Here is a 72,089-nt window from a genome sequence, read left to right on the forward strand (position 1 = left end):
ACCTTAACACAATAATGCAATAAATTAAAAAAAAAATCTACATTTTGAATTCAATCAAATAATCACTATTTAAAAAAAAAAAGCCAAACAATTTTGAATAATTTTAAAATTTGAATTAGATCAATTTCACCTGTGCAATTAATTTATTTTTTGAATTATTATTATTATTATTATTATTATTATTATTATTATTATTATTATTATTATTATTATTATCCCATATCATAATTTTGTTGACAACTCCTATATTTTTTTCTTAAAATTTAGAGACATTTAATACAATATTAATCAAGGATAATTATTACTCTTATAACTTTTAACCCTCATTAGTTTATTTAGATACTTGAAAAGATTACGTTAACTTTTCATCTCATTAATATCTATACCTGGAGTTAAATAATAATCTTATGACCTGTTTAGCATTACTATTAAAATTACTGCTAAAAAAATTATTTGTTTAAATACACTAGTTAGAAAGTATTAAAAAATAATTTAAAATTAAATTTGATAAGTTTTAATCATGATAATACTAAGATAACAAAATAACTTTTTTCAAATTATTTTTTTTAACAACATTTAAAATAGTATTTTTATTCTGAAAATTAGTTTTTGCTACCTAAACTCAATGTCAAATGGACACTTTAAATATTAAATTAGTGGAATACCCGTGCTATGCGCAGTAATATATATATATATATATATTATTTTTTAATTAAAAGGGTTTTAATATTACTATTTAAAATATTAAAATTTTAAAATGTTAGTAATAAATTTTAATCAAATAAGTTAACAGTTGCTCTCAAATCAATGAAATAAATTATTCTTCATATATAATAATAATAAAATCATTTTAAAATAATAAAAGTAAAATTAATTAATGTAAATGAAAATTTATTAAATGCATAAAAGAAAGAGAAAAAACTTTTAAATATTAATTTTTTTTGAAAGTAAATATGAGTCTTGATTTTACTGTAATTAACTTTTTAAATAAGAAATTATGAATATAATAAAATGTGATAATTATATTTAGTAATTATATTACATCTATTAAAAAAATACAGAAAATACTTAATGTTAACTTTTCTCTTTTAAAAAATTAAAAATTAATGAATAGGCATTACCTTTAATAAATCGACATGTTTAAAAAAAATTTAATCATTCATTTATCATAAAAATTCAAATATGCTTGATTCTAATTTAGAGCAGATATTTTAAAAGAAATTAAATATTTAGTTGTAGTAATAATTGTATAATCATTATAATATTAATTGAATTTTAAAATTAAATGTCTCGAGTTATCAAATTATTAGCAATTAAATGCTAAATTTAATTACAGTAAATGTGTTCAAAAAATTCACTTTCCTTTAAAGTAACTGCCATTGACTTTTTAAATTAAAAAGTAGGAAACTTGTAATGAATGACAATTATATTTAGTAATAAATACTTTTTCTATTATTTAAATTTGAAAGATTAAAATAATTAAGAATTGTATTTAAAAATAAAATTATATAATAATTATATATTACAACTGTTTCAAAAAATATAGAAAAATTGTTATTAATAAATTTAATTAAAAATTACTACTTGCTATAAATGTGACAAATTTAAAATCTCATATCTTCTTAAATTTATTTTATAAAATTTGAACAACCTCTTCATCCAAAGTGAATATAGAATATACATAAATTAGTATATGTGTGTTCATTTAGTATAATTTATAAAATAATATGATTAACTCTTATTTTTTCCTATCTCTAATTAAATTAAATTTTGTTTTGACATTTGTAATAATAATAATAATAATAATAACAACAACAACAACAATAATAATAATAACTACTTATTATAATATTAAAATATAATAATTATATAATTTCTAACTTACATATAGGGAATTAATAGCTTAATCATAATTTATAGAAATTTTATCATTAATTATTTTTTTCTAAATACTAATAAAATAATATAACATAACATGATTAATATTAACTAAATTAATAATGTTAATTATTTATTAATATACTCTAAAAAATATCAAAAAAATAATAAAAATTGAATATTAATATAAATTTATTATTTACCATAACTATGAAAATAAATTTTTATTTCATTTCATTTTCCACAATTCATTTTATATAGCATTCAATATATAATTAAAAATATATCTTTATTAAATAAATACTAAAATAAGATAAATAAAAATAAAATAATATTAAAGTAAATTAAAAATTATTAAATATATAAAAGAGAGAGAGAAAGAAAGCAAAGTATTAATTATATGTGATTTTCATAGCATAATTTTAAATTATTTTATTAATTTTAAGATATATATAATTCTTAAATTTTTATAATTAAATAAATAATTAAAATTTTATGAATTATTAAATGAAAAATTTATAAAATTATTAAAATATATATGATATTTTTAATTAGTTAACCATAAAAATTGTGATAATAATGATAATAGTAAAAATAATTAATGGTAACAGTAATGGTAATAATTAATTACATTAATTAATATAATTATTAAATATAACCTATATATATATATATATATATATATATATATATATATATATATATATAAAGAGTTTTTCCTATATCTAATTAAATTAAATTGAGGTTTCTATATAATAATAATAGTAATAATAGTTACTTATTACAATATTAAAGTAATAACTAAGTAAATTGTTTGTAACTTATATACACATAATTAGGAAATTAATAACTTAATCATAATTTAAAAAAATTATATCATTAATTATTTTTTCTAAATGATAATAAAACAATATAACATAATTAATATTAACTAAAGCCATAATATTAATTATTTAATAATATACTATAAAAAATATAAAAAAGTGAAAATTGAATATTGATGTAAATTTCCTATTTGTCATAACTATGAAAATAAATTTTTATTTCATTTTATTTTTCCATAATTCATTATATATATATATATATATATATATAAAATTAAAAATATATCCCTGATTCCTGATTTTAATTTAGAGCATATATTTTAAAAGAAATTTAACTTAATGAAAATTTTTATTATTAACTTCTAAAAAAATTTAAATATCTCCTGATTATTACACTACAAGAAATTTAAAAAACAGCGACTAACTTTACCGACTAAAAAAATATGGTCATAAATTACCGATTTATTACCAACTAAATAACTATGACAATAAAATAAAAATGCAAAATAATGTTTACTGACTAAATTACCGACTGTTTACCGACTAACTATTACCGATTAAAATTTTTAGTAGGTAAAATTGGTTCAAAAAATGCTTAGCAAAGAAAGCGATGAAATAGTAAATATTACAAGTAAATATATAGTCGGTAATTACTGACAATTTAATTGTTAGTTGGCATTTATCGATTATTTTCTTTTTAGTTGGTGAAATTCAAAACTCATAACGTCATAGTTTTATAATTCAAAAAATACTACCGACTAAAAAATATTTAGTTAGTAGTTACCGACTATGTATTATTTAGTCGGTAAATCTGAAAAACTCATGAAAATAAAATTTTACAATTAAAGATAAATCATACAGACTACATTATCATTTAATTGATAAATACCAACGAATATTATAGTTAGTAGGTAAAAATAAAACTAATAAAAATAAAAATTTTTAATTTGAGAGAAATATTACAGATTAAAGAGAGTTTTAGTTGGTATTACCAACTAATTTACTGTTAGTCGGTAAAGTTAAAGATCATGAAAATAAAATTTTATAATTCGAGGAAAATTGTACCGACTATATGATTGTTTAGTTGGTATTTACTAACTAATTTAATTGTTAGTTGGTAAAACTAAATATTAAAAAAAGTAAAATCTAATAATTCGAAAAAAATAATGCCGACTAACTTATGTTTTAGTTGGTATTCACCAACTAAGTAGTTATAGGCGGTACCATTAAAGATCATCAAGTTAAAAGTTTTGTAATTTGAGAGAAATATTATCGACTAAATGCTTCTTTAGTTGGTATTTACCAACTAATTTTTTTGTTAGTCGGTAAATTTAAAGGTAATAAAAATAAAAATTTTTAATTTGAGGAAAATATTACCGACTAAACAGAGTTTTTGTTGGTATCACCAACTAATTTATGTTTAGTCTGTAAAATTAAAGTGCATAAAAATAAAATTTTATACTTCAAGAGAAATAATTCGAGGAAAATTTTACCGATCATGTGATAGTTTAGTTGGTATTTATGAACTAATTTAATTTTTAGTTGGTAAAGCTAAATTTTAAAAAAATAAAATCTAATAATCCGAAAGAACTATTACCGACTAACGTTTTATTTAGTTGGTAATTACCGATTAAACTATTTTAGTTGGTATTTACCAACCACCTTTTCTTAGTCGGTAACGTTAAAGCTCATTTAGTTAAAAGTTTTGTAATTTGAGAGAAATATTATCGACTAAATGATGATGTAGTTGGTATTTACCGATTAATGATATGGTTAGTCGGTAGAGTTAAAGGTAATAAAAATAAAAAATTTTAATTTGAGAGAAATATTAGAGACTAAAGAGAGTTTTAGTTAGTATTACCAACTAATTTGCTATTAGTCGGTAAAGTTAAAACTCATAAAAATAAAATTTTATAATTCGAGGAAAATCGTACCGACTATATGACTGTTTAATTGGTATTTACAAACTAATTTAATTGTTAGTCAGTAAAGCTAAATCTTAAAAAAATAAAATATAATAATTCGAAAGAAATAATGCAAACTAACTTATGTTTTAGTTGGTATTTACCAACTAAGTTGTTTTAGTCGGTACTATTAAAGCTCATCAAGTTAAAAGGTTTGTAATTTGAGAGAAATATTATCGACTAAATGCTTCTTTAGTTGGTATTTACCAACTAATTTTTTTGTTAGTCGGTAAATTTAAAGGTAATAAAAATAAAAATTTTTAATTTGAGAAGAATATTACCGACTAAATAGAGTTTTTATGGGTATTACCAACTAATTTTTGTTTAGTCGGTAAAATTAAAGCATATAAAAATAAAATTTTATAATTCAAGAAAAATAATTCGAGGAAAATTTTACCGATTATATGACAGTTTAGTTGGTATTTACGAACTAATTTAATTTTTAGTTGGTAAAGCTAAATCTTAAAAAAATAAAATCTAATAATTCGAAAGAATTTTACCGACTAAATTATTTTTAGTTGGTATTTACCAACTACCTTTTTTTAGTTGGTAATAAAAATAAAAAATTTTCATTTGAGAGAAGTGGCTAATTCAATTAACACCTCATAAAATTATGATGCATATATTTAGAAGTGGCTAATTCAATTTTGGGCTTAGATAATTCAATAATTAAAATAAACTTTTAATTTTTCTTTCTTTAGTTTATGATTTGAATTAAATTAGACTGTTTAAAATAAAAATTGTTAATATAAAAAATTGAATTATATATTATTTTAAAAGAAAAAATTTGAGAAAATGAGTTAGTTGATATTAAACAAAATTTGTCAGCATGTCCTATTTCAGTTTTACTTTCAATATTGATTTTTTATTAAATTTTATTTAAATTTAAATTTTTTATTTTTTTTATTCCATGATTTTTATTAGAGGCATTATCATTTTAAAAGAATAAAATAAAAAAGGAAAGAAATTAAAAATATATATATCTAATAAGAATTGAAATTAAAGAAAAGAAAAATGTAAACAATAAAATAAAAAGGAAGAAAGAGATCATAGCCGTTTATTTTAGGTCTTTATTCTAGACCATCGGATCATACTATATAAATTTCTCTAATATCGATCCAGCTGCTTCTTCTCTTTAGCCGGCCGGTTCTTTCACCCATGGTGAGATCGTCTCCTGTAATCTAAGACACCACACATCAGCTATCTTTCATCTCTCTCTCGAAACCCAAGTCTCATTTCCTTTTCTTCCTTAATCTCGATCACTGTAGAACCCAAACACCTCCTCATCCATTTTTTCAGTCGAGGCACACTTCCAAAATCCCAATTTGGCTACTGTTTATTGCTTCCCTATTGCCGTAGCACGCTCATGATTCTGTTTTGCTGCTTCGCTAGGCACGCTCGTGATTCTGTTTTGCTGCTTCACTCGGCACGCTCGTGATTCTATTTTGCTGCTTCGCTCGGGACGCTCGTGATTCTGTTTTGCTGATGTCTTAGAGGTAGATTCCTTTCTATTTTATCTGTTTATAATCTTCGTTGAAAGGTCTAGTTGCCCTGTCCATGGGAATTAGTGGAGTCTTAGAGGAGTGGTTGTTAATTTAGCCAGGATAATAAGTATGTGTTTTGGAGAAAATTCAGCATATTGTCTTTGTTAGTGAAAAAATTTTCTATGGATCTCAGTATGATAAGGCATAATTTCACCTTGCCGTAGAGATGAAACCCACGCATGTATCCAGAAAATTTTTGTGGTAAGCATTTCAGTTCCCAAAAACCAAGATGACATTGTTTTATTTATTAAATGTAAAGCATTGGAGTTTGGTGTTTATTTGTTTCATGTTCTTGTGTTGCTTGGTTCAACTTCAGTCTATCCCTGCTACATGGGTGGGTAAACACATCTCTTGTAGAGAAAATCAAGATGTGATTCTATGTATTAAAGAGAATACATGGCGCACAGGATTATATTATCGTAAAAGACCAAATAGAGGAGGACTTGCTTGTGCTGGGTGGAGGAGTTTTGTTTGGGATAACAAGCTACATGAATTTGATGTGTGTGTGTGTTTGAACCAAGTTGCCTTGCCAACAAGTCCGTTGTCCTACATGTTAACATCTAACGTGTTAGTAAATGAGTTTACCTCGACAATTTGTTGAGTGTCTTCCTACGTGTAAAATGTTATGTTTTTAGCTATGCTCTGTAAATAGCTTTTAAATTGTTTTAGTTGTTTGTATGTATTAGCTTTCCAGTACTTAAACTTTTTGTATGTAAAAGTTGCTAGTTTTTATGGTATCTTCAGATGGAGACATTTTAGAACTAATCATTTACTATGTTGGATTTTATGAGAGTTTGGACTAATAGACGTTTAGGTCATCTTAATCCAAAGATTAGGCAAGAATTTTCCATACTTAACTACTGTGTAATAGTTTCCCTGAATAAATAGTCTCTACTTAAAAGGAATTCATAAATAGTCACTGCTTAAAAGGAATTGAATTTATAAAGATTTTGAATTTATATATTGACCATATATCTCATTAAAAAGGGGGTGATTCCCCTCATTTATATATTAACCATATATCTCATTACACCTATTAAATTCATGACATTCAAGATAGAGAAAATTGTGATATTTAAACTTGTTAATTTAATGATGTGGATTAACAGATCTTATTAATTGGAAAATTATTAAGTGTATATTTGCATTTTAATACATGTGAAATTTTTTTATAAATCATGAAAGATTGACATATGCTTATAGGAGAGCACATGGCAGGTTCAGTTTTGCATAGAAATTAAATTTGGGTTGGAATCAAAATTAGTTTAGTAATTTAATTAAATATAATTAGATTTAAGGTTTGAATAAATGAAAATGACAAAAAGTAACAGCCTTATATTTTTTTAATTAATTAAATTTAATATTATTTTATTAAATTTGTTATATTAATCTTAATATTAATATTAATAAAAATGATGTATGAGGGTTCAGTTATGCATATTTCCTTGTATTGAGGCATTTAGGGTGCTGATATTATGCATATTTCCCAAGCAATAATGTTTCATGGAGTTATTGATTGGTTTTTAATGCTTATGTTTCATGACCATACTATATATAATGTTTTTGGGGCATTTTATTTTATTACTTTGTCTTAATAATAAATTTTAACTTGAAAGCATCCAATCATTTTTAATATATATATATATATATATCGTAGTAGCAGTCTTGTTATTGCTAAAACTCTTAACAATTATTTTGCTAGCTAACCTTATTTTTTTGATGCATTTATTCTATATGTAAGCAATTTTATAATAACCTTAACTTTTTCCTAAACATATTGAAATATGAATAGAACATGGATCCCCCAAGGAGTTGGATGTATGTTAGGAAGTTGGAAGATGGACTACTGAATCCAGAGTTTGTTAAAGGGTTGGAAGCATTCATCAAGTTTGCTTGTAGTAAGCCAAAATTTATGGATTGGAGTAAATTAGATGTCCATGTAAAAAGTGCATAAATCGAAAGTACTTACTTGTGGATGATGTCTAGTTGCATCTGTTGAGAAGGGGGTTTAGACCGAATTATCATGAATGGACTGCACATGGTGAATCTGTGATTTCTTCAAAACCAGCTATTGAGTTGACTGTTCCAATTGCAGAACTTTCCCATGGTGACAATAATCCATATTGTAATATGGTGTATGATGCTGCCCGTCCCCAATTTCAACATATGGCGTCAGATGATCCATCTCCGAATATTGAATTTGAGAATATGGAAGAATCGCCTAATTTAGAAGCACAAAAATTTTATGACATGCTAAACACAGCTGAAGAGGAATTGTGGCCTGGTTGTGACAGGCATTCACAATTGTCAGCCGTAGCTCGAATGTTGAATATTAAGTCAGAGTATCATTTGTCCGAGAAATGCTACGATGCTGTTGTGAATTTCATTAGGGAAGTATTACCGGATGATAATAAATTTGTTGATAGTTTTTACAATAAAAAGAAACTCATATGTGGGTTAGGTCTACCTGTTGAGAAAATTGATTACTGCAAGCTTAGTTGCATGATTTAGTGAGGGGAAGATAGTAGTTTAACAGAATGTAAGTTTTGTGGGCAGGCAAGATACAAGTCTCGAAGTGGGTTAGAAAAGGCAAAAGTAGCATGTAAGAGAATGTATTATTTTCCTCTTACACCAAGACTTCAGAGACTCTATGCTTCTGAGGCGATAGCTACACACATGCGGTGGCATGATGAGCATAACATGGAAGATGATGTCATGTGTCATCCATCTGATTCTGAGGCCTGGAAGCACTTTAATCATACCCATCCACTATTTGCAGCTGAAAGTCGAAATGTGAGGTTGGGATTATGTATTGATGGGTTTCAACCATTTGGACAGTGAGGACAGCAGTATTCATGTTGGCCAGTAATAATTGCGCCTTACAACTTGCATCCTGGTACATGTATGAAGGAGCCTTATTTGTTTTTATCGATAATAATACCTGGACCACAAAATCCCAAGCAACGATTAGATGTCTATTTGCAGCCATTAATTGCTGAACTAACTCACTTATGGGAAGTGGGTGTGCAAACGTATGATGTATCTAAGAAGCAAAATTTTCAAATGAGAGCTGCTCTAATATGAACAATTAGTGATTTCCCTACTTATTCAATGTTGTCTGGGTGGAGCACCGCAGGGAGATTAGCGTGTCCCTACTATATGGATCATTTAGATGCATTTTCACTGAGTCATGGAGGAAAAATTAGTTGGTTTGATAATCACCGTAAGTTTCTTTCAGATAACCATCCATTTAGACGAAACAGGGTAAATTTCCTTAAAGGAAAAGTACGCATGTCTGAGTCTCTTCCAATTCTAAGTAGCGAAGACATTTTTTTACAGATAGAGGATTTGGGGTTGAGGAGAGTAATAGACATTGATGGTGAAGCAGTTAATTCTGTCATAACCAGAAACACAGGTTGGCTGAAAAAAAGCATATTTTGGGATTTACCATATTGGTCTTCCAATCTCATTAGACATAACTTAGATGTCTTGCACATCAAGAAAAATGTTTTTGAGAATACTTTTAACACAGTGATGAATATAGAAGGGAAAATGAAGGATAATGCAAAAACTAGGGAAGATATGGCACATTTATGTCATAGAAAAGAATTAGAGAGAAATGTGCAAACAGGCAAATATCCTAAGGCTTGCTATGTTCTCGATAAACAACAGAAGCATGTTTTATGTTAATGGGTAAAAAACCTTAAGTTTCCAGATGGGTATGTGTCCAACCTAGGAAGGTGTGTTGATATGCAGAAGTACAAGTTTTTCGGCATGAAGAGCCATGATTGTCATGTATTTATGCAGAGGTTATTACCCATTGCATTTCGTGAGCTCCTTCCGAATACAGTTTGGCAAGTATTAACTAAGTTGAGCTTGTTTTTCAAACATCTTACTTCTACAAATATTAAGGTTCAAGATATGGAGCATCTATAAGTAGAAATTCCCATTATTATTTGTAAATTAGAGTGCATATTTCCTCCTGCCTTTTTTGGCTCAATGGAACATCTTCCCATCCACTTGCCATATGAAGCAAAAATTGCAGGCCCGGTAAAATATCGATGGATGTATCCTTTTGAAAGGTAATAGATACTTCTTATTTTTCTTTAAATGTTATGAAATGTATCATTAACTTTTTGTAAGCCATTTGCCCTTTTTTTTTTTTTTAGATTTCTCCGCCACCTAAAGCAAAATGTAAAGAACAAAGCAAAAGTAGAAGGTTCAATATGTAATGCATACTTAATTGAAGAAGCATCTAATTTTTGTGCGCATTACTTTGAGCCTCATGTAATAACACGAGATTGACAAGTACCTCGGAATGATGATGGTGGGGATAATGTTGATTTCAAAGGAAATTTATCAATTTTCAAGTATACCGGTCGACCATATGGTAGAGTGAAAACAAGGGTGTTGGCTGATGATGAATATAAGGCTGCCCAAATATATGTTCTACTAAATTGCCCTGAAATTGACACATATGTGAAGTAATTTTATCAACTATCCAAAATTTAAGCTTCCAGAATTCCTTGTGAATTTTTCTTTCCCTCTAAAAATGGCCTAATTTAATTGTCTATGTAGTTTGTTCCTAACTGAATTGCGACAAACATCACGTAATATTAGTGATGCAGAAGTTGATGAAGCACTAGAAAAAAGATTTGCAGATTGGTTCAAATGTTATGTAAGTATCTATTTGTTTAACTCATTTCATTATCAGTCCTTAAAAAATATAATAAGTAATGATAACGATTTCAATTCTCTTTAACTTATCAGGCAAGGCATTCAAATATTGATAATAAATTCATTAAGGATTTAGCAGAGGGACCATTGAGAAGTGTGAAATCATATCCTGTGTATTTCATAAATGGTTATAGATTTCACACAAGCAGTCATGGTGCTAATCGATCCACAATGAATAGTGGAGTTTGCATTAGGGGTTCAACATATGGTGACAACTCCAATGATTACTATGGTATCTTGAAAGAGATAGTTCAACTTGAGTACCCTGCATTACCAATAAATAGAACTGTTCTCTTCAAATGTGAATGGTTGGATCTAACTCCGAATGTTGGTACTAAGGTTCACAAACACTATAACTCAGTGGATATCAATCACCGAAAAAGATTAAATAAATATGAACCATTCATACTTGCTTCACAAGCTGAATAAGTAGTTTACATCTCTTATCCTAGCTTAAGACGAGACAAAGCTGACTGGTATGCCACATGCAAAATGAAGCCTAGGTCTGCTGTCATCATGCCTCAGACAAATGTAACAGAGCAAATACCAGACCAAGCATTTCAAGATGAGATAGTAGAAGTGTTACAAGTTAATACAGAAGTAGAAGATCAACATATTGGACCATTAGATGATTCAAGTGGTGAACTACTAGAGCTTACAACCGTTGAAGAAGAGGAACTATTGGATGAGGCAGATCTAAATCATACAATAGAAAGCGATGAAGAAGAACTCCATGAATATGATGATGATAGTGAATAAATTGTATTGTAATGGATAGTGATCTAAATTTCAAAAGTAATATATAGTTTAACTTTAATATAATGATTGTTATATTATCATATTATTCATGTATATTATGTTATAATTTAACTTTATGAACTGTTTGTGACAAGGAGATGTGTATAATAAATGTGTAAGTCAGGATGGCGCTGTTATTATTATTATTGTTGTTGTTGTTGTTGTTGTTGTTGTTATTGTTGTTGTTGCTATTGTTGTTGTAACTATTATTTACAGGTTGTGTTGAGATTTTGGGAACATCCAATTTTAAGGGGAGGTTTTGCTAGATTTTTTGTACAAATAGAATAAATTTTAGTACAAATTAACTTTTCTCACTATGTTTATCTAATTTACAAATATGGTTAGGAGCAGACACAGAGCAGATGCTTCTCATGATGTTAACATGGGAACACCTGCACCATCTGAAGGAGGCGAGCCTTTGACACCTCAGTCACAGCCATCAGTGCAGTTTAACGCATCAGTGGCTAGCCAAGAGATTGCAGCTGTGGATGGTCTAGAGAATGCACCAAGGTCTTTATATGAGTCTGCAGTTCTTAGCTCACAAGATTCTCATCCATCCTTTTAAGCGGAGAGTGATTCTTTAGGGTGACGACGGTTACAACTTCGTGATGGCAAGTGAGTTAAATAATTATATTTTAATTAGTTTATCAAGATTATGTAATACAAATGTACCTTTTATTGAAAATATTTTGCTCCATATGTTCAGGTTAGCGAGTGGATGTACAATCGCTCGGATGATTACAAATACCTTTAAGCAACAGATCGACACTGAGGGTGTCAACTGGAAGGCTATATCAGAAGAGATAAAAGAATTTTACTGGGAAGAATTTAAGGTAACATCAATTTTGTTTTTCTTATGTTCAGTCATATTTTGATCCTTATGTTAATCATTATAAATATGTATTTTTTATTGTAGAAAAAATGTTGTTGGGAGTCCTTCTAAGAAGCAGGGATAAAGGCTGCATAGAGATCAAAGGTAGCTGTACGCTACAAGGACATGATTGCAGATTTAAAAAATTTCAGGAAAGGGCCCTTGTATATTTTTCAAGAAACTTTGGCAAAATTTGAGCAGCATTGGAATGACCCCAAGATCATTCAACGGTCAGAGATATATTCTAGAAACCGTCGTGGTGCTGCAAATGCTCATGGATCGTCCACGCACACAGGTGGATCCATAACATATGCTGAATGGTTTGATAAATTGGTTAGTATTTTCACATAAGGAAAAAAAAATTATGGATGGTTGTTGATGGAAATATGATATAATGTGATAAAATTGTCATGAAAAATATTACAGATTGTTGTGCGATTGAATTGTGAGATTTTTGTTAATTTCTAGCAAGGGAAAATGTCAAAATATAGGGGAAACTCTGCCTGTTTTTATTTTCATTTCATAATAAATTTCAATAATTTATTATTTATGCATATAGTAAATAGCTTCTGATAACTGTTTATTTTTGTCTAGGAGAAAGAATTGGGTAGAAAGCCAACTCCAACTGAGTTGTTTGTCCATACTCACACTCGAAAGCACGACAAGGAAACTTTTGTGGATCAAAAATCCAAAGAGATGCATGTATGGTACTCTTTTATTTATTTAACTACAATTTTTTTATTGTATTATATGATGAATTAATTATAAAAAAAATTCATTTTTTTTGTTACATACAGGACGCTATAGCAGCTAGGAGGGAGGAGCTGACACAAACCACACCTGACAACATTGATGAAAACCAACTTTATTTAGACGTAGTCGGAGGCGGGGAGAAGAGACGGAAAGTGTATGGCCTTAGATCCGAATCATCTACTTTTTACCCATTAGTCAGAGCATCTTCTAGCAGGGTGTCTACATCATACAATTATCAAAATGCTGCATTACAACGACGAGTATAAGAATTAGAGAAACAACTTGAGGATGAGAGGCAAGCAATGACAGAACGAATGGATCAAATGAAGTTGGAAATGAAGACGAATATGGAACGCATGAGAAGCTTTATGATGGAAGAAATGATGAGATTAGTTAGAGACCTACCAACATCTCTACCTCCACCTCCACAAAATTGAGGGTTTAGAATTTTATATTTGACATATTAAACTTTAGTATGCTTTACTTTACTTCTATGAATTTTATATTAATTTATTATATGTAGTGATTATTTCCATTTTGAATTTTATTATTATTATTATTAGCATTTTCTTATTAATTTTTAACTTTTGATTTAATTTTAAAATATTTTAAAAATTGAAAATTTAAAAATTACATATATAAATTAAAAATACCGACTAAAATATATAATTGATACATTTTTTCAAATTAAAATAAATAAATAATGACCTATTTTTTAATTTTAAAAATAAAAAATATTAACGACCGCAACTTTAGTCGGTATGTTTTTTAAAAATAAAATATATATTGATAAATTACCGACTAATATCATTCAGACAGTAATTACCAATTAAGATGTCGATGGTAAATAATAACTATTTTCTCTCCTTACCGACCATCTATAAATTACCGACTAAATTTACCTACAAACTGTGATATCACTATTTAATTTTAAATAATTAAAAAAAGTACCGACCATAACTTTTAGTTGGTAACTTATGAAAATTAAAATATAATTTGTACTTTACTGACTAAACGTTTTGTCGGTAATTGCCGACTAACTTTTAGTCGGTAAATAGTGAATTAATCCTTATTGCCAATAATCAGCCTACAAAAAATACTGACCAATGCCCACATTTTACAGACTAAACGTTAGTCGGTAATTACCGGCTAATAATTTAGTCGGTAATTAATACCGACAACTTAAATACTGATTAATATCAATTTGGTCAGTAATTGGTCGGTAACAGAAATTACCGACTAATTAACCATATATTTAGTCGGTAATTATAGTTGCTATATGTTTAGTTTCTTGTAGTGATATCAGTTCTAATTTTAAATATATATTTTAAAGGAAATTAAACATAATTATGAGGTATATATATCTTAATCATCAAGAATCTTGATCCTAATTTAGAGTAGACATTTTACAAGAAATTAAATTTAATTAAAACTATTTAGAAAATATAAATAAAATTTAATGTTGACCTTTCATTTTTTTTAAATTAAAGATTAATTACCTTTAAAATTTTAATTATTAATTTCTTACAAGAATTAAAATATCCCCTGATTTCTGATTTTAATTTAAAGCATATAATTTAAAGGAAAGTAAACTTAATGAAATTTTATATCATTAATTTCTAAAAAAATTCAAATATCCCCTGATTCTTAGTTCTAATTTTAAACAGATATTTTAAAAGAAATTAAACCTAATTACAGTAATTAATACTTTTTTATTATTTAAATTTGGAAGATCAAATAAATTAAAAATTATATTTAGAAAATTAGATTATATAATAATTATATATTACAACTATTTAGGAAATATAGATAAAATTTAATTTTGATGTTTTTTAAAATAACCTTTAATAATTAGATATCTTTTAAAAAAATCAATTATTAATTTCTTACAGATATTCAAATATTCTTGATTCTTGGTTCTAATTTAGAACATATATTTTAAAGAAAATTAAATTTAATTAAAATTATTTAGAAAATATAAATAAAATTTAATGATGAACTTTCATTTAAAAAAAAAATTAAGATATTTAAATTTAGAAGTTATATAATAATTATATATTTTAATTCTTTAGAAAAATACAAAAAAGTTTAAGCCTCAAAGGCAGAGTTTTTTCTTGTAGTTACCATTTTTTTCTTCTTCTCCTTCATTTTATTAATGTTTTGCTTTAAAATGACAATTCCCATTGTGATTCTTTCTAGATTTTCACTTCTTCTGTCACTATTTATGGTAATTTTGTTATGTTTTTTTTTTTTTCATTTGACCTGGTTACACTCGGTTCTGTGCTCTGTTTTTTATTGGGATTGTTGATTTTCTACTTAATTTCTCTAAAAAAGAAAAATATTAACTTTATTTTCAAAGAATATGGGAAACCTTCTTTACTAAGAATATTATTTTTTTGGGCTTGTTCTTTTGCAAGAATATGATCATTATATTTTAATATCAGTTAAACAAAAACTACATTTATTTATTTATTTTTAATACTATGGGAGATATGTTTTATTTGTTGAGGTGAATCTTATGATGGATCTTCCTAATATTTGATTTATAAATTTGAGATTGTAATGCTGATTTAATAATATCTTTGTGGTACAACCTCCAAAAGAAGATACATAACTTGCAGTGACTTCTTTACCTCACTTCAAGTATGAAGAATTGTTACAATTTACAAATGATAGAATTTGGATCACAGAGAATATAATATTATTCTCTCAAATTTCTTGTACTCAAGAAATTGAACTTTAATATTGATAAAAAAGAAAATGTGTGTATTTAGGCATATTGAATATCATTTTTTTGTGTATTTATGTAGTAAAAATTAAATTTAGATTATAACTTAAAAATTAAATAAAGGAAAAAATTACTAGCAACAAATTCAATTTAATTTAATTGGCATATGTGGAAACGAGAAAATAATATTGCCAACAATAAATTCAATTTAATATTATCACTTGGCATTATCACTTAGCACAAGAAAAAATTTGACTACTTTAAATAGTATCACGTGACATAAATATAATTATTTTAGAATCCTATATGGCAACACTAAAAGAAATTATGTCTGCTTTATATATATATATATATATATATATATATATATATATATATATATATTAATAATTACGTCAAAACTTATAAGGATAATATTTAATTAAATTTTAAATTCATCTAATATAAATTTAAACTTGTATGAGAATAACTTTAATAACTATTATATTAAATATTTATATTGATGTATATACAAAATTAATTAAAATATATTTATAAAATATATAAATTTATATGTAAATATTTAATCTATCAGTGATGAGTTCATTCTCATTTGAGCTTCAGAATTTTGTAGCCGCTTTTTATAGCCTTCTATGAAACACATTAATTGCTTAAACTAAAATTTATAATAATTAATCAATAATTTAAAATTAATCAAAGCAACACAAAAAGGATAATAAATGAGACATAAGGGAAAACATGAGTGAGGTGTGGAGTAGAGAAGTGGTCCATTGGAGTTGGGCCAGCCCCATGTGTTCACAAACAGTCATAAAAACATTTGAATGAACAATAGACCCACCATCAAACACTTGGTAACAAAAAAATACAAGCTGTAGAGCCTATGATCATGAGGAGGTATACCTAGTGTATTGTTGAACCATATGGAGACATTATGAAATGCATAGCCCAAGAAAAAAGACCAAACTGAAAAACCATTGGCATTGCCTTATTTAATTGGGTCCCAATTACTTGTTTGTTTGTCTCAAGGAGGGGACACACATTGCCATAAATATTATGAATGTCTCACCATGTGGATAACTGTTCATAAGACTCTCAACATAATACATATAATTTTTTGAAGATTTTATATGAACTTCCTTTTATGAGAACAAAAGTTAGGCTCATTTATTTTTCGAGCCACAAATTTAAAATGGGTTTTAGAATATAATAATTAGATATACAATAATTTTATTATAATTATTAATTACAATTAATTTCATATAAATTTTATTATAATTAACGATTAAAATATATTTATTATACATACAATTAGGGGTGTGCAAACGGTCGGTTCGGTTCTGAACTGAACCAAACCGATAAAACCGAAAATCGAAAATTAAAAATTTTAAAAATCGAACCGAATTGATTAATAAGAGAAAATCAAATCGAATCAAACCGATAAATATCGGTTCGGTTCGGTTTTAAACCTATCAAACCGAAATTTATAAAATTTCATATTTTTAAAATCAAATCTAAATAATAAAAACATAAAAACAAAAAAAATATAAATCAAAACTAAAAAATCTTAAGGTTCGGTTTGGTTTTCTTTGATTTCGGTTCGGTTCGATTCATTTCAATTCGATTTTCTTTGATTTTCTATATATATTAATAATTTCGGTTCAGTTCGGTTTTTTTGAATTTTTTATGGAAATAACCGAATTGAACCGATTAACCGAAATTATCAAAATTATAAATCAAATTGAACTGATTGAATTTTAAAATCGAACCGATTGAACTGAATTAAATCAATTCGATTCAATTTTTCGATTTAAACTGAAAATTGCTCTCCCCTACATACAATGACAATTGTAAGAAATAATTTTCCTAAATCCAGTCCAGCAACGTGAACAACTATTTAAAAGTACCATAAGTTTCCCATGAAATCAATGATAACTTGCCTTTCCTACTCAAAATGTCAAAATTTTACTTTAAAAAGCCAATTCATTGCAAAAAATTATGCTTTCTTTTTTCTTCATAATAAAAAGTACTAAAAAACATTTCAAATCAACCAAAAAGAAGTCAAACTGCCATTGTCATAACCAAATATTTTCATTAAAATCAGTAAAACAAAGGTTAAAACAATCATTCAATGGCCACATAAATTATCATTAATCAAGTGGACCATAAAGGGATTAATTATTTTGAGTGGGTCCAAAAAAATATTTGGTACAAAATTTTATGTGTCGGAGTAGTTGGATTAAATTAGTTAATTGGATTAATTAAATTAAATTATTAATTGGTTTAACCAGTTGAATTTATCTTTAAAATTTTCTCTTATGTCTTAAAACGTTATAATTTAAAAAAAAATTATTTTATTTGAATTAAATTATTTGAACAATTTAAATTGTCAAACTAATCAAAAAAATTGATTCACTAAATATTTTAGATATTACATTAATTTTAATTTTAATAATTAAATTAATTAGATTATTTCTTATTTCATATGAATATTTTCTATAATAAAAATAAGGATCTCATTAATAAAATACAAAATTTTCCTAATTAGTTAATTAATATGTCATGTTAACAATTTTAAATATTTTTCATATGCCAAATAATTTGATTATTAAAAGTGAAATAAATATAAAAAATTGAAATCAAATAGATAAAATTTAAAATTTTAATTAAAATTAAAAATACATAAAAATGTTTAAATTTTTTTAATCATTGATCGTATAAAATAACTAATATGTTAAAAATATATGTATAAAACAAAAAATCCTTAGTGGGCATTTAAAAATAATTGAATACTTACAATATTAAATATCCACTACATCCTATTTTTGGAGAGTTGTTTATGACTTTTTTAATTTATTATTATATTATAATTTTGTTTATTAAAAAATAAATTATAAGTAATAAATATAGGTCTTAATTATAATTTTAATAATTTTAAACATAATTTTAATAATATATCTATATTTTTTAAAAAATTATTATATTTAAATTATAAAAATGAATTAATTTCAATGAAAAAAAAATATATTATTGGATGAAGTGGTTAAGGGAATTCAGAATGGAAATTAAAAATCAAGTAATCATAAAATTCAGTATAATTATGGTTTTTACTATAATTTTGGTTTTCTTAATTTAATAATAAAAAAAAAATAAATTAAAAATCAAGTAATAATAATTTTAATTGTTAAAATGAGCAGCTTTCTTGAAATTTGATGAATTTATTATCTCAATGGGTGGTACATCAAGGTCATTCAAAATATTAATTATGTACTTCTAAAATTAGATTAAAATTATGCTAATTTTGATTATTTTTTTTATACATTTTCAGAGGATGACAAATTAATTTTATATTTCTAAAATTTAATTAAAATTATGCTACTTTTGATCACCATAATTTTGTTTCTGTTTATTCTAAATTTCTACTTTTGAAATTAAATTATGGTAATTATTTAAAAGTTTTTTTTTTAACAAAGTTTAACAAATTTAATATTTTTATTTTTTTTATTAAAAATAAATACACATAAACTTAAAAAAGGAGATGCTTCTTAATAAAACTATATTTTTAATTAATAAACATGGAATAATTTATCTTATATTATGTTAATGATAATAAAGAAAGGAGTACGAATAAAGTTCGGACACAGAGGTTCATTAAAAGGGTGCGCGTGGAGGTGTGAGAAACAAAAACAAACAAGAAAGCGAATGTCTTCTACGCATTCGCATTGGGTTTCCTTCCTCAGCTAATGCAAAAAGCTGTCCCCCTTCGCATTATGTCCACGCGCTGCGACAATAAATGTCATTAAATAATTGCACTACCACCACCACCACCACCACCAATAAATTGTATATTTATTAATTTATGTATTTAATATTAATATTCACTGGCAACTGAATCTTTCTTATTTTTAATTATTATTATTATTATTTATCATCGTCTGTGAACTTATTACTCTACTGCTCTGTTATACTCACAGTGCAATCTCTGTGCCCTAGATCTCTCTCTCATTGTCGCTCTTTTCCTCTACAAGCCCTAGATTTCTCTTTCTACTTCCTAGGGTTTCCACTTTCCTGCTGGTCGTTGTTGTTGTTTATTAAGTTAAGGTACAGGCTATGTATTGAGCGTGTTTCCACTGTTTTTCCAATTTTGAAGATTTTGTTGGATTTAGGGATTTGGTGGATGTGAGATGGTGGGGTTCATTGCAAGAAAGGCTAGCACTTTCTTTAGGTGTTTGGTTTGATCCTGTGTTTTTTAATTACTGTGGAGATTTTGGTGGTTTTGTTGGCTGGGATTTTGGGGGGGGAGATAAGGTTTTGGTGGTGGTGAAATTGCAGTCTTTTTTTTTTTTGGGATTTTAGGTTTATTGGATTTGACAAAGGATTGAAAATTCATAGCAAATGACTACTCATTGCTGAGATTTGCCCATGATTGTGGAGTTTTGACTGTTTGGTTGTTGTGGAATTGTAATCTTGAAGTGAATATGGTTATGTTCATTTGATTGTGTGGCTGCGGAAATAGGATTGATAGAATTTTGAGTTATATAGTTTAGATTATTTTCTTTATTTCTCTAGGGAATATGTTTCGGTTGTGTTTAATGAAAATGGGAAAGGAAGAATATAGAATTGTAAAAATGAAAATTTTGAAGGGCAGTTATTGATTCTAAAACAGGGTGTTGTTGGAGGTCGTTTTTGTGCATGATGGGTTGCATTTGCTGTAAACCCTCTGCAATTGAGGATAGCAAAGAGAGCCCAAGAGAGCGGCTCTCTAGCAAGGCCTCATCAGACTTGCGGTTATCAAGGGCCACCTCTTCTAGGAGGGAGGAAGCATATCGAGTGAAAGATCGATATGATAGTAATGATGGAAGAGCAATGTTGATTGATAAGCATTCAAATGGTTCTGTTAGATTGCATGGTGCTGAGAACGTTGATAGGAAGAGGGAGAAGATGGAGTATACTGTAGCTCAACATCCAGGGATGGGTAGCATACCAAAAGCGACTGAAGGGGAGCAAGTTGCAGCTGGATGGCCTTCCTGGCTAGCTGCGGTGGCTGGAGAAGCAATCAGGGGATGGCTGCCACGGCGTGCAGATTCTTTTGAGAAGCTAGATAAAGTATGCTTTTTCTTTTGTCTTGTTTTTTAGTTCAGTTTCACTGTATATCACTATAATAGTGGTTATGACTTATGAGATTACCAGTTTTTTTGGTTAATTAATGTAATTGCAAATACCTTTTAGTTCGACATAGAGTTTTGTTTTGAATAAATGCTGCTTTATTGAAAATTCACCGTGTTAATTCTAAAACTGAATGATAGAAAAACATGCCTAAAGCAATTTTGGAAGATCACAATTGCAAGTGATAATGAGAACCTAATAGAATAACATTAACGGCATCCTTAAGACATGCCCTTTCTTGGTGTGACTATGAGTGGGCATGTAGGATGGGTTTTATGGAGTTGAAATTTTCTAGCTTTTGATAAAGATAGGTTAGGAAAAAAAATATGGAAATAATATTTCTTGCCATTCAGTGGCTTTAGCTTTTAAAATTGCAATTTTTTTATATAGACAAGCTGGCAGAAAAAGTTCAAAAGAGAAATCGCAAATTTAATCTTTTACTGATACAGTGTGTAATTATAGCATGCTTAAAATAGGTCTTTCAAAAGTTGCTGACTCTTCTGTGTAGCCATGCAAGGTCTAGGAATTCTTTTGGTTGTATAAAAAAAATGCAACGCCTAGGAAGCATAGTAGAGTTTTGATTGACTATTGAATGACTTCAATGATTACATAATTTACATTAAACAAGGATCCTACTGTTCTGCAATTAGCAAGAAGTAATTAATGATGCTCAGATGCTTAAAGGTTTAAAATGTTTTGATAACTACTGTATGTTGTTTCTTGTAATAGTAAGATCAGAGGTCTGTCTGCACAAGCTGTTCCAAGAGTGGTGAAGAAATATAGGAGGTTTTTTTTTTTTTTTTTTTTTTTTTTTTTTCTCTTTGTAATAAGAGATTATGTCAGAGTTACTTGTTATGGATTTAGGAATATTTAAAAAGTATCAGTTTCAAACATGAATTTACCTTTATTATTGGTGTCTCTGTGCTACTTAGCAACTCATGGTATACGCGTAACTTCCTACCAACATACTATTCAAATCAGGCGTTCATCCTCTAGGAATTTGTTAGAGGTTCAGTTTGATGCAGAAGGTTGAAACTTTAACACAAAGACAGAGTTGTAGAAAATTCCATGATTAGAGAAAAAACATTGAACACAATTGCACACATATTGAAGAGTGCATCATGTATTCTAAAAGTCACATAAGAATGGTACAAAATGGTATCAATAGTTAGTGCAATAAATTCTTTTGGTTAAGTTGGGAAGATTTGTGTTCTGAGATTGCATCTTGATTGGACTGGGAAATTGGCATATGTGCTAAGAAGTATCTTATTCGTTCTAACTTCTTACCATATGCACTAGGACCAGGGCCTAGGACTGCTTTTATCCGTTTCTTGTTTGTATATGATAGAGTTGTATTGTAGCCGTTAATTCTCTAAGTGTACAATTTTAAGTAAAACCATCAGAATTTTCTTTCTTGTTCCTACAAGTGCTTGTTGAATGGTTTTTCCTTTTTCCTTTATCTACTGTGGTCCTCTTCATGTTGAAATTACCTGGCAGTTCTTTTTGTTCTTCTTTTGCTGATCTTCATTTTAATGCAGATTGGCCAAGGAACTTACAGTAATGTTTATAGAGCTCGTGACCTTGATCAAAAGAAGATTGTTGCTTTGAAGAAAGTAAGGTTTGACAATCTGGAACCCGAGAGCGTTCGCTTTATGGCCAGGGAAATTCATATTTTGCGTAGGCTTGACCATCCTAATGTGGTAAAACTTGAGGGTCTAGTTACATCAAGAATGTCTTGCAGTTTGTACCTTGTATTTGAGTACATGGAGCATGATTTAGCTGGGCTTGCCTCACATCCTGGTCTGAAGTTTACAGAGCCACAGGTTCTGATAAAAGCTTTGTCATCAGGAATTATGTCTGTCATATGCTTGTTTGCATTGTATCCAGCCATATGGTCTGACTTATGTATTTGTTGTTAGGTGAAATGTTACATGCAACAACTTTTAGAGGGACTCGATCACTGCCACAGCCGTGGTGTTCTGCATCGTGACATAAAAGGTTCCAACTTATTAATCGACAACAATGGTATCTTAAAAATTGCAGACTTTGGTCTAGCAAGTTTTTATGATCCAACTCATGTTCAACCACTCACAAGTCGTGTTGTAACACTTTGGTACCGTCCTCCGGAGCTTCTTCTGGGAGCCACTTGCTATGGGATTGCTGTTGATTTATGGAGTACAGGTTGCATACTTGCTGAACTATATGCTGGCAAGCCTATTATGCCTGGAAGAACTGAGGTACCTATCTTCTTTTTCTTATTTCCTTTTTTTTTTTAGAAATAATTTTTTTCTGGGGCTTGACCCAACTGCTTTTTCCTTTTCATTGCTTATTATTTCTCAAGACATTATGCCATAGTGGAAATTATTATATGTTTTGGATAATCAATATTGAAGTTGTAATTTGTTCACTAGGTCAGCATTATTTCTGTAACCATGTCTCATTATGATCTGTTGTTGCTGAAAATATGGAATTGCATGAGCCCATAGCATTGGCAGTGAAATTTTTAATGGGAGTTCTAGGATTATGCTTTTTCAGTTTGAGTCTTTTGAATAAATACTAGCCGTTTGGTACATGTATTGCACATGATTATTGTGTTTTTTAACTTGTGGATAGATTTATTTTTACAAGAGTTATATAGCTATTATATATATGAAGCACAATAGTCCTCTTAAAAAGATTGGGGTAAACTAAGAATAATTGGTTGATTTCATGTCTTCTCTTCAAAATTTTGTAATTCATTCTCAAAACCACCCATCAAAATTAGATAACATCTCACAGCTACTTCGTCAAATAACTTCAAAGCCGTAGTTGTTAGGTGCAACCCACATGAAGGGCAAACCTCAGTGCCTCTACAGCTAAAAGCCTCAGCACCTGAGAATCTTCGACCAGGCGCAAGGCGCACCTAAGGTGTGCCTTAGTGATATACATATTTGTTATTATTTTATTATTATTATTTTTTGACCTAATTTGTCCCACACCAAGCATAAAGGAAATAGCTTTTTTCCCTCCTAGATTGAAATCTATCTCCAATGGAAAAGGGGAAAACAAAAGGGTAGAAGAGAAGATCAAAATCTGTTGCTCGCCCCATCCACTTGGGTTTTCTCTGTAATATCTATCATTTAATTTTTATCTTTCTTCTCTCCTTTTTTATTTTCTGTCTTGGGACTACTTGTGTTTACTTCAGTAATTTTTTTTTTCAATTTGTTGTGCTGCGGCCTTATCCGCCTATATGAATGGCAACTTTTAGCCTTTTTTCCCCCTTTGCCTTTGCTTGCTGTGGGCCTGTGGCCTTCTCCTCCTGCGTGATTTTGTGTCTGGCTGTCCGCCTTTGCTGGGTGTAAGGAGATATTATCTGTTGCATGGAATATCCTTGATGATATACTAAACTAGTGGAAAATCCAATAATGCTAGAAATTAATAAAATATCAATGGATGTTTGTGATTTATAATTAATAAACAAGAGGATGAGTATAATGAGGATGATGAAGGTGTAGGACATGAAGAAGAAGAGTTTGATGAAGAAGAAAATTATGATAATTTTGATGAAGATTGAAGTGTAGTTATTTTAGAATATAGGATGGTTTTTAAGACATTGATTTCTATTTTAGCTTTATTTTATTTTGATTGTAAAAATATTTTATTTTTGTATTTTTCTGTACTTCTGTTTTGCAGATTGGTAATTTTGACAAGTTTGGTTAAATAGAGCAATATCTATGATTATTTGATTTTAGTTTTATTTTTTTGCACCTCACCTCATTCAAGTGAGTGCCTTGCGCCTAGGCTCAAAGACTTTGCACCTAAGTGCACCTTGCACGTTTAATAACTATGTTCAATGCATTCTCATTTAATATTGGGAGAAGAAAGAGAAGGAGGGGGGGGGGGGGGGGGTGTGTTGGTTGTTGATGGGAGTTGAAGGGATGTGGATGTTGTGGTGTTATCTTGCCAACTGTATCTTTTCTTCTTCTGTTTAATATTGAGCAGTATATATATGTTGTATAATTATCAATTCTTTCTTCTCGACCTCTTTACTAAACAAGGAGAATGTACATTACTCTTCATCTTCCTCCAATCCTTCATTAAAACATCCAAATCAGACAGCCTTTTATTTACTTTGCACTACCCCCCTTTCTCTCTTCCTTTTAGCAATTGTTCACATTCTCTTCAAACTCCTAAACACAGCATGGAGATATTGTCAAATAACATATAATATGTGGTGTTCAACTTGATATCAGTGGTTGAGATATGCCAAGTGTTGGTTGGTTCTTTTGCATTGCTATTTCACTATTTACTGCTCTGTGTTAACTTTTATATATCCTTTATTTTATATAACTTTCTTCTACAAAATGTTAAACAAATATAGTTAAAGCATAGAGTTTCTGCGACTTTTGGCATTCTTTTCCAAATGTTAAAGGGCATTCATTGAGTGCATCAGGGCCTCTGGTATCTTTCATTGTTGGGATTCTGTATATTGCACTATGGGAAGGAAATTTTCAACAATCCAATGTAGATTCGCAATAAGCTGGAAGCTTTCTTTTTTCATCACTACAGAAGTGTGGGTATTCACCAACTTTTAGACAAGGAAAATAAAATTTACGAAATAGACATGGCAGAAAGTTTGCAGTAGTGGCATGGGCTACTTTTTTGTATCCTCATTGGTGCATTGTGAATATTGGAGTGCAAGCCCATGTGTAGGTTATAGTCAAAATTTACTTAAAGAAACTTACTAAACTACTCAAGAATGAAAAAAAAAAAGACAATTGCGTAGGGAATTTTGATCCCTTTTCAGTGTTTCCCCCCAACTTATCTACTCCAATGAAAACATGAGAGGAGATTTATTTCTTTTAATTTTCTTTTGATTGGCACTGGCTAGCCCTATGCAAGAATTTTATAATCACACTTTATAGAATGATTCTAATGTAATAATTTAATTCAATTCAATTCTATTAAAGGATTAATTTCAAATGATTTTATAATAAAATTATTGTGTTGGAATAAATTTTAAAATGATAGAATTCATTTGAATTTTATTGTTTGGAACAATTGACAAATGAAATGAATGTACTTTCCTATTTTACCCTTATTTACAGAGTAACAAATATACCTAAGTAGGAGCTTTTGGGTTTAAATAGAAGGCTTCATTAAATGAAGTGAGTTACTTCAAAATGATGTCTCTTATGGCAAGGATTTATTTCTTTCAAAATGACTTTTTTTTTTTTTTTAAAACTAAAGGAATTGAATTCTATTAATTTTAATGTTTCCAAACATGAGAATTGGTCAAATAGAATAGAATAGAATAGAATAGAATTCTTTTATTTTTTGATTTTCCAAACAAAACCAATATGTATATTGATGTAGAAATGGTTTAACAGAAGAGAAAAGGAAAAAAAGGAAAGTAGAAATAGATGGTTATCTTATGAAGCATGTTTGCTTTCTGCATCCGTACGTTTAGCTTGTCCCTATTTTTATCTCATTGTGAAACTTTGGTTATATAAATAGTTGATGAGTTATTGTACGTCTGTGCATTGTAGGTGGAGCAGCTGCATAAAATTTTCAAGCTGTGCGGCTCACCTTCTGAGGATTATTGGAAAAAATCAAAATTGCCTCATGCAACTATCTTTAAGCCTCAACAACCTTATAGACGCTGTGTTGCAGAAACATTTAAGGAGTTCCCTGCGCCAGCTTTAGCACTTATGGAGACCCTGCTCTCTATTGACCCTGTAGATCGTGGTACTGCAGCTTCTGCTCTGAAGAGTGAGGTATGAAATATAGTTGGCAATATAACAGTAGTTGCTTGAAAATCCTTTGAAATGTGCGACTTTAGGATCTTGATATTAATTCATCACTAATAGGTCAATTTTAATTAGATGTATGTGATGCACATGGCATTAAACAAATACTTGGATTTCAGTTGCATATATATAGGCACACTCCTTTTATGGTATTTTTATTCATTTTTTGATTTATTTGATATGTATTTTCTGTGAATTTTTTATTCTTGCCATTGAGAAACATTGTGAAACAGAAGTTTAGTATCATGAGGTGGTCGAAGACTATTTTGATTTTTCTCCCATCAGATCCTAGAATTTAAGAGGTTGATTGAAGGCTAATAGAATTATGTGGAAGTTGTTTTCTTGGAAATAATTAATAGAAGCATTTGTGCTATGAGCATTCTTTCATGCTCCAGCTCAGCTGCGCCTTTTTTTTTAAATTTTATTGTTTGAGTAATTATTTTCAACTTTTAATTTTTGAAAATTTTTTCATTGGCTTCAAGCTGATATTATCAATCTATTTTACCCTTTAGATCTTCCCCTCTTTTTATATATATATATATATATATATATATATATAATTACATTTTCTTTGTGGTAATTCCAACATTGGTTTGATCTACATTTGAAATCCAGAATGGTTGGCTTTTCTGTACACCTTGGCTCAGATAAATAGGTAGTTGTAGATTGTAGCTGTGTTAGATCTCAGCCAAGGCTTTACATGCAGGAAGATGACCAGTTGATTACCTTACTTTTGCTTAAGTTACAATTGTTTGGACAATACGATATTAACAGACTGAAATGGAATGCAAACTTCATGCCAACTTATAATGGGGGCATCATTGCATTGTGCCTCCTCATGGCATACTGCCATCCTCTAGAGAGGAGCAGCTCAGTTAGGTTCCGGTGGTTCAATCTTATGCTCTTAAACATAATTGCTGGTAGGCATTTTACTTGTTCTCAAAGTAATGATGTAGCGATAGGTTAGTAGGGGGACAAGGGAGAGGGGAACAAGGGAGAAGGGGAAGGGGGAGGCCTAAGATGAGGTGGAGAGAAGAAGTATCAAAGGATTTACAAGTCTTGGATATTGATTTGACCTGGTTTCTAACATAGCTGAATAGCAAAAAAGAATCTATATTGGCGGCCCCAACTAGTTTGGGATTAAGGCTTAGTTGTTATGAAAGTCATGACGTTGGTGGTTTTTTTTTTTTGAACTAATCTTAAAATGGGAGTTTATCGAATATTATATGGTTACAGAAGCTATTTTCGTAGCTCTCTATGGCTAGGGCAACAGCGTTGCCAATGAAAAAAATTAAGGGACTAAAAGGCCCTCCAATCTGCATTATCTCTGTTTGCTGATTTCACCCATGATTGCTGACAGGCATTTTACTTGTTCTCAAAGTGATGTTGTTGGTGGTTTTTTCCTGAATTAATCTTCAAATGGGAGTTTATAGAATATTGTATGGTTACGGAAGCTATTTTCATAACCCTGTATGGCTAGGGAACAGTGTTGCCAATGAATAAAAGTACACGACTAAAAAGAAAGACTAAAAAGCCCTTCAATTTCGATAATCTCTTTTTGCCTGCTACCTCTGCACAATAGTCATCTCATATATTTTTAAAATTTTTTAATTTCATTTTTGAATAACAATTGGAATACAATGCCACAATTATATCACCAAAAGTACTCTTTTCAAATTCTTCTTTGCTTTCTGAGTCAATGCCAAAACAGATGCCAAATCTATCAGCATTGAATGAAATAGCCTTATTAATATTAAGTAGACTCAGAAATAGTTTTAGATTCCATGGATCTCCACTACTGTCTCTCTTTCAATTTTTTTTGTTTTTCATGATGACTACTATTGCTAGTAAAACTGAACCTTTCCATTTCTTCCATTTGCACTTGATGAAGGGAAGAAATTATATGCTTGCATTCTAACATTCTGTTTGGGAATGAAAGTGGGGAGGAAAGAAAATAAAGGAGGAAAATATGAAAAGATTTCTTAATATATTTTCCCTCATTTTGTTTGGATGAGAGGAAAATAAAAGGAAAGATTCCCTCCTTTAGTTTTCCTCCCACTTTGTTTCCATTTTCTCTCCAAATTGGAGAGATTCAAATAAGGTGGTCCCAAGGGAAAATTTGTGTTTACTTTCCTCCTTCCCAAACGAGGCAATTCTCTTTCCTCTTCTTATTTCCTACCTATTATTTTCTTCCCTCCTTATTTTCCACTCTCCCAAACAAATGGTAAAAGGTAGAGATGACATGAATAGTGGGAAAGAGATGGTGATTAATGAGAAAGATGAAGAGAGAGAGACTAGAGCATGGATGGGAAAATAAATAAAGGAATCTGATTAACAGACTTATTGTAACTTCTTATTCAAAAAATTAGCTGTGGCCTTATTTAAAGTTTATGTAGACTTAGCCCCAGTCTTGATGATAGTTTACGAAGACTGCTGATCTTAAATTTTATGTTTTATTTAGGGAGTTTTCTAGATTGGAGTTTGGAGATCCCTTTAGGGAGTTTTTATTATCTATTGTTCCATTTTAAAAATTGTGGCCAATGTGCAGTTTTGGACTTTCATATTGGTTATAAACAGTTAGTATTAAATCCTTTACACACATATATATGCGCGCACATAGACATATATGGGTGGCTGAGGTTGGCATTTATTTATATTTTGTTTTGTAAGTTCATTGTTGATAGTCCTTGACTTCTTTGGTATGTGTTTTACAGTTCTTTACAACAAAGCCACTTCCTTGTGATCCTTCAAGTCTGCCCAAGTATCCTCCCAGCAAAGAGTTTGATGCAAAACTACGGGATGAGGAAGCTAGAAGGTAATGATTTTAGAAAAATAGGAAATGTATAATATCTGAAGAGTGAATTGTTTATTTAATCTGTAGTTGCTGAGCTGCAATTTGTAACATCACAAATTTCTTTGATGGCCCAAAATAAAATTTTGCTCTGAAGGAAATTTATGTTTGGGCATTTAGTAGAACTTGCCTGAATCACTTTGTGACTAGGAGTGTCCAACTTTAATAACTGAATTTGTGGGACTCTGGATACTAGTTGGCTTCTGTTGACATTATTTTGAGATAGAATTAGGCTGTATTGGCTTAATGTGTTGACATGTTGGTTCGTCTGATTTATGGTGGGTTTACTTGATGAGGTAGTGATCTGTTTTTCTGCACTTCCACCACTGCCAAATTTATGAACTGTTAGGGTAGCATTGTTGCTGATAATCTTGCTTTTGTGCCCATTAACAGACAAGGAGCTACTGGAGGCAAGGGCCAGAGACCTGACATTGACAGAAGAGGAACAAGAGAATCTCGAGCAATCCCAGCACCAGATGCCAATGCTGAATTAGTCTTATCAATGCAGGTAAATCTTCATATGCCTTGTACAGACGTGAGGGTTTGTGATTAGGAGGTTTTGATGTTGTCTTGTTGGGTCACTAATCTAGCACATGGATTCCACTAGGAGGAAAAGCAATAAGGAGAAAATTTAAAAGTAAACAAAAAAAAAATAATAATAAATTAAAGGAGAAAAAAAAGACCATGTCTGGGGGAAGAAGAAGCTAGCTTCTGATTGTGAAACTCTCCAAAAATTCAAGTAAACAGGTTGGTGCATGAGACAGTGGTTGGCAGAGCACCTCATACTGCACTCTTGTTGCCCTTCCTTGCTTCTTAAACTTTTTTCTGCATAAGTGTTCATTGAGTGGAGTAGGAATGGTAATTGTTTTTGAACCCAATCTGATCCACCCCAAACCTAACAAAATTTCCCCGACCCCAATATTGTGCTGGGGGGAGATAGGGAGACCTTCACCCCACCCTGAATCCTCGTAAGCTGCCCTGCACAACAATATATTATTATTTTTTATTAAAAATAATTTATTTCTATATATTTATGTATTTAAATACTATAATTTTAGCGAAAAATATAAGTATATTATTAAAATTATGTTTAAAACTTATATTTCTAACTTATAATTGGTTTTTTAGAAAATAAATTTATATTATATAATAATAAATTGAAATAAAAAAATAAAAAAAGAAAAGTCCCCACGGGGGAAGTTCCTGCCCCGAACCCGAACTCCTGTGAGGCGGGGATGGAGGGAGTGATCCCCACCTCTGACAGTTGTGTTGGAGATGAAGTACTTGTAATGTCTCATGTAGAATTATGGTTTACCCTTTCTCCTTTTCCTTTTTTGTATTTTGTTTAATTTGATGTTCTGTTTTAGTTCTATAAGTAGTCATATTAATGAGATTGCTTTCTTATCACAGAAAAGACAAGGTCAGTCAAATTCTAAGAGCCGGAGTGAGAAGTTTAACCCTCATCCAGAAGATGTAGCTTCTGGTTTTCCAATTGATCCACCTAGACCATCACAAGTTGTGGAATCGAGTGTAGATCCACATGGGCATCAGCATAAGAAAGCCTCCCATTCTGGGCCATTGGCCCACCGTTCTGCTTGGGCAAAGGCTGGTAGAACCCTAGATGATGCTCCAAAAGTTTCTACTGGGGCTGACTTGTCAACAATGTCAGGCTTAGTGGCAGCAAGAAGGAGTTTATTATCTGAAGACCACAGAGAAAGGTCTGGCCCATCACAGCCAGAAGTTCCTAAATTAATGGCGAGGTTTCCAGGGTCCTTCAAGGAAGCCTCGGAATCCCTTGTCCAGGATCAAAAGCATTACTCTCAGGGCATTGCAAGCTCTCACCAAAAAGAAGATGGAAGAATCAGCAATAATGATCCAGTCCTTGTAAGTAGTTCGGGGGATCTCTCTCTCTCTCTCTCTCTCTCTCTCTCTCTCTCTCTCTCTCTCTCTGTTTTCTGCCAAATTTTTCTCATCTAAATCTTTAGGAAATGAAAAGCTTGGACAATCTTTTGACTGCCAAATTTTCTGTGTCATTAAGCAAGTTCTTTGTACATATTGTCATCAAGCAAGCAACATATTTTAAAATCTAACTGTAGAACTTCACAGGGCTGATCCATTTGTTCTTTCTCTGTTTTCCCGGTGAATGCTTACCTTCAGTTTTCATGCCTTTTGGTGGTTGACTGATCCCTGGTCTTGTTATTTGTATATTTCTCAGGTTGGCTATGGGTCAAAGGATCACAAAATTCACTATTCTGGTCCATTGTTAGTTCCATCAGGAAAAATGGATCAAATGCTGAAGGATCATGATCGCCAGATCCAAGAAGCTGTCAGACGAGCTCGTATTGACAAGGCAAAGGTCAAAAAAGTTCAGGTTGATGGGAACCAAATATCAACCAATTCAATATTTGTTTCTGGTCGCTAAGCCTGATTAAGCCCCCCACATAAATGTCAAGAGGATCACTGCAGAATAAGTTGCCTGTTGGTTTTCTTGCGTTAAAAATGAGTAAAATAGTTAGGTGGGGTTTTTTGTATAGGGCTTGTTCTTAGAAAGATAGTGGCATATAGCTAATTGATAAAGCATTCACTTCTCTCTGCAGTTTATCATGTGTAGTTACGTTTCATTCTGCCACTGCAATTTCTGAATTATGGGCCATTCTTGTAGAGCATTTTTAGTAGTCATAAGCTGTAGATTATCTGGAAAAATATGACTTTGTGGTGTTAAAGAAAGAAATGTTGAATCCACCATGCTTAATTGCAGAATAGCTTTTCAAGCTCCTGCAAGAGAGGGATTTCTTCACTATCATTGAAGTAAAACATTTTCTTCTCTTTATTCCAAGTTTCTTTACAACTGACTGGTATACTTTAACGAATCTTTGAATTAATAAGCTTGATGATGATGAAGGATTGGCTCTCTCTACCCTAAAAAAAGGGTTTGTAGCCTTAATGTCACCGCATAGGCCAGCTAGATTCCGGCTTGATTTCCCTCGCTGAGAGATGCTGCATTTTCCATTGCAAGAGCAAACTTGCCATTCCAGCGATTCCCGCCAGGAACTCGTAGTCTCTTGCCTTTTGCTTCTTTTTTCACCTTCTTCATTTCTCCTTCTAAGAACAATGTCTCTGGCCATGGTCTAGTCTTCTTCACTCTTAATGCCTGGGGATCACTCTCCTTATAAGAGCAATTGTCCGGCCATGGCCGTGGTCTTGTTTCTCTTACCTTTATAAGAATTCCTAACTTTCCATCTTCACTCATCATTCTCTTGCCTTAATAAGAATCCTTCTTCATGCATCTGTAATTAATGACGATTTCTTCATTTGACCCGTTGAGCCTTGAATTGTGAATGGGTAGTCTAAATTGTATTGTATTACTGTTTACGTGCGGCTTTGATCAAATCATTAATGCATGTTTGTGCTTATAATGATTCTGAGTTCAATCTGGGGCTTGATAATATATGATAAGGAATGCTAGTCTCTTCTAATACTTGTCATATTAATCTTGTTAGTGATAAATAAGAGAGAATTTTGACTATTAAAGAAAGATAGAATGATGTGGATTAATAATATGAAAATGTTAAAAGTGTCTGTTAATGGAGATAGTGGCCAACACTCCTCGACATATGACTTCTTTTGGAGAGATTAACAAACATTAAGATGTTCGTTAAAATAATATTTAGGATATATTTGGTAGTGTTATCTTTTAGTAATTATTAACTTAATCCTTAACATTTAATTCAAAGAGAATTTAATTTAAAGAAAATATAAATATTAATGAGGTAAAAAGTAAATTTAATATATTTAAATAATTAGAAAAACATTAATGAGGGGTGGGTAATAATTACATTTTTTTTCTCCTATCAAACGTCCTATTAATATAACAAAAAAAATAGGTTAAACCTTTCATAAATTTTAATATATTTTTAATGATTTATCTATCTATTACTTTTTTTTTGCCTATTTTTATTTGTATTTTTATATGATAATTAAGAAAATAACTAAATTACATAAATTATAATAAATCACTATTTAATTTAATTAAATTATTTTGTATCTCACCTAATTAAGAGAGAAAAAAGAATTGTTAAGATGAATATTAAGAAATTGTATAAATAATTATTGTATTTAGTAGAAAAAAAAGTATAAAATAAAAAAAATAAAAATAATTAATATTTTTTATGTTCTAAAAATATTTATAAAAAAATAATAGATAAAAGTAAGTGGGGTAACAATTACTTTTAATTATTCCCTTAATTACTTAATGTTTGCCATGTTGATGGGGCTAAATTGACACACGTCATCATGTCGTCAATCTACATGAGTATCCAATTGTCCAATTTGAAAGCATATCATATTATTCGGCCTGATCAATCAAACAAATAAAGATCAAGCCCATTCAGTTTTATATATTTTAATTAATAAGTTATATAAAATATTTTTTTATAAATATTTTATATTTTAAAAATTTAATAATTTTATAAAATATTTAAATTCTATTCATAAAACATAATATAAAAAATTTATAAATATTATTATAAATAATATATATTTTATATTTAATTAATTATTTATACATTAGATAATAATTTTTAAAATGTAAAATTTAAATCTGTCATGAATATTATTCCTTAAACTCGAATTCGTGCTAAATACAATAATATATTGCGCAAATCATCTTATTAAGATTGATTCGGCTGGATTAAATTTACAAATCTTACTCCAATAATTGGGCATTAACCTATGTAAGTCCTTCAATCACATTTATAAATTTATGTCCTGTAACCCTAACAGAGTCTTTCTCAAAATTTTTTGCTTTAAAATAATTTTTAAAATTTTTTGTCTACAATGATTTTTTTAATACTTTTTGCGGTGCTTTTAACATTTTTTTTAATTATACCATACTAAAAAAATTATCAATGCGTTGACTCAATGAGCTCAAAGAATCATAAATTTTGATGATAACAAACTCAACTAGAATCAAACTAACCTTACTTTAAATGTTTTATTTTTCTAAGGATAAAGCAAAAGATTCATGAAGTTGATGGACTTATGTTTTAAAGAAAATATGACATTTTAAGATAATACAAGATGAATAAAAAACAAAAAAAAATAAAGAGAGAAAATGCTGCATTTCAAGCTACATTGAAGATCAAATTGAAGGCACATATAGTTTGAATATAGTTTAAGGATTTTAAGAATATTTGTGCAAATAATTGATGAGTAGAGCCAATGAAATCATTTTTTATTTCCTCAAATTTTTATCTTGAGTTTTTAGAACTTGTTTTTTAATCATTGAATAGCCTAAAAGTATTTTATTTTGGTTTGGTGAAAAGTTTTAATTTTTCAAAGTTAAGCATAAAAGTTTTTCTAGTATACAAATTGGTTTACTAATTGACTCAACTTTGCAACATCATAGAAAACGATAAAATAACAGCTATTTTCTTGAAATTTGAAATTGCAACGTTCAACTGAGTTCTCAAAACGGTCAGAAATGATTCAAGGCTACAAATACACTTACTCTTGATCATTTTGAACTTAATGAAAGTTGTTTTACTGTTCCAAATCTCTTAAAGTCATTAAAGCTTTCATTTAAAGTACTTCAATTATTTTTACTACTCATCATTGGCTTATTTACTCATCTATTCTTTATAGATTCTGTTGTAATAAGTGAGAGTGAGTTTTTTAAATACCTTGTTATCATTTATAAGAAGCCTTTCAAGCACCTATTGAAATTTGAAGGTATAAAGAGTTTGGGATAACATTTAGTAGAAGTGTAAAGCTACTTATAAAAGTTTTAGTGTGAATATTTGTAAATGGCTTTTTGTCTCTTGTCTTTAAAAGAGAAGAACAGTGAAGTGAATACTCAATGTGGGATCTTTAAGAGAGTAGATGTAGGCTAATTAAGCTGAATCACTATAAAAATTTCAGTGTTCAATTCTCTCAGCTCTTACCTTTTAAATTCTTGCATTTTACTTTCTGGTTGAGTTGATTTTGCTGAACTGAAAATTGATATAGTTTATTTTTATATTTGTTGCAAACTGACATAATCTGTCACCGTTGTATCTACTGAAGAACTAGTATAATTTGCTTACTGCTATGTCATGAAAATTGATATAACCCGTCTTCTATTATGTTTACTTTGCTGAGACTTAATTCAGTTAACTGCTCCATTTACTTAGTACTAATATATTTTGCTAGAAAAATATATTGAACCTGCTCAATTTCAATTTGTGTCAATTGTTTATTTGGTTATTTACACACACACTCTTTACATTATAAGACTTAAGTGAACTAAGCCATAATTTTTCAAAAGGTTTTGAGTAAGAACCGAAAAATTATAGTAGTCCAATTCACTCCCCTCTTGAATTTTTGAGGACATCACAATGTACTTTTAATTCTTATCAATTCCACTCTATTACTAATTGAGTCGTTAATTTACTCATGGGGACGTCATGTCACACCAATAATAGAGTATAATTGATAAAAATTGAAAAATATGGATTTAATTGATAATTTAATTAGCATAGAATATAATTAAAAAAAAAGTACATGTTTTTTTAATAATTTCTCAATTTGTATTAATTTATGCAAAAAAAAAGTTACTTAACGATTTAATTAATTTGATTGATTTGAAAATCTTTAACACAAAAATGCGCTAAATTAGTAGTAAAAAGATAAAAATAAAAAGAGAGAAATCTAAAATCATATGAAAAAAAGTAAAATTGAAAATTTTATAATATTTAAATATTAATACGAAATTAGTTTTGATGGTCGAAAAATATTATATACTCAACTTTAACAAGTTTGGGAGATTTAGTTGTTATTGTTGTTATATATATTTTAATTAATTATAGATGACTTTTATAATAAATATTTAAGGAATTTTTTTTAATCCTCAAATTATACTAGGGATGACATATAAAGTATTCATGAAATTTATTATATTTAATTCCAATAAGTATTTTAAATATTCCTAAATTTTATCGATTATATTACCTAAATAATACTTGAATGTGTATAAATTTAAATATTTAATAAATAATTTATATAAAATATAGATATAATTAATAATTTTAGAAGAAAATGCCCAAAAGTCCTGTGTTTTTAATTTTTTTAATTATACTTTAAACAAATTAAATTACCAATTAAACCTTAAGTTTGAGTTTTTTTTTTTTATAGTTCTGGTGTGTTTGATATAAGATTAAAAAATCAAGAATTAAATGTTACTCTTATAAATTTTAACATTTAAAAATGTAATATTTAACCTATCGAGAAGGTATAAATATTAATAAAGTAAAAAATTAACATACTCTTTTTAAATATTCAAATAACATTAATGAGAGATTAAAAGTTATAAGAGTAATAATTAACCTTTATTAACATCATACCAAACCCAGATTAAAATTTTATTGACGCTTAATTGCTAGTTCAACAATTAATTTTTTCATATCAAAAATTAAATTAAGGTAATAATTCAATTGATATAATTAGCTAGATAACTAAATTAAGGATTTTTTTTGCTTAAATCCTATAAATCATATATCAAGATACAAGAAGTTTAGACAAAAATCTTTTATAAATTAAATTGGCTTATTATTTTCTTTTCAATGTAAAAAATAAAAAAATATATTTTAAATAAAAATTTAATTCGGATCCACAATAAAAAGGTTTTAAATATCAATTGGTTGAATTTTTAAATTTTCCGTATGACATATAATTATATAAATGAATTTAAGCTCAGCTTGGCATTGTAATTGAAGAGTCAAAAATATTTTTTAAAAAAATTATAATTTTAAATGTTGTTAAAAAAATAGTTTAATAAGAATATATTTTATTATATTAGTATTTTTATAAATAAAATTTATTAAATTTAATTTTAAATTATTTTTAATACCCTCAAATTAATATATTTAAAAAAATATTTTTCTCAACAACAACTCTAATAATAATGCTAAATAAATTTTTAATCAAATTATGTTTATAAAAATAAAAATATATAAATTTAATGGAAATCTATAATATTTTTTTAAATAGTAATTAATGAATTATATAATATAAAATAAATTTATTTTATATATTGATCACAGAAAAAAATTTATGAATCTGCCTTGAAACTCTGGAAGGAGGTTTAAATCTTGAAGTTAGTAATGCATTTTTACAATTGTTACTATTTAAACTACACAAAATCTTTACATATTATTATTAGATTATAAACCAAATTAAATCTATTAAATAATATATATATATTAAATTAATTATTATATTAATATAAAATAATTGATATTTATTATCATTGTTTTTTCATTTTGTTAACTTGAATAAATAATTGCGTAAATAATTTATTTTATTAATGTGTTAACTTAATTTATTAATTTTATGTGATAAAAATATGAAATTTTCATTATTTATTATACCATAAAATTTTAATATGTTAAAAGTTATTTTTTATTAATATAAATTAATTTATTATTATAAAAATTTTATCCTTAATATTTTTATTTATTAGATTTAGTTAAATTTATTTAATAGTTTTTTATAAAATATTTTCAATCACTAAATACACTAATATATTATTATTATTTTTATTATTGTTAGTTTTAACTATAATTGAAATTTAAATTCTTAATTTTTTTTATTTTCATCGATTTAATAATGGGATCAAATTTAATAACCTTCAAGAAACTACAACAATCCAAAGTCTTTAACTTTGGTCTCCAGCACCTGAATGCCACGTTTTCTTCTCTGCTTAATGCCTGAGAAGCCTGCCCCCGCCGCCCCTTTCCTCTATCCCTTCATTCAATTACATTACTGGCAGCAAAAATCTCTCACCAATTTTAAGGATCAGGGAGCTCAAGGCACCCGCCAGGCCACGAGAAGCACGTCGTCTCTCTTGTAAGATTAATGCCAGTTTACCAAACGTTTTTTTCCTTTTCCTTTTTTGGTTGGGTCATTGTTTTTCTCATTTGCGTAAATTGCTTTGTTTCTTGTTAGGATTCTTTGATTAAAGAATGGATATCTGATTACAGCTCAGGTTCTTAAGTATTTGTTAATAGTTTCTTATGTCGTGTTTGAATCATGACCACATAATTTGATTAGTTTAATGTTTCAGATAAATGAATATACATTTCTGCTGATTTAGTTCATGGGTTTCCGGAGAAAGGAAAACCTAGAACAATTTAATATTTTTAACTTTTAGGCTTTTTTCTTTTTTAAATTTGCAATTCTGGCCCACTGGTCTCTCTGATTTTATCCTTTTGCCGCTGTCTGAAAACAAGCTTTGAGGCCAAGGTGATGCCACGTTGCCCATATGAATAAAGCGAGAAGATAACTTTATGCTTTAAAAGGAAAATAATAATAATAATATATTAAATACACTGTAGAGCGAGGGAGGGAGAGGGAGAGGGAGAGAGAGACAGAGAGAGAGAGAGAGAGAGAGGGGAAGAGAAAAACCCTTGTATTGTTTTTATTGAAATGAGTGGTGTGGGTTTTTTGTGGAGCTCTTTTCTTTGTTTCTGCTTGGAAAAATAGAGAGAATTTTTGAGGCTGTCGTGTTTCTTTATACAGTGCAACTAAGGCCTTCTTGTGTTGTGTGGTTCTCTTTTTAAGTTCGTTAAGCAGGAAGAGGAAAATCCTTTCTTGGGGCTGATGGTACTTGTTCATCTCTCTCTCTCTTTCTAGCCTAGGATACAGGTGGATGCTGGTGCTTGTTTAGTTTTTGTGATGAGAATAATATACATGCGTGCTTGATCCTGTGTTGTGAAAAGGGTATCTTAAATTCTCTCTTTTCTATGGATATTTTTATTGCATTTTAATTTTTGGTTGTGCTGGAGGTGCTTTCGATTTTTTGTAGTGTAAAGTGCATATGAACACAATCATATGTTATCGTTCTGGTGGACGAACTAGAAATTTTGAAAAAAATGAAGGAAAAAAGTCTGTAAAAAGGGTGTGTTGTGTTTACTTTGCTAGTCCATATTTTCATAATAATGAAAGTTGATTGGTTTTCTTGGTGGTAAGGTGTCTGTGTTATTGTCTGATGAAAAAATTTACGTGCTAAGAGTTCATTTTATTTGCTTTGACGCCTAGCAGTGAGATAGCACTTCTATTTGAGAAGCTGAGTGGTTGGGCTTTGGATTGATGAGAAGTTGGGTTCTTTTTGGTTGTCCATGAAAATGAGGTTTTGATTGAAGATGGTAACAGTAAAAATGAGGGACTGTGGTAGGAGCTGGAGAATCCCTCCATTTCTTGGATGCTTTGCACCTCTAGGGGGATGATCATGGAGGATTTTTCTGGGTCTTCTTGGCAGAAGTCTGATAATTCTAGGGGATTGAGTACCTCCAGAGTCTCAGATTGTAATCGAAGACCTGCAACGCGATATTCTGTGTTTAGAAAGGAGACTGATAGGCTTGTGCTGGCGCGCCATAACCCCAAAAACCAGGTTAGTTTTTTTGGGGGTTACAAGGATGAAGCTGCAGTTGACCCTTTTGCCCGAACTTTAGAATGGGGTGATGTTAGCTTGAGGCAGTGGTTGGACAAACCTGAAAGATCCATTGATGAATTTGAATGTTTACATATATTTAGGCAAATAGTTGAGATTGTAAATGAGGCACATTCTCAAGGAATTGTTGTTCATAATGTCCGGCCTTCTTGCTTCCTAATGACATCATTTAACCATGTGTCTTTCATTGAGTCTGCTTCTTGTTCGGATTCTGGGTCGGATTCTCTAGAAGACGGACTGAATAGCCAAACCTTGGAGGTTAAAAATTCATCATCTCCCTTGCCTAATGACATGTTTCAGCACAGTAGTAGGTTAGGAAGTGAAGCTTTTCAGCCTGGATCTACTCCAAAGAATGCTTTATCAGAAGCTAGTTGCATTCAATCAAGTTCAGTTCATGCCACCCATGTGCCATTGGGGGAGGAGACTGAAGAAGATAAAATCTGTGATAGGAGGAACGCTGAACAAGAAGAAGAAGAAAGGAAGCAACCTTTTCCAATGAAGCAGATATTGCTTATGGAGACCAGTTGGTACTCTAGTCCTGAAGAGGTTGCTTGTTCACCAAGCACTTGTGCTTCAGACATCTACAGATTAGGAGTTCTTCTATTTGAGGTTTGTAATGAAAAATGCTGCATTTCTTACATTAAAGATTAAAGATCAGAATAAAATGGATTTTAACTTATATGGCCTGGATTGAAATTTTTGAACCCTGCTTGATTTTCTGTCTACGCTCATATGATATGGTTCTACTTCTGAACAGTTGTTCTGCCCATTCAGCTCAAGAGAAGACAAGAGCAGAACTATGTCTAGTCTGAGGCATCGGATTCTTCCTCCTCAATTGTTACTGAAGTGGCCAAAAGAAGCTTCATTTTGCCTATGGTTATTGCACCCAGAGCCTAGTAGTCGGCCAAAAATGGGGTGAATATGCATTTCCACATACACTATTTGCAATTTTTTTTTCTCTTTACATTTTAGCAGTAGCATGTGTTCTTGTTTGTGTGCATTTATACTTACAGTTTCAATTTTATGTTTAAATGGATATAGCATAATTCAAATTAGTAGTTATCTCATAGATGATTGTGCAAGAAACTACCATGCCTTTCAATTGAAGATGGGAACCACATGCATTAATAGAGCTTATTTTAGGACTTCAAATGTAACTACTCTTGTCTTTATGTAACCATCTACAAATATAAGATTTTAATGTGACTTCATTGTGCATGGCACTGCTATGACCCTAGTCTTTTCTTGCCTCGTGCAAATTATAATTTTCAACATCAACAAGTAAAGCCATGTTAATCCTTTTAAATCACATGCAATCATTTCTATTTCAGATTTAAGTCAATTTTGTGCCCTTCCAGATGTGATCTTTAATTTTCTGCTTCCATTCATTTATCTTCATCATGTAAAGAAGCTTGCCTCTGAGACACAAAAGCATTATAGTTAATTTTTATTTAAATTATATGAAATCAAGTTTTAATGGTCTTAACTCTTTTCATATCTTGTGTGACAGTGAGTTGTTACTGAGTGAGTTTCTTAATGAACCAAGAGAGAATTTAGAAGAACGTGAAGCAGCAATACAACTTAGAGAGAGAATAGAGGAGCAGGAGTTGTTGCTGGAATTCCTTCTGTTGATACAACAAAGAAAACAGGAAGCTGCTGATAAGTTACAAGATACTGTTTCTCTCCTGTGTTCCGATATTGAAGAAGTTATGGCGCACCGAACATTTCTTAAGAAAAAGGGCGGCTCAGGCCTAGAAAGACCGAAGGATGATAATTTTGCATCAAATCTCCCTCAATTGAGTCTTGTTGATAATGATGAGTCTTCTAGCTTGGGTAATAGAAAACGATTCCGACCAGGCATTCAGATTCTTGATGTAGAGGAATGTGATGATAATCTAGATGATGGTCAGAACTCAGATATGCTCACAGAAACTCAAGAAAGTCTACTCTTCAAAAGTTCACGATTGATGAAGAACTTTAAGAAAGTAGAGTCGGCATATTTTTTGACAAGATGCAGGCCAGCAAGGCCATCAGGGAAACTTTGCACTAGACATTCACCAATGAGTAGTGATGGGAGAGGTTCTATTGTTGTTACTGAAAGGAGCTCCATTAATAACTTAGCACCAAAAGAGCTGCATGTTGAGAGTAGAAGAAGTGGATGGATAAGTCCATTTCTCGAGGGTTTTTGCAAGTATTTATCTTTCAGTAAGTTAAAAGTTAAGGCTGATTTGAAACAAGGCGATTTGTTGAACTCTTCGAACCTAGTGTGCTCCCTTAGTTTTGATCGTGATGGACAACTTTTTGCTACAGCGGGTGTTAATAAGAAGATAAAAGTATTTGAATGTGATACGATTATAAATGAAAATCGTGATATCCACTATCCTGTTGTCGAGATGGCTAGCAGGTCAAAACTAAGTAGCGTATGCTGGAACAGTTACATTAAAAGCCAGATTGCTTCTAGTAACTTTGAAGGTGTGGTGCAGGTAGGTTGGACCTTTTATTTCATTCATCTTTTATCTCTACATCACTTGATATTGAACAAGTTGCTTAATATATTTAGGTGTGGGATGTCACACGAAGTCAAGTACTAACAGAAATGAGAGAACATGAGAGGCGTGTATGGTCCATTGACATTTCATCAGCAGATCCGACAATGTTGGCTAGTGGGAGTGATGATTGTTCTGTTAAGCTATGGAATATCGATCAGGCAATTCTATTTTTGCACTTGGTGGATGTCAGCTTTGAAACTAAACGTACTAATGTCTTTTAGTTTGTTATTGTTTATTTTTAATACCAGATGTATGATAAGTTGTTCCTCTTACGTGGGTTGCTACTGCAGGGAGTAAGTATTGGTACAATCAGAACAAAGGCCAATGTCTGCTCTGTTCAATTTCCCTTGGATTCTAGCCGTTCTCTTGCATTTGGTTCGGCAGATCATAAAATTTACTACTATGATCTTCGTAACTTAAAAGTGCCTTTGTGCACATTGGTTGGACACAATAAAACTGTGAGTTATGTGAGGTTTGTAGATCCAACAAATCTTGTTTCTGCATCCACGGATAACACGTTAAAGCTCTGGGATTTGTCAATGTGTGCATCTCGGGTTATTGATATTCCCCTTCAATCATTCACGGGTCACATGAACATTAAGGTACATTCACTTTTCGTGTTATAGGAAGCATCTGTAAGTTTACGTTAGGTTTTTTGTTTCTGTAAAAGCTACTGGATTTGGTGTTTTTAATTTCATTGTTAATGTTGCTTAACTCATCATACAACTCAACTCAACTCAACTAAGCCTTTATCCCAAAAATTTGGGGTCAGCTATATGGATTCGCTTTTTCCACTCTAAACGATTTTGGGTTAAATTCTCAGGAATGTGTAATACTTCTAAGTCATGTTGTACTACTTTCCTCCAAGTCAATTTAGATCTACCTCTTTTTTTCTTTCTATTCTCTAACCTAATGTGCTCTACTTGTCTAACTGTAGCCTCCGTATGTCTACGCTTCACATGACCAAACCACATTAATCTCCCTTCTCTCAACTTATCTTCAATTGGCACCACTCCTACCTTTTCTCTAATATTTTCATTACGGACTTTATCTAGTCTAGTATGGCCACTCATCCACCTTAACATTCTCATCTCTGCAACTCTTAACTTAGATGCATACGACTCTTTCAGTGCCCAACACTCACTGCCATATAACATAGCTTGATCGTATGGTCATGCAGTAAAATTTTCCTTTTAATTTATTGGGAATCTTACGATCACATAAAACTCCCGTGGCACGTCTCCACTTCAACCATCCGGCTTTAATCCTATGACTAACATCCTCCTCACATCCCTCATCTACTTGAAGGACTGAGCCTAGATATTTAAAGTGATTACTTTGGAACAGTACTACTCCATTTAAACTAACTCCTTCCCTATCACCAGTTTGGCCTTCACTGAACTTGCAATGCATGTATTCTGTCTTCGTTCTACTTAACTTAAAACCCTTTGACTCTAGAGTACTTCTCCAAAGTTCTAGCTTCCTATTGACTCTTTCTCGTGTCTCATCTATCAGAACAATATCATCCGCAAACATCATGCACCAAGGAATACTCTCTTGTATATGTTTCGTCAGTTCATCTAAAACTAATGTAAAAAGGTAAGGGCTTATGGCTGATCCTTAGTGTAATCCAATTGAGATCGGAAAATCTCTTGTGTCCCCTCCCACTGTGCGCACAATAGGAGTTACTCCTTCATACATATCTTTCAATACTTGTATGTACCTAATAGATACCCTCTTTTGTTCTAACACATTCCATAAGACCTCTCTTGGAACACTATCATAAGCCTTCTCCAAATCAATAAAAACCATGTGTAGATCTTTCTTCACATCTCTATATTTCTCCATCAAGCTTCTAATGAGAAAGATCGCTTCCATAGTTGAGCAATGGGCATGAAACCAAATTGATTGAGAGAGATAGAAGTATCATGACGTAGTCGATGCTCCACAACTCTCTCCCACAACTTCATAGTATGGCTCATGAGTTTAATTCCCCTATAGTTTGAGCAACTCTGTATGTCTCCCTTATTTTTAAAAATAGGTACTAAAATACTCTTCCTCCATTCATCAGGCATTTTCTTTGAGTTTAGAATCTTATTAAATAATTTAGTTAACCATGCCACTCCCATATCTCCCAAATACTTCCACACTTCAATTGGTATTTCATCGGGTCCACAGGCTTTACCCACTTTCATTCTCTTAAGTGCTTCCTTTACTTCTAAAGATCTAATCCTTCTAGTATAATTTACATTCTTTTCTATTGTTCTAAAATCTATATTCACGCTATTTCCATTTTGACTATTATTAAAGAGATCATTAAAATAATTTCTCCATCTTTCTTTAATATCCTCATCTTTCACTAACACTTTTCCTTCTTTATCCTTAATGCACCTAACTTGATTGAGATATTGACATTTCCTTTCTCTACTCCTTGCTAATCTATAAATATCTTTCTCCCCTTCTTTAGTTCCAAGTTTCTCATATAACTTTTCAAAGGCCTGTGCTCTTGCTTGACTAACTGCCTTTTTTGCCTCTTTCTTTGCTATCTTGTACTGTTCATATGCCTTATTATTATCACATTTAGGTAATTTCTTATACCATTCCCTTTTTCTCTTCACTGCCTTTTGTACTTCCTCATTCCACCACCATCTCTCTTTTGAGGGTGGTCTATGTCCTTTAGACTCTCCAAGTACTTTTCTAGCTACTTCTCTAATCTTTGATGCCATCTGTATCCACATATCATTGGCCTCCATATCTAGCTTCCATACTTCGGACTCGAGAAGCTCATTTTTGAACTTCACTTGCTTTACTCCTTTGAACTCCCACCACTTTGTTCGAGCTACACTATTTCTTCTGACCTTACTTGAATTGTTCCTAAACTTGACATCCAAGACCACCAACTTATGTTGACTTGTTAAAGCCTCTCCTGGAATGACCTTGCAATTCTTGCATAGAGCTCTATTTGTCTTCCTGGTTAAGAGGAAGTCGATTTGGCTTCTATGTTGCCCACTTTTGAAAGTCACTAAATGTGACTCTCTTTTTATAAAGTAGGTATTTGCTAGTATTAGGTCGTATGCCATAGCAAAATCCAGGATGCTTTTTCCCTCCTCATTTCGACTGCCAAAACCAAAACCTCCATGAACATTCTCATAACCTTGCCTATCACTTCCTACATGTCCATTCAAATCTCCACCAATGAAAGCATTCTCTTCATTCGGTATGCTTTGCATTAAATCATCCATATCTTCCCAAAACCTTTGTTTACTCTCACTGTCTAGTCCTATTTGTGGGGCATAAGCACTAACTATATTTATTGTTTCTCCTTCTAGTACTAGCTTTACTAGTATAATTCTATCTCCTACTCTTTTCACAGCTACTACTGCGTCTTTCAATGTTTTGTCTATGATTATACTCACTCCGTTCTTGTTTCTCTCCTTTCCGGTAAACCACAGTTTGTACCCTGAATTACCTACTTCCTTACTTTTCTCTCCTACCCATTTAGTCTCCTGAATGCAAGCAATATTCACCCTTCTCCTTTTCAAGGTATCCACAAGCTCCATTAATTTTCCTGTAAGTGATCCAACATTCTAAGTACCAACCCTAATCCTCCTCCTATCGTGCTCCTTCCTAATTGGTCTCCTTCTATGATATTTTCTATTGTTTTCTATGTCTATCTTGTGTTCTGTTCCACTATTTGTTCTACTATCTGTCCTATGGACTAACTTCTTTACCCACACCCGTCCATGATTTGGGAACCCTTGCTCACTTAACACCACACCCGGGCGCCGGCATGGCGTGTCGCTTTCGGTGAACGCCCTACACCCTTGCATATTTATCACTACACTCGGGCTCCGATGTAGCGCGTCGTTAGTAGAGGACGCCCCAACGTTTATATCTTTTGAATCCATATCATAGGGTGTGACGAAATTTTTACGCTGGTTGTCACCTACCGCAACCCTCCTCCTTTATCCGGGTTTGGAACCGGCTAAGTGCAAACTACTTGCTTAACTCATCATAGTTAATACTAATTTAAATTTGACTTAGAATCATGGGACAGCAAATACAATCTCATATACAAGTGATTGGAATTCTGCAGTTAACACTGCTTTGGACTTGCTTAATGCAACTGAGCATGTTTGATTCAAATAAAATTATGAGATAAATTTATAGCATTAGTAGCACTGCCCTTCATCTGATCCCAAACTTGCCTTGTTTGACATATGAGGAACCCCTTGATCACAGACATGAAATCTATACAATTGAGCAGATCACCCTCTATGTTGAAAGGCCAATTACTTTGTAGAATTGACGTCTGGAAGTAGTACATTGAATTTTGGGTACAAGTGAAAGGGTTATGAGTATCTTGGAGCAATGTCCTTCCACTAAATGTCAAATCCTTCATTAATGTGTCACCCTACTTTTGATTTATGCAACTCGGATATCATATCAATCATCCACACTATATTTGCTTGGTGAAGAAATTTTTAAGTGTTGAACTGGTTGTTTTTGCTTGTTCCCTTCGGGTTTGTTCTTCAATTTTCAATCCATCATCTTGACCAATTGGAGCCTATTGGTCTTTCATGCTCTCAAGTTGGAGGTTCAGATATTCTAAAGGATTGACACATGGTTATACGTGTCATTCTCTAAGAGGCACATTATTTTGGCCCATATCAATTAAGAATTTTAAATTCTTTTAGTTAAAGACAGAATTTCAACCAATACGCGCATAGGTTTAAGATTGAACCTGAAAGTTATATAGGTGAAGAAAGATGTGATAGAGAGCAACAGACCTATTTTTCACAATTTGATAATACACTAATGTGGAAGTCAAATTGGGGCCATCTAATTAATGATAGAAATTGTTGTGCTATTTAGCCTGATATATATTATCTTTATATGGTATTAATGTGGAAGTTTATCTTGCTATTTATTGTCCTTTTTTTTTTTTGTACTTTTTGGCAGAACTTTGTGGGTTTGTCAGTATCAGATGGTTATATTGCAACTGGCTCAGAAACAAATGAGGTCCTCACTTGTCTTCTTATTTAGATATTATTAAGAGTTTGTTTAGATTGCCTTTACAATACCCACATTGTGAAGCTATCAGAAGCATCTTTCCTTGAAGCTTATAATGTTTGGCCCCAGATGTTGCTTGCTATTTCATCTTTTAATGGATAAGTAGATTTTATCTCTTTCATCTATCTTGTTTATAAACATTTGATGCTACCTGGGAGATTAGCTTTGCACATTTCTTTAGTCATTTTCTGGCGTTAGCTGGAGAGATGACCTCAGATGTTTAGGAAACAAGACGAGATGCATCAACATAGATGAATTTTGGGTGATCAGACTACATGATCCTCTTCCCTTTTTTCCTTTAATTGGCTTGAAAAAGCTTCAATAACTCGTTACAGAGCTGTAGAATTGAATGGAACTACTCTAAAATTAGAAGTTCAGGATTTTATCCGATTCTTTTAATTTTATTATACACGGATTTAGTTTCTTGTTACTATTTAACTATCATCAATTCTCCATCCAAATCAACTGTTAAATAGTTGGTATGTTAATCAAACTAAAGCATTAGGATCCACAATGTAAGTTTAGGAGCTCAAATTCAGGTCATGTGCTTAAACACTACTTTTTTTCTTAAAATAGAAAAACAAAAATTATATTTTAAAAGGAAAGGAAAAAAAAATTGTGTTAGTCGCATGGCCTGAATTTGAATTTTGCTACTAGCTGCATTGCAGGTCCAATTTTGCTCTAGTTTGATTTTATATGCTAACTATTTAATGATTGATTTGGGGGGAGAGCTAACAGTGGCTAAAATTGTAACAGAACAAGTCCATGTAACCAATTGATAAAACTAAAAGAACATGAAAATCGCAAAATATAGTATTTTATCGGGTCATTAGACCTAATAAAAATGTTCAGTGGATAGTTTCCTTAACAACCAACACAATAGCAGTGCACCTCTTTCTTTAGTATTTACATAATATTGCAACCTTGCCTTTGCATTTAAGTCATGGCTAGTTTTCTGAATTTGATTTTCTTTGTGGAATAGGTTTTCATCTACCATAAAGCTTTCCCCATGCCAGCATTGTCATTCAAGTTCAACAACACCGATCTGCTTTCAGGTCAAGAAATTGATGATCCTGCACAGTTTATTTCTTCCGTCTGCTGGCGAGCCCAGTCCTCTACCTTAGTTGCTGCAAATTCTACTGGGAATATCAAAATTTTGGAGATGGTTTAATTTGGTCTATGCTCTTCAACCCACAAATGAAATTTTATCAAAAGAAACAAGACAGTGATGGTGTTTGGGCAGAAACAGTTGAAATCAGGATAACAATCTTTGCACCATAGGAAATTGTGAAACTAAAGGATATGGGAACTCGAGGGTTGCAATTAAAATTACAACTTTGGGATTAGATGATAGAGGATGCAATTAAAGCAATGAGATAATGCTCAGGATCCAATGCACTGTAGATAAAATTCAGGGGAAGAAAAGGAAAAAAAGGAGCCTAAATTTATTTTTCCCCTTGTATATTTTTGCAATGCTTATAGTTAAATCATTTTTTCACAAGGTGCAGCGATCTTTACCTCTTTCTTGACGTGTTCACTGGCTTATCTCCTGCTTTAAAGATGCGTTCTTCATTCACTTGTTGTTGCTGTTGGAGCCTATATGGAAATCCTACTCTTTAGATTTTCACTTATAAGTTCAAGTTGGAGCTTTTGAGTTAAATAGTTAATTGATATCATTGTTTTATTAATTAAATTTGTTCATGTGTCTAATGAGCATATATGATATTAAAAATCTATTATTCTAACTCTCACTGATAAGCTAAAAGCTTAAAACTTTTGCAGTGGGAGGAGGTAAAGTAAGGTCTGTGAGTAAAATGAAGAGTTTCAAATTAAGAATTTTTGTGGATTAAGGTTTTATAATTCTTTTGTTATTTGAAAGGATGTGAAGGTTTTTTAGAGTATTTAGAAATTTTAAAGATTGAAACTCTAAATCTAGCTATTTGGCGAGTTAAGTATAAAAATAAACACAAAAATATTATAGTTTTAAGTATAAAAATAAATTAAAACAAAAATTGAAATCAAAATAGAACTATAATTAAAAATTAAAATCATTCAGAAATTGCTTATGCTAAACTGAAATCAAAATCGAAGTTTGATTTCACGTTTGGTTCCTAAAAGTTAAGAAACCAAAAGTTTAATTTTTATTTCAATTCTTAGCCAGAACTATACTGCACTTAAAACCAAATACCCTTAAATCTCTGATCTTAAAACTTTACACAACGTCTTGTGACCCCATCAAACACCTCACCTCCCAAACAAAATGTTCAAATAGATGTAATTATAGAAAATTATAGTCAAGTTTGAAAATTTTTTTCATCAATGAAGTTTGTTTGAGAAGTGTAATTTATCTAGAGATTATATTAAAAAAGAAAAGTGAAATTTATCTCAATTATATAAAGTTTGTTTTTTTCTTTTAATTAACGGTGGAAATGGACCTGAATTAGGCCGCCACCATTTCTTCTCCAAGATGGTCAACTATTTCATACTTCAACAGGAGATTTCACTTCTAGTTCTAGAAGCATTATTTATTAAAAAAAAAAAAAATCAAAGAGACTTCCCAATTCTTGTGATGAAAGCATGAAGAAATCAAATAGCTGAAACTTCAGTTGTAAAGCTATTTTCTTCTACATTATCAAATTAGATTAATTTATATCATTCCATTGCTTGACTATGAGAGTTTAGTTTAGTCAAACATCAACAAACATATACCAAGGATCTTATATTAATAATAAGGGAAATTTACAATTTACTACTATGTGATTTAGCACAATTATCAAGTAGGGTCTTATGAGAGTAAGTTTGTAATAAAAAGGTATCACGAGCTTTAGCATCGTTAGTAAAGAGGAGAAATTGCATAAATGCTATCGGTGTAAGTTAAAAGATTTAGTAAACCTATATATTAATTCTTGTATTTTTAAAACCCAATTATTTAGTCATTGATATTTTTAATATAAATATTATAAAATAATATAATATAAAAATAAAATTTCCAATTAATTTTTTTTAGTTCAAATATATAATATATTAGAATATTAGTAAAATAAAATGATAATATTGTAATTAAAATAATAAATATTATAAAATATGGGATTATTTTATAATGAATTTTAATTAGTAATAATTAATAATGACTAAATTACAAATAATTAATAAATTTACTAATAAATTTAATAAAATTAAAATAAATTTATTAATAAATACTAATTAATTAATTTAATTATAAAAGTAAAAGAGAAAAAAAAAAGAAAAAAAATAGATAAAAGGGTGAATTTATTCTTTTTGAGAGGGGCAAAAGGATAATTTAGAAAGCTGAATGTTAAAAGAGATTTTTATAAAATGGAATTGAAATTCACATATGGATAAAAATTACTCCAAAAAAATGTCCACTATAGTTTTTATTTTTCTTTTTTAATAAGGGAGGGGAGACTCGAATTTAGATATGCCAAATGCCAAATGCCAAATGCCAAATGAATGAAGCTAAACTGTTCAATAACTTAATAAACTTTCCCCATCATTTAAGGATAGGGCCTCTACTAGCACAGTTTGCTCATTCAACTTGGCATCTTTGTTGTGTTTAGAATTTTTATCATCCATTAATTACTCATATTAACTTAATCTAATCAATTTTTTGGGTATTCCAACTTCAAACTCAAATGCTGTGAAGCACAAAATAAAGCTGATTCCTTTTGAAGCGATCCTGTTGTTAACATTAGATAAATATGCACATCCAAAACTATAGAATAAGAGGAAAGAAAATTTTCTAATTATTATGAAGCCGGAAAGAACTTAAAAGGAACATACAGAAGCCGTGAAAATGGCGATCTGGTGAAGTTTCAAAGAGAGTAAGAGCAATAGTTCTAAGGGAATAGAACCTATAAAATGTGAGGTAAATGTGCTATATTAGATTGTGACCACTGCAGTAAAGAGTGTGATTCCTTATGATTGTAATGACACTAGCATACCTTCAATTCTTGACAATAATGCAACTGTGGCTGCAACTCGGGCAACCAAATCGCTTTCTTAGATAACAATCTTCTAACAAGGTGCTGTCTGGCTTGCCTACAGAACTTTGAATCCTTCTCCATCTGCAAGCATGAACTTTTTGAGAAATCTATTTACACTGATTTTGTTTAAGCCTTGACATGAAAGCTACCCTAGCTATGAGTCGTTTAAATCTGTCAGCTCCTGGACCAGGTTTAATATTATTCAGGTCCCCAACCTTGGAACATTTGGGACTATCAGAGCACCATCCACCGGGAGTGAAGCCCCCATTTTTCCGGCCAAGTAAATCCTTATCAATCTTATCCAACACAGGGTCATCTTGTTTGAATTTTCTAGCAAAGGCAGCGCCACTTTCAATCATTTTCCTTGTGTCATTAAGGGAAAGGGTGTGTGGGTGCTGCTTGGGGGGCATGTCCCAAGAAATGTAGTGCAAATCATGATTGACAGCCGTCTGAGCAAACTCTGGCACATTGCATATTACAGTGTGAAAATAGCCTTCAGGAGAGGAGACGAAGTTCGTATAGTACATGAGTAAGATTCTCGGTAGATTATCCCAACCCCAAATTAAGTACTCTACGAATGGGCGTGTGAGAACCATCCATGCCGAACCTGCAGAACAATGGATATTGCTTAATGCTTCCTATTGAATAAAGAACTTCAATACACCACCTGCTCTGGATTTTATCAATTCTACTACACAACTGAGGCCTCCGTATAACAGTTACAGTTGCTTAGCTGAGTGACCAAACATCATAATTTCACCAGCCTATTAAAGATACACCTACAAATTTAGAAGTGAACTCCTGAAAGAACAGATTAAGCCAATTGCTAGAAGTTTTTTTATACTGTTAATTCTTTGGCATCCACTGCTGTTGAGAACTTAAAGAAAAACAGCGTTATATGATAAAACTAAAGATTGATTTGCTACAAAACAATTTTTATAATTCTAAACAAAAACCCAAAAGCAAGATAAAATTCTAGCTGCCAGCCGACCCTTGCAATTTCCAGAAATCTATTAAAGAACAGAGGGCCTAGTAATGAAAGCCTAGCAAGATAAAAATTTCTAAGCATATGATGAAATCAACTGGTTTCTTTTGTAACGTTGAAAGTTCATCGATTGATATTTGCAACAAATCAAACATTAGCATACAAGCTTATTAGAAAGCGTCGAAGGAAGAAAAAAAGATGAATCATCAATACTAACCAGTGAATAATTTGAATGCTGTTGGCAAACCTCTACGTGGTGTGGCCCAGTATATATCCGTCTTTGCTGTTGAGTAGAGCCCAGGATCTATAATCAAAGGCATTGCTCGTTTATCCCTAAACAATACAGTTAGACGTCTTACCATTAACTGAAGATGGTTTCTCAATGTGAATGTGTGTGTGTGTGTGTGTGAGAGAGAGAGAGAGAGAGAGAGAGAGAACTCACTCCTTCCAACCCAACTGACTAGTGTGCTCAATAAAGTTCAGATTTCGGTTTATGGTTGAAAATGTATCAAGAAGATCTGCACATTACAAGGCCATCAATCAAAAATCATTATTCTATTGCAAGAACAGATAGAGAGGAATAAGAAGAAGATGCATAAAAGTTAAATGACAGAGACCAACCATCTTGAGTTATAAGAGGATAATCAGAGGCACTAAGATTGATAAACCAATCCCAATCTTTACTCCTCTTAAGAAGAATTGCACAAGCATGAAGTGTATTAGCAACCATCGTAGGTCCTCTATAAGTAACCATATTAGCTTTAGTGATCATATAAACATTCCCAACTTTGGAGAAAAGGGGATGTTTTTCAATGCGCGAAGAAAGCTCCAATCTTTCCTCTGCTGGAGATTCAAGGTCCAAATGAACAACATATTGATTCCTTGGATGGTAAAGTGCGTGAAGAGTTCTCCAAAGCTTTTCCAAATCACCTTTAGACCCAGAAATCAAGTAAGCAAATCGAGGAATTCCAGGAGTCTGAGTGGGAGTTGTTTGTGAAACCTTAATTTCAGCATAGCCATCCAGTGATTGGTTTCGAGAAGGAAAAATGTTGAAGATTTGGTTGATAGTATGTAGCGAAGAAATAAGACCCATGTTGAATGAAGTTGCCAAAAGGAACACACATATCAGAGAGCTTATGACTAAAGGGAAAACCCATTTCTTCTCCATGTTTAGGGACCCCATTGCAAGGCCTTATCATGGGTTCTGATAACTGATCTTCACATCCCAGATTTGGTTATTCCTCCACCATCTCAGATAACCCAGATCGAATGGAATACCAAACAATATTCTCGTGTTGCGGATACTATAATCGAAACTTTCCTCAAAAAAATTCCAAAACCTGAACTGTAAATAAAGCTGTTGAATCAACAACCAACAAAAAATATTATATCAGAATTATGTGCCTGCTAAAAAGGAAATTGAAGATTGCGTGAACATCTAGTTAGTTTATGTAATCGAAATACTGACAGAAAGGATGAAGTTAAAATATTATATAAAAAATTATAGAAAAATAGGTGGGGTATGTTCGTATGTTCGTATGTTTGTATGTTTAAAAAAATACTCATCAAAAGAGACACAATATGCATCAAGAAAATCGACCAATTACCAATAAATTAATCGAGAAAAACAATTAGTTAAATCTTCATTATCAATGAGCTATTAGGTGTCCAACTCCCAAGGGAAACCATTGACAAGGATACAAATTACCAATCTGTACAATGGGAAATCTTTCTATCATTCGTTGTAGATCCCAGCATATGTAAAAACAATCCTAAAACAACAGATTCACATCAGAAAAAAAAAAGAAAAAAAAAAAAAGAGGTTGATTCAACCAAAACCATACCAACCATCATAAGAAAAACAGAGATCATAAAACAAGAAACAAAAACCAAATCTAAAAATTCCAGATTTAAATCATTGAATCAATAGAACAAGCAAAAATGATCTAATCCCACGCAAAATAGAGCTCAACCCAAAAGCTCAAAACAAGAAAAAACAAACATAAAAGAGGGATGAACATAAATCAGCTTTTCTGAATAGAACATATGAGGTGGAATGAAGGAGCAAGAATCAAAACCTGCAGTTTTTCTTGATAACCTTCAAGAGCTACGTGGGACTGGGAGTTCAAGGACGAAGAAAAACAGAAGCTTGAGAGAGAGAGAGAGAGACCCGTAACTTATGATTAAATAAATCAGAAAATAAGATATGAGAGAGAGAGAGAGAGAGACAGAGAGAGAGTCCTTGTAGAGAGGACGTGTGTATACTATGAAGTTGTTCGGTTTGTTCGCAATTATATAAAGAATCTGTGTTGCTTTTCGTCCTCTTCTCTCACTAAGGCTTAGGAGTATCGGTTATATTGAGAGAGAGAGAGAGAGAAAGGCAGAAAGCTCTTAGGATTTAACCCAACACGGCAACGCAAACTACATTTCAAAAAACTGTTGCAAAAAACTGGAGAGATGAGTACGCATAAGTAATCTGTTGTTCCAGGGCTAATTATTGTACGCACAGGGAGCGCTCCCTTAAATAAAAAATAATTTTCTTTTATTTTTTTAAAAAATAAAACCCATATTAATAGAGATATAATACATGCATATTGAATACATTAAACAATTTTTTATTATTCGAATTTAATTCGTCATAGATTATTTTCTTTTCTCTTTTTTTTGTTAACTTTTGAAATTTTTAAGATATAATATATAAATTATTAAAATTGGTTATCTTATGATATTTATATTTTTAGATATTTAATAAAAATTTTAAAAATAATTTTAATATTACATTGCTTAGCTTAATATAACGATTCAAAATATATTATTCACATAATAAATTAAAATTTAATTTTTTACTCTATTAATCTTTCATTTAAAAAGATAATTTTTAATATTTTATTAAATGTGCGAGTTTAATATTTAAAGATCTCACATTATTTATAGAAGATATGTATATAGAAAATTATTATAGTTATATTAATGAATATGTGTTATTCCTTTCTTATACATGTTATTTGTAAAAAGTAATTTTAATATTATTAAGTTAAATTTGATAAATTAATAATTAAATTATTAATTGTGTTATTTTTTTTTAAATTTGATGAACCCCAGATGATTTGGGATTTTGTTTTTATTTTCATGGTGTGATAAGATAGGAGTCTTGGCAGAGATTCCAAGAATTGGGATATGTTCCTTCTTCGTGTTTCATGCCATAAGGGTTCGCTCAATTATTATTTCATTTAATATAAATTCTACTTTATATAAAAATAAATTAATAATTATTAAATTAAAATTTATTTAATTAATATATAAATATAAATATAAATATTTAATTTAATAATTATTAAATAAACTCAAACTTTTTATAACCGGATCATTATTATAGTATTTTAAGTCTTCTATAATTGTATTTCTTTTTATTTTTATACCCACTAATTTTTTTTAAAAGAAAAATAAAAAAAATATTTTACTTTCATTTGGTTTTAAAAATATAAACAAAAAATTTATAATTCAATTTGAAAATTTAATCTAAAGAGCACTCCAAATTAAGATCTGAAAAATAATTTAATTTTTTTAACTTAAAAAAATATTTTTAAGAAATAAAAATCATGCATAATTATAGGGAATTCAATTAAAATTTTTTTCTCACAAAAGATTTATTTTAAAAGAAGTCAATGACTTAGTTTAGAATAAATTATTTATAGAAAAATAATTAAATTAAATTCTCACATAATCATAATTAATTTTTATTTCTTTAAAAATGAATTTTTTTTTTCAAAGCTTAAGAGAATTGATTTTTTTTTTCATTTTAAACATGAAAATTAATAAAAAAAATCAATTGAATTAAAATTGTAAAATTCTACATTCCAAACAGAGAGAATAAGTAAAAAACTAAATTAACTTTTTTAATTTTAAAGAATCATTTTGGATGAAATAAAAATTTGATAATTTATTAATAAGAATAATAAGATAAGTATATCATAAATTTCTCATAAGACAAACAAAAAATAATATAAATAATTAAAACCATTTGCTCAGTGATTTGAAATAAAGTCAACAATATAAGTGATTAATTTGTTGAAAAATTTAAATTTTGTATGTCATGAAGAGAAAGATGATAAAGAATTGTCATTGGAACATTAATTCAGTGGGTTAAATATTTATTTTATAATAAATTAAAGAGGTCAAAATTTAAACTTCATAATCTCATTTTTTTAAAGAATTTTTGAAGTATAAAAAAAATGTCAAAGAGTCAAATACAAGGATGAATCTAAGGCATGTATGTTGAAATCTAAGGTTTTTTTTTTTTTTACCTAAAATACAAGTGTAAATTCCTATCATTTTCCATATTGCTGCACCAAACACAATTAATGTGCAACTTGGGAGCAAAAAACTTCCCTTCTACTCCTTAAATTTCTTCAAAATTCATCTTTAACATACCCAATTTTTTGCTCTTTTGGGTTTACTAATAAGATCATGCAATAAGCCAAGATAATGGGATGATGAATTCCACCCTACAACTCAGATTTATCAAACCCAAGGTTTAAATTTTTGTGTCTCAATATTCTAGCTTTAAAATTTATTCTTTTTTTTTTATTATAATAAACCTATCTATATATTGCTTGAAATAGAGATGATAAAATGATATTTTTGTGAAAGACCAATGAAATATGACATGCAAAATATTTTTTTTAAGTTTCACATGCTTGATTATCAATTAGGGGAAATGACAAGAAAAAAAACCTCTATTATTAAAATTTATGATATCATCCTATATTAAAAAATTATTAAAGGGTGTTTGATTTGACTAATTAATTTTAATTGTGATTTAAAATATATTTTTTTAACTTATGAGTTAAATTAAAAATGTGGACTTAATTATTTAATAAAATTATTTAAAAATAATTTTAAATAGTTTGAATGTTGGTGAAAAGATACTTAAAAGTAATTTAATTGATTAAAATTATTAAAAAAATGTAATTAAGTATTTTAGTTGTTAAAATGAGAATAATATTGATATTTTTAAAAATTATTAAAATAATATAATCTTTTACTTAGTAAAAAAGTAATTTTAAAATAAATAGATAAATTATAAGTAAGGTATTCTTATTTATAATTTCTAACTTATTTTAAGTAAATCTTTTAACATGTAAGTCAAATCAAACACTAATCTACTTATAAATAGGTTTAATTGGTTTATAAGTCAAACTAAATACCCTTTTAATTAAATCTTGAATTAACAGCTTGTATGACTAACGTGGTATTTTTGTTATCTCGCTAATGGAGAAACTAACAATAATGTATAGTTATGTAATTTTCAAAAATTCAGTGTTTAATTCGTAATTAAAAAAAAAAAAAAGCAAGAAACTACACGGCATCCTGACGACTGTAGGAAACTCCTACTGCATCTTGCAGAAGCCAAAGCATAATTCCAAGAAGAGGAGCACCCAAAACATGCACGCCCATGGGAAGTGAGAAAGCAAACTCCGAAGGCCAGTCAGCACAAACATTTGATTCCCTGTAAAGATGATGAACTTAGAGATATAAGATTGCAAATTTTTTAAAAATTCTGATTTTCTTTTTTATTTTATATAATTTCCCCATCAATTATTAAGTTCAATGATATATGATTAATTTGCTTTAAGCAATTAGAGTTGAACAAGTTAGCAAACACAAAGACGTTAAGGCAAACCAAAAATATCATGTTATTGGGTGGGGCAATTAGTTGAATAGTTTTTCTTTTATGATAAGTATTTGAATAGTTATGTTGTCCAAGAAAAGAAACATCCTGCCTCAGTGCTTTGATTTCATATAATTATCTGTGGTTGTACATACGTTGTTGCAAATTCTTTTATTTGTGAAAGATTTGTGAATTTGTTATCTCCTCTTTTATAAGGTTTTGTTGTGTTAACTTGTGAGAATCCGTTATCTTTTATATTCAAGAGCGGAACTATTCGGAAGTTAGTCATTTAAAATTTTTTTAAAATTAAATTTTCATCTCTAAATTTATATATATTTTTTTGAAAAATTATTGTTTTTCCATCCAATGTTTTCATTTTACTAGCCTTTGCACTTTTATGTAAATTTTATTATAATCTTATATTATTTAATTTTGATCTTTTAATATTTATATTTTTATTTTAGCCTATATATTTTTTTTCAAGATGATTAAACTTCTTTTCAATATTTGTTTTTGGCCCCCAAACATAAATTTCTAATTCCACCCTTGTCTATATCGTTTTCAGGTATGTTATTTTGTTATTTGTATAGGAGTGTAGTAATAAAAGATAAAAATTTTCTCTTCAATAGGCGATTAAAGTTTGAGAATTACTAATTCAAACTCTTTAAACTAAATAAAGCGTGCTTCCTATTAAATGGTTAATTCAAGTGTTTTGTCAATACAATTAAATTCTTTAAATTAAGATTATTATTATTATTATTATTATTATTATTATTATAAGTGATTTATCTTAAAATTTATTATGCAAAATTATAGTAGTATGAAGTTTTATATTTCAAATTTGTATTCTGTTTTTATTTAATGAAAAATTTCTTATTTTCTAAAAAAGAAAATTATTACTTATTTCCATCATGTTGCGACCTCCAAACTAATTAGTCATATAACAAATTATCGGGTTTATAACTCAAAAGAAAATCTTCTCTAACACTTTGTTTTGATCGAGGGAAATAGAGAGAGGAGAAAAGAAATGTAATTTTTTATTTTTTTTTTTGTTTGGATAGCAAATAGATGAGGGAAATAAATAGAAATGAAGCGAAATTGTATTTCTCAATTTCCATTCATTAACCCAAGACATTTCTCTCCAATTTGGAGTGAAATGGAGAAAAAAGAGAAAAAATGGATATTATTTATACTAAAATTATTTATATACCCTTAAAATCATGTAATAACAAAATAACAAATCCATAGCAATTAAATAATTTTATTAAGAGAGAAATTATACTTATCCCCTATTTTAGTAAGACATCCAAAAAATAGAAAAAAAATTATTTTCTCTTTTTCTTTTTCTTAGTTTCTCCTCTTTAATTTCTCCTCATTTCCAAACAAAGGGTAAAGGAATTCTCTAGTTTCTGTCGTCTCTCGGGTTTTGCCAAGCTCAGTCCCTTACGATGGCTTTCCCTTGCCCTTGGAGTAGGGGAAGGTGTTTTCTCCCTTTTGATTTTGTGTCCCTTACCCTTCTAGATTTGGATTGTATAGTTTTGGATTTTGGTTGTTTGGGTAGTAGATCTTAGCTTGTGCAAGGAGAGGGTGATGCTGGAGAAGATCCACTTCTATAAGGGTGGTAGTTTGAAGCTTGCTTTGGTTTGCTCTCTTGAGTTCATTTCATCCTCTGCTCGGTGGGAGGCCTTTGGCGATGAGAGAAGATCCTTTGGAACCATCTCAAGGATCCAAAGAGCTGGCTTTAAGATGTGGTTGTCGATAAAAGGGATAAAGAGTTTTGGAATGATGTTTCTGCCATTTTATTGAAGCAAATGATCTTTAAATACAGAAAGAGTCCTAACTAAATCTTGAATAAAATGGATGACCTATTCAAAAATTCAAAAATCAAAAGAAACTAGCAGAAGAGATAAAATAGCAACTAAGTGGATAATGGTGTTATAGGAATAGTTCAAATATGTTGACAACGTTAGTCTCCTTTATGCCCCCTCAAGTTAGAGGTTGTGTCAACAATAGCTAACTTGGAAAAATGCTGGTGAAAATAGGATTTAGACAGAGGCTTAGTTAGAATGTCTGCAACTTGGTCAGCTACATGAATGTGTTGGACATCAACTAGTTTTTGTTGAACTTGATCCCGAACAAAGTGAAAGTCAATGGCAATGTGTTTCATCCTACTATGGAAAACTGGATTTTGACAAAGGCATGTGGCTCCCACATTATCACAGCAAATAATTGGTTTGTTTGGAAGAGAAATATGAAGCTCATGGAGAAGATTCAGCACCCAATTAGTTTCAGCTAAAGCACTGGCCACTGCACGATACTCAGCCTCGGTGGAGGACCTAGCAATGGTACGTTGCTTCTTAGAAGACCAACTGATAGGAGTGTTTCCATAGTATAAGATATAGCCAGTGGTGGAGGTTCGATCAGAGGGATTACCAGCCCAATCAGAATCTGAGTAGACATATAGAGTTGATGCATTGTGGCGATGTATCTTTAATCCATATGTTGCTGTTTGCTTGAGATACCGCAGGAGTCTTTTTACGGCTTGCCAATGTGTCTTTTTGGAAGAGTGCATAAATTGTGATAATTTATTGACAGCAAATGCTATATCGAGCCTAGTAAAAGAGAGATACTGCAGCTTGCCAATAATTCGCCGATACTCGGTAGAGTCAATAGGAGTTGTATCTTCATTAATGGAGAGGGAAACATTAGAACTCATTGGAGTGGACACTCTCTTGCTATCTTGCATATTTGTGTCATTCAAAATGTCCATTACATAGTTTGATTATGAGAGAATCAAACCATCATCTTTGTGAAGTACCTCTACTCCCAAGAAATAGTTGATAACACCTAAATCTTTAATCGAAAACCTTTGGGATATAGAATGAATTACCTGGTTGACAGTGGTTGAGTCACAGCCTATTACAATGATGTCATCTACATAGACCATGTAACACCCCTATTTGCATAGCCTGATAAATTATACTGTTCCGGTGACCGGTGTTTGTCTGGATAACTAAGAGAATTAGAACCACATCTAAGACACCTAGATAAGCCCTGAATGCAAATAATTAGTAATCGCCAAATAGTTAAGTATAAAGAAGAAAAACAAAGCACAAGAAGTTAAATGAGTCCGAAGTCACAGTGATGGGTGACCTTCTCGGGAATGACTGCGAGGTCAGTCTAAACTCAAATTTCGAATCGTAAAATGTGACGCTGCGGTCCTTAGGACTATTGCGAACATAGTGAAAAAGAGAAAATCACGAAAAAGAGTTATTAAGGAGGTCAAATAATTATATTAGGGATCCGGAAGAAATATCGAATAACTTGCAAACCGGATTAAACCGGCGAGGGGCGATTTGGTCAGTTCACCCCTAGAGCTGACTCCTGACCTAACTGTCCAATAAAATCGAAGAAACGAATCTTTGGGAATCGAGAATTAAATTAAAGAACTAATGAAAAAAATAAATGCAAAAGAAAAAGAAACTAGAAAAAGTTTATCACATCATGCTTACATCATTGGATGACATCATGAATAATGTCAAAATACAATTTTTAATTTTCCTACAAATATTGATCAAGTCAAATAAGAATAAAAAGACATAAAATAACAAAAAAAGAAAAGAAAATTCATTTTTTTTCCTTTTCTTCTTCTTCTTGCCGTGAACCCATTTTCTCTCATCTCTCTCTCATTTTTTCTTCTTCCACCATTGAAACTCACTTTCAAAGCTTCCTTACCCCTAAAATTAGCCATTAATTTTATATTTCCCTTAAGTAAAACTTGCCCTTGAGTCTTGATTTGGAGATTGGAGCAAGAAAAAGAAAGGGAAATTAGAGAGTTTGAGAAGATAGAAAAAGCTTCATTTGAGGTAAGTTCTTCTAAGCATGATTAATTGTATATTAGTTGAGTTTGAGTGAAATTGAGTAGAGATAACATGAAAAATTGAGAAAATTATGTATAAGAATAAAGGTATAAATTTCAGCCAGCTAAGGGGTTGTGAGGTGTTGATATGTTTTAGTTCAATTAAATGTGTATGCAAGCCTAATTGAGCATGTAGATGTGATTGGCACACTTTGATTTGATGAATTTTGATAAATTAGAAATCACTTAGAGTTTAGAGAAAAATTGTAAAAATTGATCAAATGATGTAGTGGACCTTATTTGAGTTGAGAAATGGTCAAATGTGACCATTTGTGGTGTGTATGAATTGTTGGAAACAAGTTTCAATTCAGATTGGTTATGGTTAATCTACGGACAGCTTGACCTAGGTCCCTTTCAGGGACCAAAACTGAAAATTTACCAACCCAATTGGTATGAGGCTAATTGGGAATGAAACTAGACACAAAATGACACATTTTTCATTTAGGAATCATATCTAGAAAGAGACCATAACTTAGTGAACAATTAAGCCAAATCTGGAATTGGGCACACTACCCTGTGCAAAATGACCAAATGAACAGTAGTTACGTAAATGACCATAACTTGGCTTAGGAAGGTCCAAATGACTTGAATTTTATACCAATAGAAAGCTGAGATATAGCCCTACAACTTTTATGAAAAAAACAAACCCAAATTTTGACCATAACCTGTTTGAAAAACTCACCTGCAGTCAACACACAAAAATTGCCAATAACCAGGAATTGCCTAGAATTCTGGGTTTGGACCAAATCTGGCTAGCCTTAGAAAAATAGGCATAACTTGGGCTACAAAACTCCAAATGGAGTGATTCAAAAAGGAAAATAAAGTTAAGATAATAAGAAACAACTTCTATGAAGAAAACTTAGCCAAATTACCATAGCAACTTGACCAATGGAACAGTAGAAAATAGGGGACTAAAACTAAAAAATTGTAATTTCTCTTAGGAGACTTAGAAATTGAATTGGCAATTAATACCAACAAAATTGACACCCAAAATGTGGTATATGGGTGCAATTAGAACTAATAAACTTATTAAGCATAAGAAAGTCAACAAACTAACTTGAATAGTATCGTGAATAGTAATCCCAAAATGAAAATTTCCAAGAACGTTAGTTTAACCATATTTGGGCTAGAATTAAGTATATATGAAGAAATTGTTAGAATTTAAGTATTAGAAATGGATACTGAAGCACTTTAAATTTATGTGTTTCAGTTGGAAAGGGATTTTCGAAGGAGAAATAAAAGTTTGAGTAAATTGAGTCGACAAAAGAAGTTTGTACACAATAACTTTAAATTAACATTTTCCCATTGAAAACTTGATTAGTATGCATTGTGTTAATTATGGGCTTCGATAACTACTGTGTTGCCACTTTGTGAATGGAAATTTGACTTTGAAAATTGATTATGTTTTGCATGAAATATTTGAATAACTTGATTTAAATTGTTTTTGATTTACACTTAGCATGGCAATATTACTATGTTTCTCCTCCACTTGTGGGGTTGAGTTTGATATTTGATCACTTTCCTTCCTCTCTGACTTCCCAGTCTGAGGGGTGAGTTTGGATGAGTACTCATTAGCTAGCTAGCCATCTCCCTCATTGATTTTGATTAGTGGGGTGAGTTTGCCTTATCGTGATGTACACACGGCATGTTCGGAAATTTTGTTTCATGGCCTAAGTTGTGTTAGTGATTGGCAACACTGTGTTTATTAAATTGTTTGATGAAATTGTATTAAATTAAGCTTTGAAAATTGTGAAATATTTAAATTGTGATTTGTGATAAATGTGATTTGAAAATTAAAATGTGATTGTGAAATATTTGAACTGTGAATTAATGACAAATGTTTTATATTTTGCATTTTATATTTTATTGTGCATCACTGAGTATTTTTATATTCAGCGATAGCTTTCTTTAATGTCGCAGATAGAAACAAGGAAAAAGGTAGCAGAGTGAGCTACTGATTGTTGAGACTACATTGAGGTTTTTATATGGGTATTTAGTTATACCCTTGTATATTAGATTTTGATTATGCACGTAAATATATATGTGTAAATTATTTAAGCAGATGTATAAAACTTTTGAAATGTTATTTTGGATGTGTAATGCAAGTGCAAATTATTGTTATGTTCAAACTTATTTTTGAGTTTTGTAATGAATGAAGTTATTTGATATTATTTCTGAAGACAATTGAATTGAGAATTATTTTGAATTATGGAGTTGGGAGAAATGATGTTGACTTGTGTTATGGTTGTACTTGATTTTGATGAAATAAATTATTGGAAGTATTTTTACAAGTGTTTGAAGAACTGTTTTTCCCAAATATAGACGACACTCTGTTAAAAATTTTCTAAAATTTGCGTAAAAATAAAAATATACAAAAATTTTAACTAGTCTTTAAACTTCAAGTAAAAGTTTTTAATTCCTACCAAAAGTGCTCGCCACCTTCGAAAAGTAAGAAAATTATTTTAAAATCCCTTGTAGTATATTTAATGGGTTACTGGTAGGCAAAGTACGGTAATTCATTAGATGTACTACGAAATCATGTTACATCTTACTGAGGGGTAGGGTGTGACAGACCAGGATATACACAGTGATACCAAAAGATTGCATAATAAATAAAGAAGTGTCAGGTTGTGACTTGGAAAATCCCATGTGTACCAAAAAATCCTTGAGTTCATTGTACCATGCCCGTGGTGCCTATTTAAGTCCATAAATGGCCTTTTTAAGTTTGCAAATGTGATTGGGTAGATCAGGATGTTCAAACCTTGGAGGTTGGCACATAAAGACTTCTTCTTCTAAATGACCTTGAAGGAAAGCGTTGTTTACGTCTAATTGATGAATAGGCCATTGTTTTTGAACTGTAAGAGTGAGAACTAGTTGAATTGTTGTGGGCTTGATAACTGGGCTGAACGTAGTGTGGTAGTCCAGTCCCGGCCTCCGTGTGAACCCCTTTGCAACCAATCTTGCTTTGTATCGATCAATAGTGCCATCTGATTTGTGTTTAATTCTGAATAACCATTTGCAATCAACAACATTTTTGGTTGGGTCCATAGGGACCAATTCCCACATTTGGTTCTTTAAGAGGGCATCAAATTTATATTTCATGGCTTGACGCTAGTGAATGTGCTTTTGTGCTTGCTTGAAGGTGGTTGGGGTGATGGGGTTGGAGATAGTTGCTAGGCAGTCAAATATTTGCTTAGGCTTATGTATGTTGTTCTGGGATCTAGTTACCATACGGTGTGGGATGACAATAGATTGTGTTTGGTCATGATGAACTTGTGGTGTGGTACTGGGACTGGTGGTGGTAGGCGCATTGGGCTGATATAAGTTTGTAGTTAGGTTATATGGTTGAGAATCTGTTGGGAGTGTGGTGGGTTGTGACGTAGCTTGTGGGGGTGTGGCTGAAGGAGTAGGAGATATTAAAGGAGAATAAGAAGTACCTGAACGTGGATGGGTGCCACTAGTTGCTGCCAAAATAGAAGGTTGGTGAGTTTGCCATCTGTCAGGCATGTTCATCGAAATAAGAATTTTTGGTGGTATCTCAGTTGAAGATTGCAGCTAGATTTGAGTTGGTGGGGATTTACTTTATGAAGAAGGGATAAGATCCCATTTAATATTTGTAAAATTATGTTTGATATTAGAAAATATATTTTCAAATGGGAAATTATCTTCAATAAATAGGACATCACGTGATAAGAAAATTTTGGTGGAAAAAGGTTCAAAACACTGATGGCAATGATATTTGAGGGAAAAACCTAAGTAAACACAAGGTTTTGAACGTGCTTCTAATTTATGTTTGGTTTATGGTTTGAGCCATAGGTAGTAGAGACAGCCAAAAGTGTGAATAGATGTGTAATTTGGAGATTTTTTAAAAAGAAGTTCATATGGGGGTTTATTTTTTAAGTTGGGAGTGGGTAAATGATTTGTGAGATAGGTGGCCTGGTGGCAAGCAAATGTCCAGAAGGGGGAGGGTAAGGAAACTTGATGAAGAAGTGTTTTTGCTATTTCTATGATATGACGGTGACGACGTTCAGCGATAGCCACTCGTTGAGGGGTATAAGGTGGGGAGAGGAGATATTCGATGCCCTGTGAACTAAGATATAATTTAAGTCCCTCAAATTCACCACCACCATCAGTGTAAACTGACAAAATTTTTTTATTAAAATGAAATTCTATCAATGGTTGGAAGGTTTTGAAAATCTCCTGAACTTCGTTTTTGTTTTTAAGTGTGTATAACCAAATATCTTTAGTATATTGGTCAACAAAAATAACATAATATAATTTTTTGTTTGACAGAACAGGAGATGGTCCCCATAAATCACTAAAAATAATTTGAAGAGGGCGAACACTTTGTAAAGTATTTTGATAAAATGGTAGCCTATGGATTTATTGCAAGAGCAGAAATTACAAAAAATAATCTTGTCTGAAGAACAAACTGGTAAAGAAAAATTGTTGAAAATAGTTTTTAAAGTACGAGAATTGGGATGAGCCAATCTTCGATGCCACAGGTACATGGGAAGCTGTTTGATGACTAAATTTGCTTGAAGATGTGGGCATGTGAAACTTTTCCCGGATGGCCACTCATACAGTCCGTCTCTATTCCGGCCACACACCAATGGAGCTCCCGTATTCAGATCCTTCATAAAAAATTTGGATGGGAAAAATTCAATGGAGGTTAGGTTGTCACAGCAAAATTGAGAAACAGAAATTAAATTTCTTTTGATTGTAAGAGCACAAAGAGCATTGGATATATGAAATTTGTAATTTGATGCACACAATTGAGTACTACCAGTGTGAGAGATTGGAAGTTTGTTACCATTACCCACGGAGATTTCTTCTGGCCCATGATAATCCTGGATGGTGGTCAAGTTCTGTGCGTTAGTTGTAATATGGTGAGATGCACCGGAGTCTGCAATCCAAGGACTGTTAGTTTGGCTTGAGCTAGCAATGAAGTTGGCCTTAGCTTCTAGGTGATTGTCAGAGCGAGATCGACAGACATGAGCTACATGACCCACTTTGTCACATAATTGACAGCATACACGAGGTTGAGAGCCTGGGATAAATAGTGGACGCCATTATTGATTGGAGTTGTTGACATTTTGATTGGGGGGTTGGTGCCAAGGTTGAGTGGGATTTGGTTTTCTATTTGTTTTAGAAGTATTGTTGTTAGGATAGGTTCTTTGGGCAATGGCAGCTGTGACGGTGGTCGTTGACTTTTTGAGGTTTTCATGCTTGAGGAACAGCTCGTGATTAGTGAGCTTGTCAAACAGTTCTTCATAGGAGATTGGAGAATCTTGGGTACGAATGGCAACTGAAATTTCTCTGTATTCTGAACCTAGACCACTCAAAATTTTTGCAACTAGCTCTTCATTAGAGATAGGTGCTCCGGCTGTAGCAAGTTTGTAACACCCCTCACCCGACTACAGTGTAGCCGAGCAAGGCGTGCTACATTTGGTGCCGAAGCACCCTATCTTATCTTACTTTATTCTTTTAATAATTTTTTTCTTGTTACAATTTAATATCAATTATTTTTCTAAGGAGAAACCAGCGGAGTTTCCCCTATTTCTATTACCATTTGGCATATTTCACTATTCACCTGTTTGAAAATTTCAGCAATAATTTTCAATAATAATCTGATCTATACTCATATCATCATTTCAAAAATCATTATGTAATTCAAATCCATACTCATTTGTACAAATTCATTCATGCTCCATTCTTATAGCAAAATTCTCAAATTTACATTAATTTACATAATTTGCAACTAATTACATAAGTTTGTCAGGGACAGGATATACAAATAATTTACAATATCCTTAGAATGAACAAAATACATAACATGTGTAATATGAGCCTTATCTACATGCATTGCTGAGGAGGTGACAACCTTGTATACTTCTGACACTTCTGCAAATCTGGACTCTAAAAACCCTAGTCTAATGTCCACTGGATTTTTATCTTCAGTACCTATGCGAAGGAAATAATCCATCGCGCTAAGCATTGCTGCTTAGTGGTGCAAATAATATAGCAAGAAAATAATATAAAAATAAAGATAGAAATAAACCATAATTTGAATAATTTAAATCTATAATTAATTTAGTTTCTAATATTAACTATCTTCTATCCTGCCATGTTCTTCTTTGAAGGTGCTCAGTTCAGAAATTTGCATTAATAATGTACCAGATACGAATAATCTAAAATTTAAACTTATACTTATATTCTTATGTAAGTCATATTTGTAATGTTATTTAAGTTATAATTCTTCTACTAGTCTTTTTATCACTTCCTTGATATTTTTTAAGTTGTTTACAATCATTTTGTAATATTTAAAATTTTTAGAACTAATCTAATTTACTTCAGACCCTTCTAAGAAACAAATTTTTGGAGCTAATCTAATTCATTTCAGAACTTCTTACTCATTTATTTGCTTTGTAGCATTTTTAATTGCTAATATTTATAACTTATTTTAATAAATTAGACTGCCCAAGTAACCTATGACAGGCTAACTAAACCGGATAAAGGGTCATTGGCACTGGACACCGCAGTGTCTCCGACCGTCATACCATGGGATGTGTAAGCTCAGTACGTCAACCACGTATGCAATCAATATGGCAAAAAGCCATGAAAACACATAATCAGGCATAAAAGCCATAAGTGCAGGCATAAAGTCATGAGTGCGGGCATAAAGCCTTTCGCAGTATTGCTAAAATAATACCCTATTGACATGCCAATCTATCCAATCGGACACACATATCTAGGCAATACATGAGCACATTAGTACCATTAAGAGTTTATATGTTTCAACATTTCATTATATTTTTTAATTATATTTTTAGAGCATTCTAATTTTGTTTATAGTGGAAGCATAATTTTCAAATTCACATTTCTAGGTTATTTATGCATTAATTGTAGTATTCATACTAATTACAATTTACATTCATTTGATCTCATGTATCATTCACATTCAAAACATCTTTTCTTTCTCTCTTGATGGGAACCTAAATCCCAAATGACACTTTTATCTCATTTACACACTCAACAATCTATTCATGTAAATTACATTTCATACTTCAAGTTGTATTGCTAATATATTATGAATTCCATTGATGTTGGGAGTATAAGTCTCAATTACCTATTCACAAGATTTTTGGTGTTCATTAAGTCATTCAAATTCACCAATTACAATATATATTTATACATTACTTATAATGACTTCTTTAATTTCTTTTATTATTTCTTATGTCTTTACGGTTACTATTCACACATTACTATTCACTCAAATTGTTAACTTTTCATATATAATAGGTGTGTTAATTCCAATTGCACTAAGATCCCACATTTTGGGTTTTAAATTTGTTGGCATTGATTGCCAATTGCAATTCAAAGCCTTCTAAAAGTATTTCCAAATTTTCAGTTTTTATGTCATATGTTTACTGTTTCATTGGTCTATGCTAAAGTGAGAATTTGGCTAATCTTTCTTCATGAAAGTTGTTCCTTTATGTATCTAGTTTAATTTTCTTTTTTGAATCACTCCATTTGGAGTTTTGTAGCTCAAGTTATGGCCTAAACACCATAACTGGTCGAATTGTAATTTTTTCAGAATTTCTGGGCAGAATCAATTCTGCAGTTTTTATACACTAATAGCAGGTCAGTTTTTGGACATGTTATGGTCAAAATTTGGGTTTATTTTCTTTATGAAAGTTATAGGGCTATGTCTCAGCTTTCTACTAGTAAAAATACAGGTCAATTGGACCTTTCTACACCGAGTTAAGACCAAATGAATGAATACTGTTCATTTGGTCATTTTCCAAGGACAGTATGTTGGTCACCCGAATTGGGGCAGTTTTTAGGTTATCCTAAGTTGGTTTTTTGGGCATGGTTTCTTCACCAAAAATGTCTCATTATGTGTCTAATTTCATGTCCAATTGGGCTTGCACCAATTGATTCTACACAACTCAAGTTATAGCTGCCCAAACATGCTGGACTCACATCCAGACCTGCAGGGCCACTCAAGGCAACATACCATTTCAATTCCAATACCACAATGGTCTCCAATTTAAGGTCAAAATTCATCAAATAGTCACTAATTGACCATTAGAATTTAATTTAAACATCTAAGAATTTAACGTTCAATTAAATCTCAAAACCCTAAGCCTAACAATCCATCACTTTATCTAACATACACAAATCAACTTCTAACTTTAATATAATTATCAAACATCATTCCCAAGCAATTTAATTCAATCAATTCAACAATTCTCAACCTTCCCCCATGGCTGCCAAAAATTAGAATGTCCATAACATGCATATTTTCTTCAAATTTTCTCCATTTTCTAACTTAACTTAAGGTTCAAATAAAAAATATAAAGAGAGAAGTAAGAGATTTAGCACTCACCTTGAATTGGCTAACCCTTGACTTGTTAAAACTTCAATCTCTCTTCAATTTTCTGATACTTAAAGCTTCCTCAAGGTGTAAGATGAAATTTTAGTGAAGATAACTAGGAGTTTTGGGGTGAGATAAGGGAGAAAATGAAGCTTACAAGCTTCATCAATGGTGGAACCCCTTCTCTTTCTCTCTTTCTCTCTATGGTGCGGCTGTTTTAAAATGAGAGGGTAGATTGTTTTTTCATTTTGTCTCTTTTTAATTAGTTTTTATCCCTTTTAATTAGTTTGTCAAGTTGTGATTGGGTGGAGAGTGTTTAATGACATCATATGATGTCATAATTCCTAATTTCTTTCATTTTTCTTTCCCTTTCTTTTCTACTCATTTCCAATTCAATTTTTAGTAATATTTATTTACATTTTATGTTATAATAATTATTTACTTAACTGGACAAGTCGGCTAAAAATCATCTCTGAAGGCGAAATGACCAAAATACCCTCTGTTTGGCTTATTGAGCCAAAATCGTCTGTACCAATTGAAAAATTTTTCTAAATATTTTCTTGGCATTCTAATGCCATAGAAACCTCAATGACTCTTCTCTGGAGTCTCAAAATTATTTCACGAATTTTCTCTCGGGTTTAGGGCTTCTAGCTGCGAAAACCGCAACTTCCCACTGGGTTACCCATCGCTAGGGCACCGGCTCATTTAACTTGGTTGTATTTTATTTCTAAAATTTTTTCTTAATTTTTCTTATCATTATTTAAGTTATTTATGACTCCTCATTTTAGTCTAAATATTTTTCCAGACGTTCTAGCTGTCCGGACCGACACCGGTCACTGGAACAGTAGAATGTATAGAATTACTATAATGAGGGTGTTACAAAGTTCATCAACAAGGGATCTGATGTCACTTAAGTACTCGGCAATGGATTTGGCATCTTTAAAAACTCTGCTAAGGGAATCACGAAGGTTGAATATTCGGGTCTGAGATTTGTTGGCAAATACTGTGTGAAGTCCATCCCAGGCAATTTTAGAGGTAGTTGTTGCAATAATAGTAGAGACAAGAGTAGGATCAATTGATGCCATTAAGGCATTGCATATTAGTTGATCCTGGCGAAACCAG

General features: G+C 30.8%; 3 protein-coding genes across 12 annotated transcripts; 2 read left to right on the forward strand and 1 right to left on the reverse strand.

Moving 5' to 3' along the window:
* The first annotated feature begins 19,959 nt into the window (after positions 1-19,959).
* On the forward strand, positions 19,960-32,730 carry LOC110651413 (probable serine/threonine-protein kinase At1g54610). The gene is made up of 8 exons (XM_058145477.1): positions 19,960-21,200; positions 22,799-23,083; positions 23,180-23,497; positions 26,789-27,016; positions 29,764-29,864; positions 30,294-30,408; positions 31,311-31,784; positions 32,116-32,730. The coding sequence occupies exons 1-8, from the start codon at positions 20,787-20,789 to the stop codon at positions 32,320-32,322; spliced, it is 2,142 nt and encodes a 713-aa protein (XP_058001460.1). The 5' UTR covers positions 19,960-20,786; the 3' UTR covers positions 32,323-32,730.
* Positions 32,731-38,625: 5,895 nt separating this feature from the next.
* Positions 38,626-49,509, forward strand: LOC110668733 (protein SPA1-RELATED 3). Of its 8 annotated transcripts, none has more exons than XM_021830083.2 (8): positions 38,626-38,783; positions 39,978-40,995; positions 41,144-41,301; positions 41,897-42,869; positions 42,947-43,114; positions 43,226-43,537; positions 47,898-47,957; positions 48,991-49,509. In XM_021830083.2, the coding sequence occupies exons 2-8, from the start codon at positions 40,138-40,140 to the stop codon at positions 49,177-49,179; spliced, it is 2,718 nt and encodes a 905-aa protein (XP_021685775.2). In that variant the 5' UTR covers positions 38,626-38,783; positions 39,978-40,137; the 3' UTR covers positions 49,180-49,509. The 8 variants fall into 8 exon arrangements, with proteins under 8 accessions (XP_021685775.2, XP_058001464.1, XP_021685773.2 ...); XM_058145481.1 differs by lacking the exon at positions 38,626-38,783 and adding an exon at positions 39,274-39,539 and having other exon boundaries at positions 42,947-43,093; XM_021830081.2 differs by lacking the exon at positions 38,626-38,783 and adding an exon at positions 39,319-39,656.
* A 2,240-nt stretch (positions 49,510-51,749) lies between these two features.
* LOC110668735 (beta-glucuronosyltransferase GlcAT14B) lies at positions 51,750-55,452 on the reverse strand. Of its 3 annotated transcripts, XM_021830087.2 has the most exons (6): positions 55,076-55,451; positions 54,605-54,769; positions 53,619-54,354; positions 53,440-53,515; positions 53,215-53,330; positions 51,750-52,619 (listed from the first exon to the last, which is right to left on the reverse strand). In XM_021830087.2, the coding sequence occupies exons 3-6, from the start codon at positions 54,178-54,180 to the stop codon at positions 52,120-52,122; spliced, it is 1,254 nt and encodes a 417-aa protein (XP_021685779.2). In that variant the 5' UTR covers positions 54,181-54,354; positions 54,605-54,769; positions 55,076-55,451; the 3' UTR covers positions 51,750-52,119. The 3 variants fall into 3 exon arrangements, with proteins under 3 accessions (XP_021685779.2, XP_021685778.2, XP_021685782.2); XM_021830086.2 differs by lacking the exon at positions 54,605-54,769 and having other exon boundaries at positions 55,076-55,452; XM_021830090.2 differs by lacking the exon at positions 54,605-54,769 and having other exon boundaries at positions 53,619-54,342.
* Positions 55,453-72,089: the final 16,637 nt, after the last annotated feature.

This window comes from Hevea brasiliensis, chromosome 4 (assembly GCF_030052815.1).
Source record: "Hevea brasiliensis isolate MT/VB/25A 57/8 chromosome 4, ASM3005281v1, whole genome shotgun sequence".
NCBI classification, from domain to species: domain Eukaryota; kingdom Viridiplantae; phylum Streptophyta; class Magnoliopsida; order Malpighiales; family Euphorbiaceae; genus Hevea; species Hevea brasiliensis.

Bases quoted from the DNA above. Each gene is read 5' to 3' on its own strand.
- LOC110651413 (XM_058145477.1), top strand. From the start codon at position 20,787: ATGATGGGTTGCATTTGCTGTAAACCCTCTGCAATTGAGGATAGCAAA. The intron at 23,084-23,179 runs GTTCTGATAAAA...ATTTGTTGTTAG, and splicing joins TGAAGTTTACAGAGCCACAG to GTGAAATGTTACATGCAACA. The intron at 27,017-29,763 runs GTATGAAATATA...TGTGTTTTACAG, and splicing joins CTTCTGCTCTGAAGAGTGAG to TTCTTTACAACAAAGCCACT.
- LOC110668733 (XM_021830083.2), top strand. From the start codon at position 40,138: ATGCTTTGCACCTCTAGGGGGATGATCATGGAGGATTTTTCTGGGTCT. The intron at 43,115-43,225 runs GTGGATGTCAGC...TTGCTACTGCAG, and splicing joins CAATTCTATTTTTGCACTTG to GGAGTAAGTATTGGTACAAT. The intron at 47,958-48,990 runs GTCCTCACTTGT...TTTGTGGAATAG, and splicing joins CTGGCTCAGAAACAAATGAG to GTTTTCATCTACCATAAAGC.
- LOC110668735 (XM_021830086.2), bottom strand. From the start codon at position 54,180: ATGGGGTCCCTAAACATGGAGAAGAAATGGGTTTTCCCTTTAGTCATA. The intron at 53,331-53,439 runs GTGAGTTCTCTC...TGTATTGTTTAG, and splicing joins AGTCAGTTGGGTTGGAAGGA to GGATAAACGAGCAATGCCTT. The intron at 52,620-53,214 runs GTTAGTATTGAT...ATTGTTCTGCAG, and splicing joins AGCATTCAAATTATTCACTG to GTTCGGCATGGATGGTTCTC.